Raw genomic sequence first — 72,089 nt, forward strand, 5'->3', positions numbered from 1 at the left:
ATGCGTCTGGACATATAAATCAAGCATATACTGCAATATTCTTATTTTTTAATAGATAAGCTGGTATCAATTACCTAGCAATGAATTGAGTGATATTTTCTACAAATAATTATTAAATTTCCCCTTCTCAAATGATACACGTCCTATACGCTTGAACCGCTTTAACTGTAGTTATAAACGTATGACCCCACACCCACAAACGTCAAATTATTGGAAGAAGAATTTTGCGGAAAATCGTTAATATTCAACCTTGCCTCCTTCAATAGCCTTGGTTAGGGCCATCGCACACTAAACGGATCAAAGTGGGAATGCATTGTTTACAATTCTCATACGGGATTTGTTTACATTTTGCAATTAAGTTGTTATTGAGCAGTGAGGATATATTTCGGTTGCCCGTTTCCTGCATTATTTTTGTACATTATTAGCACCGTTTGTTTTACAGGTAAGATAGTGTATGGCTATTTTTTTCTTTTTTTTTCATTCATATTGTACACTTTTTAGCCCATGCTACGTAATTTAGGATAATCGTGAAAGCACAATTCGCTTCTACAATCAACCAAGTTCTAATCGTCATCTTTGCTGAAAACCGAGCAAGGGAGTCGTCTGTTACACGGAAAAGGAATAAATAATATTTAATAATAAATAATATTTTAAAATTGGTTTCACTTCAACCGTTTATGTGTAACCTTCCTATTTGTTCAAAGAGCCGATAAATCGGGCTTCGGATCGAAAGAAAATAAGTGAAAATAAGTTCGGCGGCCCAGCCGCATAGCTCGCTCCCGGAGGGTACTGTTTACCGTCCGATTTACTGTCCTAGCTTCGGGGTCGGAGTTGTGTTCGCTTCCTGGATGATCAATCGACTTGGTAATGCCGAAAAACCGGAGCTAAAACGATAGTACATGGCGAATATTAGTTCGACAAAAGTGAAGCAATGCGTGCGCATACTATTTCTCTGACGAAATAGTTCGACAGCCCAGCCGCATAGCTCGCTCCCGGAGGGTACCGTTTACCGTCCGATTTACTGTCCTAGCTTCGGGGTCGGAGTTGTGTTCGCTTCCTGGATGATCAATCGACTTGGTAATGCCGAAAAACCGGAGCTAAAACGATAGTACATGGCGAATATTAGTTCAACAAAAGTTGCTGTACATTGATCGTTTGGGAAAAATTTCCTCTGAAACAGATAACCAGAAATATTCCTTCGAGATTCCCTTTGAAAATAATTCATCATGAAATTTAAAATATCTTATGCATTGTTTTACTGCATAAGTTTTGAACAATTCTTGCCGACCCATATTAGTTGATTGTGTGGTTTATGGCTCATTGGTAACTTTGTTCGTACAACAAACCGATTTTTCTTGTTACCAAGTATGTGGTCAAACTGTAAAGACTGTACAATATTAATAAAATATATAATTTATCGCTTCTAATCCGAAGACTGATGCGCCTTCCTTTCTTCTTGGTGTGACTGATGCGTCTTCCTTTCTCTCCCTTATTCCTCTCTGTGTGTCTCTCTGTTCTCGGTCCTTACGATACCGTGTTTCTTTTTATATCCCTATCCATCGCACGCGCCATGGCTCAAATGATCCCTTCCTTTCTAGGCTTCGTCATTGCAATGGCTACCTGTTCTGACCTCTTTAACTACTCCTTTTCTATGTCTTCCTTTCGTTTCCGTCTTTTTTCGTCTAACTTCCCTTCCTAAAGTTCCTTCCTGTGTTGCTTTGTTTGCTCCTTTTTGCGTGTTGGTCTGTGAAGTGTTCCTAATTATGATTAATCCAGTTTGTAAGATTCTTTTTTCCTTTATACTGTCGATTTCGTTCGAACGATGGGTTTATGTTTCACATTAATTAGTATATTAGGCGTTCATCCTGGGACACTTGCTGCTTCTCTGGCTGGTGATTTGTGTAATTATTTGCTAATTGTATCCTGATCCTGTAATGATCTTCCTTAAGTTATGTATAAAAGAATAGATGTAAAAGAAGTACAATACATTATTAGTATACGATGAATATTGATGAAAGTTAGCGGCTGTAAATATGTTTTTTTTTTTTTTTGTTAACGGGGAGGGAACCTTCAAAAGACGAACACGTAGGAGGAGGGTGGATACGGCTGCCAGCAATGTTAGCATATGTAAACCTCCGTCCTCCGGTGAACAGTGCGGGATTCACCTAGTCCGCTGGCTTCCAAAGGAAAGGAACCAACGTCTGGTGCGACCTCGCTAAACCACTCCTCGACCTGATCCACCCGAGTTCACGTGCCTGTCGGGACGTGTGCAGTGATTGCGTGTCTTCGTCGTGTGCCGGTGGTGCTGTTGTATCTACAAGAAAAAATAATGAGAAAAAAACTGATTAGTATTGCTATTGCTGCATCTCCGTCTTGAGGGCTGGGCCCGATAGTAACCGTGTTGTTGTCCGCCTTCGCTGTTGTCGCCGTCGCCGTACAGTTGGTAGGTTGTCCTCTACCATACGCTGTTTGCTGGGGACCTCGCGCAAAAAAAGAAAAAAACAAAGAATTAGTCAAAATTTCCCAACTGCTCCCCCACGGCGTCTAGCAAAGCAACAAACACATGTTCATTGCATCTACGGAAGTGATGCTCAGCAAAATATTTTTCCAAATTTTTTGTTATGTTTGTTCCTTTTTTTTTAGGAACGCCTTCAACCATCGCCATACGTTCTCAATCCGTTGAGTGTTGATGTCAGCATTCAACGGATTGAGAAAGTTTATGGAATGGTTGACCGTGGCGTGGGGGAAACCGATAGCTCCCAGCCCATTATAGCCGGGCCAGCAATCGGTTAAAACAGTGGTTCCGGCTTCCACGTGCCGAACCACTACTCCGTTCAATGTTGCCAACGAACGGTTGGCAACCCGCTGCAAAAAAATTTGCCCCGTCTCCCGGCATATGCCCCCCACTAGCCATTGCGTAGGCGAGGTATTTATTCGTCCGACGTTGTACTTACGACGAGAGATCGCCGTTTCATCGATCTCCACTGTCATGCCGGGGCCTCCAATTTTGGCGCTCGTGCATTCGAACGTTTCCCACAGAAACGTTCGAAGTGCGTCGTACCATAACACTACGGTATTATGGTTGAGGCCAATTTCCCGCGCACAACGAGTAGCATCGGCGTTACTCGCAAACTCATAAATACCTCGCACCAGTTGGGCTAGTGAGGCTTTATGCTTGTAAAATATGGACCCAGCTCGAACGCTGTTGGTTCCCCCACACGCACGGACTTTGCATACGTACCTAAAACCGTCGATGGATTTGTAGCGGTTCAGCCGCATGTCTCCTCCGCACCGCGGACACATCGGCTGAGGCTGCAAAAGCGCCCGCTGCTGCAACCACTGAATCCCGGACAGGTTGTCGCGGAATATATCTTCGATCGCTGCCGAATTGTACGCCATCTGAAAAATAATCTCGGAAGAACTTTGGTGAAATTATTAACACTTCCTATGACGTCAGATAATGCTCCAGGATGGAAAAGGTGCTTAAGGTCAAGATGTACATACAGTTCTAAAATGATGCCAGTTTTGCAAACTAATTAGGCTGCAATTAATATCATATGTGCTACAAATTGGGTGCGTTATTTCACGTTGTGGATAATAATTACGAGTTTGTGAATATAATACATTGCAGATAATGAAAAAAAATAAACTTGTTGATTTCATTAAATGCTTGGTAATTAGTACATCGCCGAAATCCTATTGGAATACGCTAGACCCCGTGGACAAAATTGTTGAATGGATGGAAATGAACATTTTACGATGGAAATGAACATCATCATCATTTCGCAGATTTGATGAAAAGCGATGAAAGGTCCATTCGTAAAATACGAATTTCTGGTACTATCATTAAACCGTGTGATAAATCTTCTTGTCCCTTATCGGCACAACATCAACACCACCAACCCATGATGTTCATTTCCATCGTAAAGTGTTCATTTCCATCCATCCAACAATTTTGTTCACGGGGTCTAGCGTATTCCAATAGGATTTCGGCGATGTACTAATTACCAAGCATTTAATGAAATCAACAAGTTTATTTTTTTTCATTATCTGCAATGTATTATATTCACAAACTCGTAATTATTATCCACAACGTGAAATAACGCACCCAATTTGTAGCACATATGATATTAATTGCAGCCTAATTAGTTTGCAAAACTGGCATCATTTTAGAACTGTATGTACATCTTGACCTTAAGCACCTTTTCCATCCTGGAGCATTATCTGACGTCATAGGAAGTGTTAATAATTTCACCAAAGTTCTTCCGAGATTATTTTTCAGATGGCGTACAATTCGGCAGCGATCGAAGATATATTCCGCGACAACCTGTCCGGGATTCAGTGGTTGCAGCAGCGGGCGCTTTTGCAGCCTCAGCCGATGTGTCCGCGGTGCGGAGGAGACATGCGGCTGAACCGCTACAAATCCATCGACGGTTTTAGGTACGTATGCAAAGTCCGTGCGTGTGGGGGAACCAACAGCGTTCGAGCTGGGTCCATATTTTACAAGCATAAAGCCTCACTAGCCCAACTGGTGCGAGGTATTTATGAGTTTGCGAGTAACGCCGATGCTACTCGTTGTGCGCGGGAAATTGGCCTCAACCATAATACCGTAGTGTTATGGTACGACGCACTTCGAACGTTTCTGTGGGAAACGTTCGAATGCACGAGGGCCAAAATTGGAGGCCCCGGCATGACAGTGGAGATCGATGAAACGGCGATCTCTCGTCGTAAGTACAACGTCGGACGAATAAATACCTCGCCTACGCAATGGCTAGTGGGGGGCATATGCCGGGAGACGGGGCAAATTTTTTTGCAGCGGGTTGCCAACCGTTCGTTGGCAACATTGAATGGAGTAGGGGTTCGGCACGTGGAAGCCGAAACCACTGTTATAACCGATTGCTGGCCCGGCTATAATGGGCTGGGAACTATCGGTTTTCCCCACGCCACGGTCAACCATTCCATAAACTTTCTCAATCCGTTGAATGCTGACATCAACACTCAACGGATTGAGAACGTATGGCGATGGTTGAAGGCGTTCCTAAAAAAAAAGGAACAAACATAACAAAAAATTTGGAAAAATATTTTGCTGAGCATCACTTCCGTAGATGCAATGAACATGTGTTTGTTGCTTTGCTAGACGCCGTGGGGGAGCAGTTGGGAAATTTTGACTAATTCTTTGTTTTTTTCTTTTTTTGCGCGAGGTCCCCAGCAAACAGCGTATGGTAGAGGACAACCTACCAACTGTACGGCGACGGCGACAACAGCGAAGGCGGACAACAACACGGTTACTATCGGGCCCAGCCCTCAAGACGGAGATGCAGCAATAGCAATACTAATCAGTTTTTTTCTCATTATTTTTTCTTGTAGATACAACAGCACCACCGGCACACGACGAAGACACGCAATCACTGCACACGTCCCGACAGGCACGTGAACTCGGGTGGATCAGGTCGAGGAGTGGTTTAGCGAGGTCGCACCAGACGTTGGTTCCTTTCCTTTGGAAGCCAGCGGACTAGGTGAATCCCGCACTGTTCACCGGAGGACGGAGGTTTACATATGCTAACATTGCTGGCAGCCGTATCCACCCTCCTCCTACGTGTTCGTCTTTTGAAGGTTCCCTCCCCGTTAACAAAAAAAAAAAACATATTTACAGCCGCTAACTTTCATCAATATTCATCGTATACTAATAATGTATTGTACTTCTTTTACATCTATTCTTTTATACATAACTTAAGGAAGATCATTACAGGATCAGGATACAATTAGCAAATAATTACACAAATCACCAGCCAGAGAAGCAGCAAGTGTCCCAGGATGAACGCCTAATATACTAATTAATGTGAAACATAAACCCATCGTTCGAACGAAATCGACAGTATAAAGGAAAAAAGAATCTTACAAACTGGATTAATCATAATTAGGAACACTTCACAGACCAACACGCAAAAAGGAGCAAACAAAGCAACACAGGAAGGAACTTTAGGAAGGGAAGTTAGACGAAAAAAGACGGAAACGAAAGGAAGACATAGAAAAGGAGTAGTTAAAGAGGTCAGAACAGGTAGCCATTGCAATGACGAAGCCTAGAAAGGAAGGGATCATTTGAGCCATGGCGCGTGCGATGGATAGGGATATAAAAAGAAACACGGTATCGTAAGGACCGAGAACAGAGAGACACACAGAGAGGAATAAGGGAGAGAAAGGAAGACGCATCAGTCACACCAAGAAGAAAGGAAGGCGCATCAGTCTTCGGATTAGAAGCGATAAATTATATATTTTATTAATATTGTACAGTCTTTACAGTTTGACCACATACTTGGTAACAAGAAAAATCGGTTTGTTGTACGAACAAAGTTACCAATGAGCCATAAACCACACAATCAACTAATATGGGTCGGCAAGAATTGTTCAAAACTTATGCAGTAAAACAATGCATAAGATATTTTAAATTTCATGATGAATTATTTTCAAAGGGAATCTCGAAGGAATATTTCTGGTTATCTGTTTCAGAGAAAATTTTTCCCAAACGATCAATGTACAGCAACTTTTGTTGAACTAATATTCGCCATGTACTATCGTTTTAGCTCCGGTTTTTCGGCATTACCAAGTCGATTGATCATCCAGGAAGCGAACACAACTCCGACCCCGAAGCCAGGACAGTAAATCGGACGGTAAACGGTACCCTCCGGGAGCGAGCTATGCGGCTGGGCCGCCGAACTATTTCGTCAGAGAAATAGTATGCGCACGCATTGCTTCACTTTTGTCGAACTAATATTCGCCATGTACTATCGTTTTAGCTCCGGTTTTTCGGCATTACCAAGTCGATTGATCATCCAGGAAGCGAACACAACTCCGACCCCGAAGCTAGGACAGTAAATCGGACGGTAAACGGTACCCTCCGGGAGCGAGCTATGCGGCTGGGCTGCCGAACTATTTCGTCAGAGAAATAGTATGCGCACGCATTGCTTCACTTTTGTCGAACTAATATTCGCCATGTACTATCGTTTTAGCTCCGGTTTTTCGGCATTACCAAGGCGATTGATCATCCAGGAAGCGAACACAACTCCGACCCCGAAGCTAGGACAGTAATTCGGACGGTAAACAGTACCCTCCGGGAGCGAGCTATGCGGCTGGGCCGCCGAACTTATTTTCACTTATTTTCTTTCGATCCGAAGCCCGATTTATCGGCTCTTTGAACAAATAGGAAGGTTACACATAAACGGTTGAAGTGAAACCAATTTTAAAATATTATTTATTATTAAATATTATTTATTCCTTTTCCGTGTAACAGACGACTCCCTTGCTCGGTTTTCAGCAAAGATGACGATTAGAACTTGGTTGATTGTAGAAGCGAATTGTGCTTTCACGATTATCCTAAATTACGTAGCATGGGCTAAAAAGTGTACAATATGAATGAAAAAAAAAGAAAAAAATAGCCATACACTATCTTACCTGTAAAACAAACGGTGCTAATAATGTACAAAAATAATGCAGGAAACGGGCAACCGAAATATATCCTCACTGCTCAATAACAACTTCATTGCAAAATGTAAACAAACCCCGTATGAGAATTGTAAACAATGCATTCCCACTTTGATCCGTTCAGTGTGCGACGGCCCTAACCGCCAAAGTGACAGTCCAAGTGTCAAACGGATGCCTGCAGACTCTATTTCGGGTTTTTACCAAAAAAGGATTATTTTAATAATCAGACTTGTATATTATTTCAAGTACATTGAAATTAAAATCAAATTACTAAACTTAAATCGATTTTTCTCAAATTTTAGTTTCACAAAAATGATCCCTTGTGTCATTCTTTATGTCAAAATGCTATGTCCTTTACGAATCTGTACAGAATGATACCGCCCGGTACCTGGATTATTTGACAGATACAGGCTTAAAGCTTAAGCTTTCTAACTTTTGGGATGATCTACCCCAATACTGATAAATAATATACAAGTCTGATTATTAAAATAATCTTTTTTTTAGTTGTTTTCGTTAAAAAAAAATTGTTTACCTTTTTCGCACACGGGAAACTTGGCCTAACCTGGCTCAGGCCAGCTAGCAAAATTCTTTGTTTTGACATTTGTCGAGTTTGGGTTTTGGGTACTTGGGTGCTTTCATTGAGAAACCAATCTAATCCTTCTTTCCTAGGCTTAACTTGGCTTGCCATTTGTATGGCGAGCTGTAAGCGGAGAAGCCTGGAAACGTCAAAACGCATACACAAAAACTGGCTTAGACCGTGATCTACCCCATTATTAGGTTAATTTTGTTTAATTTTTTAATTGGATATGTTTTTTTTTCGTTAGAACGGCCTGGCCGTATCGACTTAATATTTTACCACGTAGCCGGGTAGTCAGTCCTTGCTACGGAGGATTGGCCCGGATGGGATTTTGGTCCGGTCCGTTCGTGTGAAGACCGACGCCGCTACCATCATGCCACCGGGCCGCCCCTAATTGAATATGTTTACTGTACAAGCTTTTATGTAAAAATAAAAAATATGAAGCGTTTTTATGGGATTGGATTGCCACCCAGTAAACAAAGTTTATTAAGCATGCCGAATAATCGATTCACTAACCGCCCCCCGCCCCAGGAGGATCAAGCAGGGCCATCTGGTTCATTCGAACATAGGAAGCCGTCGCGTGATACCCGCCGCCGAGAAACTTTCAGAAAGAAGAAGTCTGAGGAGACTTCATCTATGGAAAAGAAGGCCATCTACGAACATCTCTACTTTGGATTCAACAATATGTCGGATGCACTTTCTTCATTACAAGTTTCGATCACACCAAGAACTGTCATTGTACCGATCACTACTCGCGGAATTGGATTTATCATCCGAGCTATCGTAGCTCGTCTTGCTCGATTGAATATCCGCCAGCTTGATCCAATCCCCCTGGCCACAGCGTTATATCGCGTCTCCCTGCTAGCTATAGAAGCTAGGATTGGTGTAGCAAAAGAACAGACCCCTTCCACTCACTACGGATCAGGTTACGCCCAGTTTGACGTCACTTCCGACCAAATTGAATATGTTTACTGTACAAGCTTTTATGTTAAAATAAAAAATATGATCACGCAACACGTATGAACTGAGTTTGAAATTATTTTATTTCTATATTAAAGATTATTGCACGTTAGTTTGTGTTTGACACCGAAGTGTCAAATGCAAAACGATAGAACCTGGCGAGAGAGAGACGTCAGTTTGACAGGAAGAAAAAAGAGTAAAGGTAGCCGGACACGCTACCCAACTAGCCTTGCGATGGATGTTTCTATGTGCTAGAGCGAGTGCGGCTGATGTTCTCACACTGTTACTCCTACAGGCGCAATACACGAGGCGAGCCGAAGTAAACACACTGTGAGAATGTGTTAGAGCGTTTGGCCGTACCTCCGAATATTTGATACCTGAACAGGTCAAAGAAGAAGAACACGAAGTGAAAAGTTTGAAAAAAACAAGTTTGTTTACCATTCTGGTTCGTTATTTTGAACAGTGAAGAACGCAATTTCTTGCTCAATTTTTAGTGAACCAATTGTTACAGTGTTTTAAAAGTGATATTAACTGCGATAACAAGTGACAAAATAAGTGACTTGAATAAGTGAAATTGTTAAACTGCTAAATTGCTTAAATATTAAAGCATGGATGCTCAGCAAGTGCGTCGTAGTAAACCGTTTTACCGGCGTAAAGCTAAAATAGCAGCAGTTATGCGTGCAAGTGAATGTACGTGTCCGTGCACTTGTGAGGATAATTTACCTTCAGCAAATGGTATGTGCGATTATTGTTCTCGTTAGTGAAATTGTATTAAACCATTAATTACATGTGTGTATTAATTTATGTTTTACAGAGCCACGAAACGATGCTGCTACTTCTCACGATGATGGACCTATCTATGCTGAGACGGATGCCATGGAGCCAACGGAGCACGTGGACGTTCCACTCGATGATGAGATATCAGATGACGACGAGGATATTAATACCGAAGAAACTTTAGAGTTTGACTTTGGTCAACAGTCCCTGGATGCCTGCCTTCAATATTGGGCATTAAAAACAAACTCGGCTCACACATCGATAAACATGATATTGAGAATCATCCGTGAAAAAACTTCATGCGTTGTGCCGAAGGATGCTCGTACCCTGCTTAGAACCAGGAGGGTACAAAAAGATATAGTACCTGTTCAAGGGGGTCGTTTTTGGTACCACGGAGTGGCTAACTGCCTCAATATTCGATTCAGGTAAGCGATTAGCGTAATGTTTTACTACTGACGATATTCTGACATATTTTATATACCCTTTTTTATTTTATTATACCCTGTTTTTGCAGTGGCAACCATCTGGGAAATGTTTCTGAGCTTCCCTTAAAATTCTTTGTTGACGGATTGCCTCTACACAGGAGCAGTGAAAGCACGTTTTGGCCGATTTTAATGTCCATCGAAGATATGCCCCACATACCACCTATGGCAGTGGCTATATTCTACGGGTCATCGAAGCCGGGTTCAGTAGAAGAGATTTTACGGCCTTTAGTAGAGGAACTAAATTTGCTGCTCGTTCAAGGTGTACGTCTTGGTGAGCAACAAACGCTAGTGAGGCTGAAAGTGTTGGCTTTTGTGGCGGATTCACCAGCTCGTAGCTTTATTAAAGGTAAGATTCCTTAGCATAGTGTGTTTGGAATAACATATATCACTAATTCGTTTTTATTTCTTCTTTTCCAGCCTGCGTTAGCTGCAATGCTACAGAAGGGTGTATGAAATGTAAAGTCATCGGACGTCGTCACCCGAGATCAAGGGCGGTTACATATACTGGAATCGATCATCCACCCCGCTCGGACGCTGAGTTTAGGCAAGGAATTTACGTTAGGCACAAAGTGGGTCATTCACCACTCTTGGAGCTAAGCTTTTTTGATATAGTGAAGGACGTGTTAGTCGGTGATAAACTTCACTTGATAGATCTAGGAGTTACACGCAAACTATTACACGGGTGGGTGTATGGTATGAGGGGAGCAACCAGATGGTCTGATCAAACCTTTGTGCACATTTCTAGTCTTTTAAAAAGCATTACTCTTCCTTCTGAAGTACATCGCAAGTTACGAGGTTTAGAAGATTTGAAACATTGGAAAGGATCGGAGTTTAGTAGTTTTTTGTTCTATGCTAGCATAGTAGTGCTGAGAGGTAACATATCAGCAGAAGCATATCAGCATTTTATGTTATATTTTGTTGCAATAACGCTGTTGTCTTCAAATGTGTATAAAGATTTTTGGGACGAGGCATCCGACATGCTAAACGATTTCGTTTCGCATTATGAAGAAATCTATGGGGAAGGTTATATTAGTAGTAACGTACATAACTTGTTGCATGTAACTGAAGAAGTAAAACGTTTAGGGCCTCTGAATACAATGTCTGCGTATCCTTTTGAAAATGCTCTTCAGCATATGAAAGGTATGCTTAGACACGGACATAGATGCTTAGAGCAAGCTGTGAACAGGTATTCTGAATTCGAACAGTTAACCATTTCGAAAATGAGACCGGATAATGAAACGACATTGAAGGGTTCAGGTGACAATATAGTTGTAACCATGAAGGATTTTATCCTAAGGCCCAATAATCGCGACGGTTGGTTTCTTTCGCCAGAAAAAGAGCTAATCAGGTTTTGTTCTGCAGAAAAATCGTCAGGGACTATAAAATTAATCGGTAGGAAGTTGATTGATCCGGAGGAATATTTCGATGAGCCGGTATCATCAGGGGTCATCAATATTTGTAAAGGCAAAATTTCAAATTTATCTCCTAATACTTTCGAATATAAAACTTCTGATGTCAAAGGTAAGATGGTTGCCGTCAAGTTAGATAACGAGGGACTTACGATGTTTGCTCCCCTTGTGCATACGCTAATAGATTAATCTATTAATTAACCTAATTAGGTTTAGACTAAAAGAAATGGATTTCGAATGTTACTTTACCTATTAAAGCAGTGTAAATAAGGATTAGTTCTTGCTATTTTTTGTAATAAATATATTCTTTCAACGATTTAAACAAAACGTTTATTTTTTTTATTTTAGGTAATGCATTTCAGTCTGCTTATCTGATGACACGCAGTATTTATTCCTTTGTTATTGTGTTATCATTGTGATCTGATATTATTTTTAGGTGCTTTCAGGTGCTCCAGATACCCCAGAAAAGGAGGATTGCGGATTTGCTTGATTTTCTAAAGCATTTTTTCTTGCACTAAGCCTATTGGAACGAGTAAATGGACGTGGGCTTGATGTTCGAATACGTTTGTAGTTCTGTAACCTTTGCTTCGCATGATAGAATTTATCTTTAAAGTACTCGCGAATACTCCATTCCGGGAACTCCACTCCGTCCGTTGTTCCTAGTAGGCCAAAAAGTTTAAGGATATTGGTATGAACTTTGAAAGGGATTTTTGGGTTAGGAATGCCTATTCCACTCCAACTGCAGGATGCGAAAAACTCCAAATCGAACAGCAAATCTATGGATCGGTGCATCAAATTGATAGGACGATATTCCCCTGTCGTTCGTTTTAAATACGCTATCACTTGTGCCATGTAATCTGGTTCGGCAAGTCGGGTATCAAATTCTACCATCGACTCCTTAGATTTAATCGGTTGCATGCTAAAAGAAGTAGATGGTGTTAAAGCACCAACAGCTTCCATAGCACACTCGAAAGTAGTTAGCAAATATTCTTGGCCTTGTCGAAGAGCTTTTAGCTCCTTTTCAATAATGTGCATGTAGTGTGAACTTTCTGTTCCAGAAGACTGATTCGAGGGCACGATATACGATAATGTATGTTCATTCTGCAAAGGATGCAAATTAGTGAGAAGGTCAGATTCTTTTGTTGGGGTGATTTCTAGAGGTGATGATGGGTTTGAAAGGATATGCTGGTCATAAACGGTAGCCGTAACAGTTTGAGATGTAGATGCTAATGGTATGGTTTCAGCTTCAAAGCCTGAAGGAACAGTTTCTGTTCTTGTATAACTGACCGGTGTCTTACAACTTACAGGTATGGTTGTTGTTTTGGAAGATGGAGCAGTAGGTAAAGCCTTCGAACAGCAAGGAATGGCTGGGGTTTCATACCTTTCAGGTACAGTTGGTGTAGTGAACGATGGAGCAATATGTAGCTTTGAACTGCACGGAATGGTTGGAGCAATATACCTTTCAGGTACAGTTGGTGTTGCGGACGATGGAGCAGTAGGTAGAGCCTTCGAACTAGAAGCATTCACTGGTGTTTCAAACTCTGCACGTATGGCTGGTATTTTACGTCTGTAAGCTGAAGTTTTCGAACGTGCAGGCACGGCTGATGAAGTAATAGCTAGCGAGAACTGCACAGGTAATGTCGTTGAACTATACGCATGATCCTGAATCGACAATCGGGAATCTTTCAGAGTCTTTAACTTCATTTTCGAAGTTGCATGGCTTGCATAACGTTTTCTTGTTTTCGAAGAAGATACCTCATACATAAGTGGTGTATAAGTGTGATCAAATTGATAGTGTGCGTGATGTGCAGAGTCCTATAAAAAATATAAATAAACGTTGTAAAACTTCATTTAATTCAAGGTTATAGTTATACGTTCATGACATCAAATAGATAGTTATAGAAATCAGGTAAAATCGGTAATTGAACTAACAAATCACACAATCAAATATAGCTAGCATAATTGAAGCTGAACATAACTGAGTGTTATGTTCATTTGGCACTGTTTTTTATTGTACTGGCTGGAAAATTCATATCATTCCGTGAACTATGAGTGTAGCGTACAACATCAAACACAATACAATGATAGTTTTCGGATTCTTAACATACAATAGCACTCAACTTCGTTATGTTTGCTCATGTACATACTTACATCGTTGTTACGGTTATTGCTTGCAGCAGCATTCTCTTTATCGTGTTTCTGAAATATAAACATACCCACCGTTAGTTTTACTGATGTAGCCCTAACCAAAATTAACTTTTTACTTACAGGATTCATCGTGTAAACAACAAGCTGCACGCCGTTATGATAAAAAAGCATTTAACACCTAGTGACTTTTCCATAATTTTTTCCAGGAACATTTGAAATATGAATTGTTATCATACACAACGTGCGTAACATACATAAAAAGGACAAAATGTATTTCCTTGTATTAAATTAATACTGGAAAGTATCAAAAAACCATTATTCTTCCCATAATCACCACAAGATAACAAAACTCGATTTCCAAACACACGGAAATCACGTTGATACTTTCGCATAGTCGAATGATAAATTAAACACTGCTTATACGCAAATGTAAAATAAAACGCGATTATTAACGTCTCGCACCATGAGCGCTCTGATAGCAGAGTGCGTAACACAATCTTGACTGTATTTCTTTCAGAACACATTCTTGGATCAACGCTAGAGCCGGATACTACGAGCATCGCACTTTCTGAACAGAAAAATATTTCTATATAATAAATTACACACATACACAATACATAATATCTTCTCCCCTCACAGCAATAGAACGTACATATATGATCACATGTGTACAGTGTATGAACAATAACCGAGAGAAAAAGTAGACGAGGACGGGGGAAATGTAGTGGTAAATAATAACGGTTTTTTTTTTTTACAATTTCCAATCGATCCAAAATGGTTTCCAACGTTCCAAACCCCCCTACTTGACAACTGTCAAACCCATTGCCAAACGTCAAAAACCCCCTCAAAGTGGGACAGTCCGTTGACTTGCTCGTAGACATACTCGTAAGGTTTTTGCTTTTTTCTAATTTTGGCGGCCTTAAGGTAGCCGGACACGCTAGCTACAAGTAGCCAGCTACTTTTGACGTCTACAGCTTTCCATTGTTCTCTCGTCGCCGGCTTGTATCCCAGATAGGCGGGATACGAGCCAGCGACGCTGCTGACAGCTCAGCGACCGCAAAGGTTATACTAGTCGGGTTAACGAGTTGATGCATGTTCGGTGAGAAGATAATTCGCGGATTTGAATTTCCGTCGTTGAAACCGGCGTTTTGAAACCGAACATTGTGATTGTGATTGCGTCGTGAATTACCTAGCACTCATTTCATTGCTGGGTAATTGATACCAGCTTATCTATTAAAAACTAAGAATATTGCAATATATGCTTGATTTATATGTCCAGACGCATTGCGGTCAGCAAGATTTTTGGTGTGGTTCGCCGAATGTATGACTTGAAACCAAATTTTGGCGGTGCTAAATATGAACGAAAGGATGTTACTGTACCAAGTGCATATGGTTCTTTTCGTGAAAAACATCAATTAATCGAAAGGCATTCATTTCGTTACAACTGAATCTGCGCACGAGTTCATCCTTGGGAGTGCCACTATCTTAAGATGCCGCTCTCTTAAGATCGAGTGGAAAGGGACATTTCACGGACGATTGTGGCTAATCGATATCGATAGATAATGATTGTACAAAATGATATGAAATGTAATCATCATCAAAAACTGTTTCACTTATGCCTTTTCACTACTCAATAGATTCTGGATGTAAATGATACAGTTTTGCTTGGTAGCAACTTTGCATTCACCAATATCGTTAACAAGATAAACCGTCCCCAACGGACATTCTCATTCATATACTTCATTAGCTATTATCATGCCTTCCAATTAAAGCGCGATATTTTGTGTAAATGTACAATAAGAAAAACATAGTGTAATAAACAGAGGGGAATAAGGGGACGGAAGAGTGTAACACGGAAGAGCGGAAGAAATACGGAAGCTGATTCGACGACGGTTCACTTATGAATCCCCCTAGACAATTCGAGTAGTTTTTCACAAGTTCCTCTACCCGCCAACCTCACTTGACCCACACATGCCCAAGGAGAGCAATTGGACCTTCTCCATACAAAATCAGAAAGTGCTCGCTCTAACAGCTATTTCGCTCCTGCTTGCACTCTCGCCGAATCGAGCCCCCCCTCGAAAGCTCTCTCAATCGGAGCGAAATTTCTCTTGCTGTTCGTTTCTTCGAAGTCGTTCGTTCTCGGTTGCGCCCGTTGCAGGCATACACAAACGTCAACAAACGTACACACACAGTCCACTGTTGCAAAAATGCTTCGTTTTTAACCTCACTTTTTGAACGTAAATTCACTTTGCGCAGAGGGATTCATGGCAAAAAAACTGATTTGAAACAATGCAGAGCTGTTTGGTTCGCTCAATGCACGCATGTATTTCGTTCATAGTGAGATTCTCGACATATTTGAGTATCCATAACACTATCCCAGAGGATGTTTGGTACTTTACCGGTCATTCCACTGGTATAATTATAGTTACTGAAATCTATTGTAGATTCACGTGTGATGTTTTGTGGTTTGTTTGTTGTTTGTCTGGTCATATGTTGTGACGAACTAGTTTTGTTTGTCATGAGTGTAAATATGTCATCCGTGCAATTGTGATGGTCAATGCTACAACAGGATCGAACAACAGGATAAGCAACACACGAGTTCCTTGCCACATGTGTTTGATTCCAGTGTTGTTTCTTCTGTTTAAGCTCAGATTAAGATTGTGTTCAGATTAAGATTTTGTTCACGTTATCAGCTAATTTGTTAGGCAAATGCTATCGAAGTTATGTTAGAACTGTTAGCAACAGTTAAAGATGACAATCGAAATCAAAGTGATCCCTCCGTTCTTTCTGGAGGTTGAAGGACTCATTTTGTTTGTAAACTTTATTATGCGTCAGGTTCTGCTCAGGCCAATCGGATGTGCGCAAATAGGTAGCTCTCTCAAGCAGTGACTGAAGGTTTGGGTCTGTTAAAGGATAACATTTTACAGAGAAAAAAGATTCCTCCAAACAGCGCTCAAAAGCGATGAGCATAACTTTTTACTCCCTAACCTCTGACGGATGATTTATCCAACACGATCTATCCAACACGTAGAGACAGTTGATCGCCAAGACAAAAGACTATCCATAGACTGCTACTGACTTTTTAATCGGACTTTGCATTGCTAGCAAGACGGCGCAAATTGGTTCATAGACTTGTAGCGCTACATGAAAAGCTACAGACTTTTGTAAACATTATGCTTTCCAGCAGTACGGTGAGGTCGTCCTTTTTAAATCAGTCAATTTTTCATCGGTAGGACCGATCGGTTACCGATGGATTGAAAGGATCACTATTTAGCTGAATCTTATTCTATGTAGAACAGATCCATCAAGCTATTTATGCAAAATATAAAAACATGTTTAAAACTACTACATCCTTCTGTGCCAATGAAAGGTACACCAACATGCTCCTGTCTATGCCCCTCACCCACAATCACCTCCTGTTATGATTTCACGATAGGATAGAAAACGAACATGGTATGTCAGCATACACCTAAAGGCTTCATGACAACAACAAAAAACATTGGTTCTAGTAAGACCGAAAATACACGCTTTTTCCTCAGCTATGCAATCTGATAGGCATCCGAACAAACTAGCAGTAATAGTTTACTCTCGATGTACGATTTGTTAACATCTGCGAAAACTAACTCCATGATCCATCTTGACCTTCTTTGTGCGGTACTGTACCTTATGCGCATAAGTACCGTTACTGCGTGCGCACGCATATACATCTTCACACGTTTGTTTCAGGCTCAACCAATAACGACTAACATGGTACGCAAATTGGTACCAGCCAGATCGGTCATAGAATATCATTCGGAGTAAAATGGAAAGAAACCATGTTAAACCTGTAGTCTCTTTTTCCTCTTTTTTCTCTTTTTCCTGAATGATGTTTCGACATCCATCATCAAATATTATCATTATTTTACTTCCTTATACCATGATGCAACTGCACTACCTATTTGCATGATGAGATTCAAAACCTGTTTTTTTACTTTTTTACTGTACTGTGTTTTTACTGTTTACTAGTACTGTTTATTGTATCAACATTTTATGAGCGGGAATACGAATGTTCGATTGTCATTGCTTCAACCATATGACAATAACAAATCCAAGGGATTGTTCTCAAACACTTACCCAAACCTTACTGAACATATCGTTCTAAAATCATTGCATCATTGGAATATTTACAACTTCAATGCGCATCATACTTATTTTTTGCTTAGCGCGTTAAAGCCTATTGTGCATCATGACACATTTGGTCAAATGACCGAAATGTGTTTTCACCAAAGTTGCATACACACACAACACTCGACGCACTGACTACATAAAACAAAACTCGACGCGGTTGTGTACCCTCTGACTAGGATTCCGCGGCAACATCGATTCGACGGCGACTTGAGGTAAATTGTAAACATAAGTTCTCTACTCGTTCTCCCAACAGCTGATCACGACGGAAAAAAACATCTGCCACACTCCTCTACACTCCGCACGCACTTCCACCTGCGCCGAAACGTGCAAGAAAAAACAGTACTAGCGAGCGCTAGCACAGATAGACGAAAGGCACTAGATAGAACAGAGCGAAGATAGAGAGCAATAAGCTGGAGAGAAATTAATTTTTAAATTTTCCAACTGGAAAATAGTTGCAACTTTTTATTGCACTACCACAATCGCAACGAAAAGCTTCCAAAAAATTTTGCCACTCCTCCTGACAAATTTCGCGACAGGTCCAATCTGCTTCCTTTGGAGTATAAACGGGACCTATTTAGGACGTCCTAAAAAGGTCCCGTTTTATTCCGAAATGGCTGCAAAAAGACTGCTTGGGACATTTGTGGTTGCACACAAGATTTGATATTGCCTTCTCATTTTAGAGTATGTCTGTCCTACTCTCAAGAAGACCAACGACCAATTTCGATCCACCCGAACGTGCCCAAGCAGTCTTTTTGCAGCCATTTCGGAATAAAACGGGACCTTTTTAGGACGTCCTAAATAGGTCCCGTTTATACTCCAAAGGAAGCAGATTGGACCTGTCGCGAAATTTGTCAGGAGGAGTGGCAAAATTTTTTGGAAGCTTTTCGTTGCGATTGTGGTAGTGCAATAAAAAGTTGCAACTATTTTCCAGTTGGAAAATTTAAAAATTAATTTCTCTCCAGCTTATTGCTCTCTATCTTCGCTCTGTTCTATCTAGTGCCTTTCGTCTATCTGTGCTAGCGCTCGCTAGTACTGTTTTTTCTTGCACGTTTCGGCGCAGGTGGAAGTGCGTGCGGAGTGTAGAGGAGTGTGGCAGATGTTTTTTTCCGTCGTGATCAGCTGTTGGGAGAACGAGTAGAGAACTTATGTTTACAATTTACCTCAAGTCGCCGTCGAATCGATGTTGCCGCGGAATCCTAGTCAGAGGGTACACAACCGCGTCGAGTTTTGTTTTATGTAGTCAGTGCGTCGAGTGTTGTGTGTGTATGCAACTTTGGTGAAAACACATTTCGGTCATTTGACCAAATGTGTCATGATGCACAATAGGCTTTAACGCGCTAAGCAAAAAATAAGTATGATGCGCATTGAAGTTGTAAATATTCCAATGATGCAATGATTTTAGAACGATATGTTCAGTAAGGTTTGGGTAAGTGTTTGAGAACAATCCCTTGGATTTGTTATTGTCATATGGTTGAAGCAATGACAATCGAACATTCGTATTCCCGCTCATAAAATGTTGATACAATAAACAGTACTAGTAAACAGTAAAAACACAGTACAGTAAAAAAGTAAAAAAACAGGTTTTGAATCTCATCATGCAAATAGGTAGTGCAGTTGCATCATGGTATAAGGAAGTAAAATAATGATAATATTTGATGATGGATGTCGAAACATCATTCAGGAAAAAGAGAAAAAAGAGGAAAAAGAGACTACAGGTTTAACATGGTTTCTTTCCATTTTACTCCGAATGATATTCTATGACCGATCTGGCTGGTACCAATTTGCGTACCATGTTAGTCGTTATTGGTTGAGCCTGAAACAAACGTGTGAAGATGTATATGCGTGCGCACGCAGTAACGGTACTTATGCGCATAAGGTACAGTACCGCACAAAGAAGGTCAAGATGGATCATGGAGTTAGTTTTCGCAGATGTTAACAAATCGTACATCGAGAGTAAACTATTACTGCTAGTTTGTTCGGATGCCTATCAGATTGCATAGCTGAGGAAAAAGCGTGTATTTTCGGTCTTACTAGAACCAATGTTTTTTGTTGTTGTCATGAAGCCTTTAGGTGTATGCTGACATACCATGTTCGTTTTCTATCCTATCGTGAAATCATAACAGGAGGTGATTGTGGGTGAGGGGCATAGACAGGAGCATGTTGGTGTACCTTTCATTGGCACAGAAGGATGTAGTAGTTTTAAACATGTTTTTATATTTTGCATAAATAGCTTGATGGATCTGTTCTACATAGAATAAGATTCAGCTAAATAGTGATCCTTTCAATCCATCGGTAACCGATCGGTCCTACCGATGAAAAATTGACTGATTTAAAAAGGACGACCTCACCGTACTGCTGGAAAGCATAATGTTTACAAAAGTCTGTAGCTTTTCATGTAGCGCTACAAGTCTATGAACCAATTTGCGCCGTCTTGCTAGCAATGCAAAGTCCGATTAAAAAGTCAGTAGCAGTCTATGGATAGTCTTTTGTCTTGGCGATCAACTGTCTCTACGTGTTGGATAGATCGTGTTGGATAAATCATCCGTCAGAGGTTAGGGAGTAAAAAGTTATGCTCATCGCTTTTGAGCGCTGTTTGGAGGAATCTTTTTTCTCTGTAAAATGTTATCCTTTAACAGACCCAAACCTTCAGTCACTGCTTGAGAGAGCTACCTATTTGCGCACATCCGATTGGCCTGAGCAGAACCTGACGCATAATAAAGTTTACAAACAAAATGAGTCCTTCAACCTCCAGAAAGAACGGAGGGATCACTTTGATTTCGATTGTCATCTTTAACTGTTGCTAACAGTTCTAACATAACTTCGATAGCATTTGCCTAACAAATTAGCTGATAACGTGAACAAAATCTTAATCTGAACACAATCTTAATCTGAGCTTAAACAGAAGAAACAACACTGGAATCAAACACATGTGGCAAGGAACTCGTGTGTTGCTTATCCTGTTGTTCGATCCTGTTGTAGCATTGACCATCACAATTGCACGGATGACATATTTACACTCATGACAAACAAAACTAGTTCGTCACAACATATGACCAGACAAACAACAAACAAACCACAAAACATCACACGTGAATCTACAATAGATTTCAGTAACTATAATTATACCAGTGGAATGACCGGTAAAGTACCAAACATCCTCTGGGATAGTGTTATGGATACTCAAATATGTCGAGAATCTCACTATGAACGAAATACATGCGTGCATTGAGCGAACCAAACAGCTCTGCATTGTTTCAAATCAGTTTTTTTGCCATGAATCCCTCTGCGCAAAGTGAATTTACGTTCAAAAAGTGAGGTTAAAAACGAAGCATTTTTGCAACAGTGGACTGTGTGTGTACGTTTGTTGACGTTTGTGTATGCCTGCAACGGGCGCAACCGAGAACGAACGACTTCGAAGAAACGAACAGCAAGAGAAATTTCGCTCCGATTGAGAGAGCTTTCGAGGGGGGGCTCGATTCGGCGAGAGTGCAAGCAGGAGCGAAATAGCTGTTAGAGCGAGCACTTTCTGATTTTGTATGGAGAAGGTCCAATTGCTCTCCTTGGGGTGTCTGTACACAGTGAATTTACTTGTGTGTTTGTATTGGTGTGCATGAAACGCGTGTAGGCAAAGAAATGACAAGTCCAAGGAAGCCGGGTAAACATACACAAAACAGAAGCCAAACTGAACTAACGCATTTCGCATCGTTTTAGAAGGAGTATTTACGGACCAATTTAAAACATGTCGTCGAAATCATCCCTGTATCGGAAGCGCCGTCGCTATCTTGAAGAGGTAGAGAGAGAACTTCTGGAAGAATTCGATGCATTGGAGGCTTCCGGTTCTGTTTCGGTGCCGGCATCAGCGGGCATGAGCTTTGGTAAGTGCAATCGTTTTCCTACACTTATCACACTACGTGATCAGTGGATATTAACACGAGGGAATGGGTTAGTTAAATTTTTGAGAGTAGAATTAACCCCGCAAAATTCGTTCATTGTTCATGGGATTCAGTATGATAATAAAGTAGATTATTTCCATGTTAATACAGTAGATGATGTTGCTCCTATACAATTAAAATCTAGTGAAATTAACATTTACAAATTGAATTCTTTTACACCGTCCAAAGTAGTCAGACTAACCATTCAAGCAATAAAATGTAAATTAGTAGCCGTTAACCTACCTTCTCGTCCTCTTGTTTATTTTAATGTAGATGAATTTTTAGGTGAAACACCCGCATCCGTCTTATTTATTCCTCTATTACATACTTTTACTAATAACTAAACAAATACTAATCGTAGTTACATCGTTTGTAGTTTTGTTTCATTTTTTATGGTATTTTGGTGGCGGTACCATAGTGGTGGTGGGAAAAGAAACAAAATAGTTTACACTTAGGAGACAGTAAAGAAAGCAGTACACTTCATCTTCAGGACGATCTAAGAACAGCGGACACGACGCATGGAATAAAACTCGTCTCCACGTGCCGGCTGGGATCGAATCAGGTCGGGGAGGGGTTTAGTGGGTAGGCGTCGATCGTAACTCTTGTGCCAAGTGATTGCGATCGATGAATCCCACACTACCCACGGATGGTGAGTTGGTTATCGGGTGTCTTTAGAAGATTCCCCTCCCCGTTAACAAAAAAAAAAAAAAAATCCCTCATTTATCACATCATAAGTTAATTCAATCACTAATTGTAACTGATCTTTCTACAGCTATGGTTCAGCAATACTATGTCGACCGATGATCGTAAGCGGTGATATTAGCGCTCATGGCAAATTCGAATCCCATAAAATGGACACTTCTTTAACAAGCATTGCTACTCAACTGCATGGTAGTTTAATCTGAACTCGTAAGTCTTGACGCATTCAACAAAGTAATGTAAGTAAAAATAATTTATTTTATATTTTGGTAATTACTCAATGATTTCTATCCGTCGTTTCAGCATACACAATACTTTAAATGACTGGTGAACAGACAACCGTGGCCGAGAAATTTCGTCAATCGCAACCTGCTCGATCCGCCGGAGATCGATACATACACGTACTAGATTTGATGAGACTGAAGGAGGTGGGTAAGATGCTACGTGCACACATCGCGTTTTCACGTAATACGAAGCATTTTTTTTTCGTTTTTTTGGACGTGTTTAATAATTATGGGTTTATTATGATGCGGAACTGAATTATAAGCAACTAATTACTTTGTTTTGTTCATTTAGATTCGTTCATTTAGTCTTCCATTCGGATCATTATTATGGCATGTATTTGGTAATTAAGCACACAACATTCATTTGCATGTAACCAAAAAGTATAATTTCATGTAAATATAAGTATCGTAGTATCTTTAGCTTAAGGCAATCACAATACATTTCATGTAACTTATCACAATAAATTTCATGTAGAGTTCTTATGTATACTTATTTCCTAGCTTATCATCTAAAACTATAATTATATTTCTTATTCTAAAGGCTTATTGGTAGTTTTACGCTTATGGCAACTAGATTTGTTAACGAATTTCCTTTTTTTTAAATTATCTATATGTTGTAATTTTAATTGCATCCACTGTTTAATTTCTAAGTCGCTACAATTTCCACCTAATATCTTTAAAACTAACAAAATATTTTTAAATTTACCTAAATCTACTTTAACTCCTCCCTTTCCTCTTCCAGTCCACGACATTTGTAACAGAACGTTATGTCCTACCACCAAGTGCAGAGCATCACAAGCACGCTGCTTGCTTGTTCCCTGTGCAATATTTCGGCTCAGCCACTGCACCATTTCATCCCGTTTTTGGGGGTTCTGGATGCTTTCTTCCAGCTCACACAACTCACACTGCTTTTTTATTAAATTTGCTCCGAATCTGCACTGGAACGTACGAAACAAATAACAAATTTCCCGAAATTTAAACTTTGACAATACACCGTGAAGATTGACCGAGAGATCTTACTAACACATGCATACACCTGTGCTGCAAACGCTCACTCATACATACGCTCGCCAACAGGCCCGTAGTTGAATCCCCTAATTTTGCCCTCAGCCCATACAAAAGTCCCCTAATTTTTGTCACGTCGAAAATTGACAAGTCTATCAGAGCCTGTGAGCAAAACCACAACAATGTTGAAACATGGCTTACATTTTACTGTTTTTTAGTGAAACAGGTGTTCCGGAACAATAAAATTGGAATTCGGGACCATTCCGGTGTCTGTGCCTTTGCCGATAGCTATAAAAACGCAGGAGAACTCAACGCAATGGAGGGTTCCGGTTCTGATTCGGTGCCGGCGACGACGGGCATGATCTTTGGTAAGAAAAATAGATTTTCTACGCTCATTATAGTTTAATACCAAGTAAGAAGTGATCTATCAGTGTTCTACTAATTCGGTTGTGCATTGAATTACTGTTTAACGAGCCGCAATCAACCGGATCTGAATAAAACCCTTAGTTTAGCGATGTGTGTGGAAAAAAGAAGTTAAATGAACGATTACATGATCGAGTGAAATAATTCTGCTTCGGGGACCGGGTATTGTCTATTGAGGGTTTCACGATGGCTTGGTTTGGAAGCTGAAACTATGGGCAATCCACTTCGCCCTGTATTGCCATGTTAGATCCACCATAAACCGCCCGAGGTTCAGGTTAGCTCGTATACCCACGATTGGATATGCGGTGACAAAAACTTCCACTACACACAACGAGGCCGTGGCGGAATAGGATGTGGGTAGCAGAGCCTGTGGGACCGTCGAGATATTCGAATGCAGACCACTGTAAGTGTTTAACGTTTACTTCAATTCGAACTAATTTCCTTTTATCAATTATCAATAAAATTGATCCATGTTGTCCTATTTACAGAATGGGGGGTCGTTCGGTCTAATACAACGGATAATTTCATCGTTGCAGATTGTAAAAGGTAAATATGATTACAACGTAAATTATTGCAACCCAGTACTTGTATTATATTAATGCAATTAGTTTCATAATTGAAACATTCCTTACCATGCTTTACGTTACGATTGCATGCATATATCGTTGCAATGATTGCACATAATAAATTACATTCGTAATGCTAATATGGGACGATATTTTATTTTCTATTTTAGTGAAACCATCATGGCAGATGAAAAACATCGAAACCCAAATCAAGGAAGCGCAACGAGATGTTGGCCATTGCAATGTTTATTGTTGGACACGGATAGGAACAAATCTACGCACTAAAAATCTTTTGTTACGGCCTCGGAATAATTCAACACGTTATTCATCATTTTATTCTGAAGCAACATCGATACACAGAAACAGATTTTCATGCGGGATAGGTAGTTCGAAATTGTATCTTTTGCAATTATTATTTTTAATTTTAACATTTATTTGTCTTACACTAAAAAAATTGTAAAATTGTACATTGAAAAATAAATTATAAAATAGCTTCAATAAAAAAAACTAAAAATTTTTATCAACTGACAATTCAAAATTAATCAGCTGGGAGAAAGAAAACGAAAATCACTACTACATGCACAAACCGCGCGATCTCACTCACACATGCATACTCCCGGGCTGCAAACGCTCACTCACACACCCTCAGAAGCTCGTAGCAGAACGTCCTCATTTTCTCCTCAGCCCATACAAAAACGTCCTCATATTTGTATGGACCTGGGCCCGGTGACACAAAATTAGGACGTTGCATGCAGGTTCGAGCACTTGTTTGCCTAGTGGGATGTGTATTTCTCATGACAGTTGCGCAGCAAGCTGTCATGCCCAATTAACGGATTTACATTTTGACTTTTCGGGATTTAAACAATGGTACATGGTCATGATCCTACAGGACATTACAGCTCGGCTGTCCTGACCTAGAATTGGCCTCAATTCTGTCTAGCACAAAGATCCTCCTACGTTTTAGGACTGGTGGCCCATTTCCTCAACTTGTCTGCCTCTAAAATGCCATCATACGCCATCTGCGTCTTCTGACATCCCTCAACATCCCTAACTACGTACCGGTAATGGGGAAGAACTTTATGAATTAGGTAAGGGCCGCGAAACCTGCTGTTAAGCTTTTTGCTAACATTAGCCGTGTCGGTGTATCGAATGGCAACTAACTCTCCTTCCTCGAAATAGGGGGATGGTCTAGTTTTTCCTGCCAGGTATCGTTCGTTTCGGTCTTGGGACGCTCTAATGTTCACTTGTGTCTTGGAACGAAGACGACTGATATCCCTGCCTGCATCCTCCATCTTAGACTCGAGGAACTCACGCAACTCATCCACAACCTCGCCCCGCTGCTCGGTTCCGAATAGGAGGATAGATGGGAGAAAACCCGTAGAGCTGTGTACAGTATTGTTAAAAGCGTACTCGGCAGAGCGTAAGTGCAAATTCCAATCAGAATGATCGGTAAGATCAGATAATTTACTCAGTATGGGGCGGATAACGCGATTAACGCGTTCAACTTGACCATTGGCTTGGGGAGAAGCCGTTGCATTAAGTATGTGAGAGATATTGTGAGATTCGAGGAACTCCTTGAAAAGGTTTGATGTGAAACAGGTCGCACGGTCGCTTATAATGCGCCTTGTCCGGCTATAGTAGGACATGTATTGCTTAAGGACGTCACATACCTCGTGAGTATTAGTGGTCGCAGCGGCGTACAGCTTTGTGAATTTTGTGAAAGCGTCTATAATGACCAGAATGTATTTCTTACGATAACCGGTATTAAGAAGTGGACCCAGATGGTCAATATGTAGAGTGTCAAATGGCAAGAGTACCTTCGCGATGCTGAATAAATGGCGAGCATTGACTTGAGGTGGTGCTGAATAAATTATGCATTTGATGCAATTTCTAATGAAAGTTTCGATCCGAGTCTTCATCCGGGGAAACCAGTAATGTCGACGAATGGAGTCGAAGGTCGTAACGGTGGCCAGATGGCCGATCTTTTCGTGGTTATGTCTAATAACATTATCCACCATCTCATTAGGTACGCACAATTGAAGAGGATTAACAGTGGATTGATGATATACCAAGCCATCTTGTAAAACGAATCCTTCAACCGAACCGGTTTCAAGTTTACGCTTCATATGTTATAAGTTGTTTATTAAGTAGTAGTTCTCTGGGGTTGCGTTAAGGATAGGACAATGGATCATTAAATTTGAAGTGTTGAGCTAGGTGCGTCCGAATGTTTTGCACTGCTCGTGTCGGCCTAATCGGAATACCCGATATAGGTATCATTGCAGCTGGTGGAGGTATATCGTTCAATTCTTCGGAAATAAGCGATGATTCTTGATTTGTAGTTGGAAGTAATTCGTTCGAATAGTTGTACAGTGTGTGGCGTCGTCGAAAATTGTGCAATGTTACAGCTGCAAGAACGACTTTTTCTGCAATAGGTGGTTCCAGATCTATGGGTTTAGCTAAGACTCTGAACACTTTTGCTAAAATCCCAAAAGCGTTCTCTACAGTGCGGCGCGCTCTTGAATGCCGGTAGTTGAAACCACGTTCCATAGAATCTGCAGCGTGCATTCCTGCAAATGGACGAATGCAGTACTCCTTCATAGCAAACGCCTGATCACCTAGAAGGTAATAAGGAATTTTCACCTGATAGGGAACTTGCAAAATTTCCGGAGGGGGAATATTTAGCTCCCCCCGTTCCAGTTTGTTGTAAATGGGACTGTTCGAAAATACGCCGCCATCTGAAATTCTTCCTTGACAACCAACATCTACGAAAAGGAAGTTGTAATTTGCGTCCACTATTCCTAGGAGGACAATGCTGAATGTTTTTTTGTAGTTAAAATACATGCTCCCTGAATTTGCTGGTGCTTTGATGCATACATGTTTGCCATCGATGGCACCAATTGCATGTGGGAAGTTCCATTGTTCCTCGAAAGCCTTGGATATCTTTAGCCATTCTGCTTGGCTTGATGGCAGCTAAAAAGAAACCAAAATAAATAAATGATTTTATTTAATGCATTATTTTCTCTATCATTTCACGCCAATCTGGAAGAACCACGCCCTTCTACTTCCACTTCTTCCACCTCCGCTATGCTTCCTGGACGAACGCCCAACCCAAGGAAGCGGAAGCGATGCGACAGCGACAGCCGTTTTAAACGGATTGATGAGTGTTTGCAAACATTCAAACGTTTGGCGGACACCGTCGCTACTCCCCGACCCCTAACACAGGTCGGAACTTTTGCGAAGTTCATGGAGGCGCAGATTGCTCCTTTCGAGCAAAACGACCCGCAGTTTTGTGGATACCTCATACGCAGTTTGACAGCCAAATTGCATGAGGAAATCGCAAAATACTGTGAGGATCGATCGGGACCCGGGGACCACGATTATTTATATTTTTTTTTTGTTTTTTTGTTTTTTGTTCATTTTTTGTTTTGTTTATTTTTTTCGGTTTATCCATCATGGGATTTATCATCCATCCATCATCCACTCTCATTGTTCACAACATGAACAAAACACCATAGCGAAGACCCATTTTCGCACCCCATCGGCTCTTCTCAGAGCCACCAAATAATCAAAAAAGAATATTCGCTTAACATTCCACAAACATAACATTACTTTAAAAATCCTTAGGTAAAATTTCGATTTTTCTAATTTTCTTTTTAGATGAAAGTGAAAACATCAATGCCTTTGTTACGGTTGAGCACCTGTTGCGGTCGTAGAGTAGTAGTGGGCGTAGTGAATATTTTCGATCTCATAGTGAATTGCAGAATCGGAATGAGGAACGTGTTCTATCTTCAACAACGACGATAACTGTCGGACGTGTGTTCTATGCGGTAGAATTTTAATCAGTACTTTGTAATTATTGATAAAAAATATTGCACAACAAAATGGAACATATTCAGTTGTAGTTTGTTGGTTTTTTATAGGCTACGTGCTTTGAACTCGCTACAAGCTCGATCCAAATATATATAATATCAATATATCCAAGCTTGAAATCAGTAGTAGCATGTTCAACCAAACTTGGGTATAAGGGCTAGTCCCCATTCCTTGGGCACACGGTGGCGTAAGGCAAAACAGAATAGGGGTGAGTACGTGAACTAAATTAGGTTGCATGAGGCCCTGCAAAAGTACTAGAGGCCTTGGGCCTTTGGCAGTACCCTTAAGTGTAGGGATGTGTTTTGGCTTGTCATTGCTCTTAAGACTGATTCCTTGATTTTGATTATCCACTTAGCTTATTAAACAGACTTGCATATTGTGGGACCAACCGAAAAGTATTCGATTCACGATCTTGCCATAAGACAGACCATGTTATAAAGAACGTTTATAATACCTTGAAATATTCCTTTAGGTCGTGTATAATGTGTTCACAAACTTCCTGGACGATCAGAGATACAGAGCGGCCTGAAACCTGAAGTAAATCTTGAGTCAATGACGAATACGCAAATCTTGCTAAAGAAAACTCACCCTAAACACAAAGGATAGGGATTCGTACGAATCCCCTGTAGCCAAAAATCGAAGGGCGATGGCGAGCCTTTGCTTAGCAGGTATTGCTTTGCGCATTGCTGTATCCTCCCTAGTAATTTTCGGACCGATCAAGGCCAAAACATGATTAAACTCCTCACGGTTGAGCCTAAGGAAGTCGTTGTACCGGTTGTTGGGGCCTTCCCCATCGATTGCCTGGAACAACCGGCCCCACACATCTTCCCTCTCTAAAAACAAATCAGTTGTCCAGCACGAGCCAGTGTCTTCCTCCCGGGATTGTTCCTCATCCTCTTCTAATAATAGTAGCATTAACGTGGCTGCTCCCTGTTCAATGGTTGGAACTAGTTCTTCTATTTCCATTTCCATGTCCTTCAACGAAAACATGCAACCATGAAAAATGTATGCAAATTTTTTCGCAGTATGTGCAAATAAATACCTATCGACACGTTTAACAATGTTAAGCCTTCACTTTGGTCTTTTTTGACTTAGAACTCAGTCTGCACACAAACGCTTTCGAAGAAATTTTGCAACTATACACATAGTACCAGAAGTACGCTGTTGAACTGCTTGGAACAAAACTGTGTACCGTAAAGAAATTCAAGATAAATTTGATAACCCAAATAATTCTGCTAGGAAACAAAACATATTATACACTTAAATGTTTTTACTTGAAGAACGACTATTAATTGTTAGTTTTGAAGACATCCGCGTATTATACATCTATGTATATCAACAATCGCGTACTACGGGAACATACTGTATACACAACACACAACTGTATTTGTCTAAACAAGAATGTTTGCATCAAAATTCAATAGAACCAAGCGTAAAAAAGATTTTTTTATTTACGACTTTTATAAATATAATTTAAATAGTTTGTTAAAACGAAGAAACAAAAATTAATTAAAATAAATATCGATAATCATTGATTATTATTTAATTCATCGTCGGATCCATCAACCTTCACGACATAAACACACCGACATGTCGCTTGACCGACGATTGACAGCCACAGCGGCAGCGACCGCAGAAGGCCCGAAAACGTTAGCTACTTGTAGCTGCCCCTACGTCAATGAACCCCGTTGAAGAACAAAGGAAAATCGCTGGCTGTCAAATGTAGCTGGCTACTTGTAGCTAGCGTGTCCGGCTACCTTAATTGAACTTTGGTTGACGCGAGATGTGTGTGACTGAACTTTGGTTGAGGCCAGATCGTTTTTGTAAGATCGGCGAATTTAATTAAAATAAAAATTTGTTAACCACAACGTAGGGTCGAAAGACATTTCTTTTTTCACGGTACAAAACAGTTTGTTTGCTGTTAAGTTTTAAATGCTTGATTGTATCACAGCTAATTGCGGTCTCGAGCCTGGTATCCTTATGCACCACAAATTTAAAAAAAATTTAAAACAAAAACCACAATGAGTCACAATAAACCACAAATAGTAACAATAAATCACAATAAGTCGCAATTAATCACAATTAGTCACAATAAATAACAAAAAAGTCACAAAAATTCACAATAGGTCACAATAAATCACAACCGCACAATAAATATCGTGAACATTAAATCTAAATGTCGGTCCTTCTTTTGTGACATACAGTTTTTTTCTTCCCGTCTAAATTAATCCTTTCCGATGCATGTAATAGTTTTTGTTTAAACAATGATTCCACAAATCTTGGATCGACCTCCACTCCCATATGGTTTGTGGCTACAGCTAAGAACAATCGGAAAACATTTTTATATGTCTGAAACGCAATCTTTCTTCCAGCGGATCCTTCCCAGCTACACGTTGAGAAAAACTTTTTATCAAGAAGCAAATCTATCGCTTCGTGTAGCCTGTTGCGGGCATCTTGACTACAAATATCAGTATCCAATCTCTCCACGTAAGAATAAAAATTGAAATGATTTTTTCCTATTAGTTTTTCAAAAGCATTTAACTGCTCCACATTCGATATTAAATTTAGCGTGAAGCTTTGAGCATTTCGACGCATTTTTGGCAGTCGAGGACGCTTTCCAAAATAGCACACAAAGAGCCTTGTAAAGATCTTCCAACAGGTGCCATGATACTCGTCAACGCCTTCTGTTTATCGATATTAGCCACTTTGCTTGGTATCCGTGCAGCGCTGGCAAAACCAGAAGCCGACACTACCACCGGTGCCGTAGGGCTCGTCGACGACTGGTGGTCACCGGCAAGGGCTTCTTTTCTCGATGGAACAGTGCTGGTAGCAGAAACCGACGCCACTGATGGCATCAACCTCGTGGGCGGCTGTGGCACACCCATAGAAGAACCGAGAATCGACGTTGCCGCTGATGGCACAACACCTTTGGATAGATGCTGGCTAATAAAAATGATTCCTCTTACTGGCGGCCGTAGCACAGCCGTTACTGGACCACCAATTGTCGGCCTCACCAACGCTACAACACTTGTCACCGGATGCTGGCCACTTAACTAGACGAATGCACTCGGTGGTCGTTTCACATCCGAACATAATCATCATCATCATCGATGGCACTTGTGGATAATTCATCATCGATGACGTCATCATCGATGTGCCAAAATTGTTGGCCACTCATACGATTTGTCGTTCCCAACGGCAATGACACAGCTGTACTCGATGTGGTTGATATCGACGACACAACGATAGTCGCCGACTGTTGATCACTGACACGAAGTACTGCTCCTGGCGGACGTGCTGCAGCCATACCAGAACCGGCTCTCGACGAATGCACCGATGGCACAACTGGCTGGCAACTAACACGAAAGGTCGTTCCTAGTGGACACTGACTGCTGACACTGCTGTATTTGACCAAGCAATGGTCGTAGGCCCTGATGGCACGCTTGTCCACGTATGGTGGCTAGCTACACGGACAACTGTTGCTAGTGGCAACGATGCAGCCGTAGCAGAACCGGCGCACCTGCTGTACTATCTACAGGCTTCACCGCCAAGGACAACGGCACGTGAAATGTTTCGGCGCCTATATGAAACTCTGCACTCTTCCTGCAGTCTTCCTGCTCGTTTTGATTAGAATGCAAACGCGCTGACTTAGCCCGTGACTACTTGATGTTTTGGCTGCAAACACAAACAGGTACCATTTACATATGCCACTTTGTATTACACACACTTTACTTACTTTTTTATTTATTTACTAAATTTCAGATCACAAGAACAAGAACACTGAAAAAGCGGTAGTTTTACGGTACGGTTAGACGCTACGAAGAATGTTCGGTTTTTTGAGCTGTTTACATTTTGTGTGCAGGATTACGCCCTACACTGATTTCATTCAAAATACGTGATGAATTCTCTAAGGGGCCAAAAATAACAGCTTTGATTTTTAACACACTGGAGAGCGCTGCCAGGTGTCTATTGTTCGCTACCCGTTACCAGGACTCGCAATAGAGCTGACAGCTGAGTGGTTAAAGAATCAACTCCAAAATATTGCTGTTGACTGACTGGTTTATTGAACACTATGGATAGCCACCAACCATGGTGTTGCTGCATTAGCGATGTTTAGCTATTACAGGTTTGAATCCGCCATTTTGTCCAGTTACCAAAACTAATCATGTCCTATTTTCATAGTGCATATATTCATGCCTAGATGGCGCTAACTGTCTCGGTTTTATTGCCTACCCTCTAGGCGTTCTGTCTATCCTTAACACTTTGGATACGAATATAGAATCTTCACTGTACAAATTGTAATTGGTAGTAACGTAACGTCAGACCTTGATCCTTAGGGTCTTCGTTCGTCTCTTAGTCTTATATAGCCATTCGTCTGGTCTAGACATCTACCGTAGTATTTTAGATATTTGGTCATTGCAGTTGATAAGTCCTGAACCTTGATCGATTTTCTTGATTGAAATATATTATAAAAAAAAGGCCCATCATGGTTGCTTTCAACTCCCACATGGACTGCGATGTCCTTATGCAACGTATCATTTTAACATGAAAACTTCAAATTACACTCAAGCTGTTCTTAACAACCTTTCGTCAGATTATACCCCCTGCCGGAAACAATCCAGGAACAAATGTCCAGAATATGGCTAAATACAGTTAAAAAAATCCAGAACTAGCAAGCCTATATCTCTTGCAGTTTTGCTGAGCTTGTGTAATGGATTACTGAAGTATAATTCTTCAATAATAATAATAATTCTGCAATCGCTATCCAAAAATATCCGGTGAAGTACAATGAATAAGATGATGGTGGAAGCCAATCGGGCTTGGCTAGCGTGATTTGAACTGGCGATTGTTAAAGGGTATCCCGCAATGTTTTGACAATTTCAGAGCTTTTAGTTTTTTACAAAGCACAAAGTGAAAGAGGAATCGGAAATAATTCTCTCGAGAGCAGATCAGCGGACTTGCTCTCACCCGCTTACGGAGCCTTGCTGTTGTAGAGTAAAAAGGATGGATTGCAAAAAGATGGAGTTAATCAATACGCCGTGATGGATAGATTTAAAAAAAAAAACATTATAGTTTTATTTTGTCTATTCTCACGTTGTTTTGATGGATTCAGATCGTTAGAATCGAACTCCTGTTAGTACAAGAACTAGGGATGAAATGAATCGTCTTATGCTATGTTCCCTATTCTTATATACTGATTGGAAGTGGGAATCGCGCTTGGGAAGAATGTGTGGTCTTCGAACGAAGTGTTGGCTTCTGTATAGTCGGGTTGCAAGAATGAATTTCCGTAGGGGATCTGCGTTGAACGATGACGGGTGTCGTGTTGTATGGGGCTGGCTTCTGACGAGCGGATGAGAGTGAAGTGCTGAAGAATCTACTCGTTTCCGTAGGGTCAAGCGCGATCGTGTGCGGTAGAAATATGCTTGATGTATCGACTCGTTTCCGTAGGGTGAGGCGCGATCGTGTACGGTAGGAATATGCTGAAATATCGTTGTGTTAACTTTGTGATGTGTAGTAAAGATGTTTTGCGATGCACTTGTTTTACATTGGTTCAATTTGTGCACTTTATTTTCGTTGTCACAAATAGTTTCTGTGCACTTAGACGGCTGAGTATACTGTTATTTGCGTATCACTGTATACTTTGTGTTGTTGCTATCTTTTTATTATTGTTTCACTTTTAGCTTGTGATGCACTTGTTATGGGATAATGCGTGTGCACTTTAGTTCCGAGGTGAATTTCACGACACTATGGCGTATGCTCGTATTTCGTTTTAACGGTACTTCACTACTCGTGTACGTGTCGCGTTGCGTATTTCTGACCACTTTCGATTGTGTTAAAGCGCTTAACGGTCCAGTTCGTCGTTAATACTGTGATCGGTGTTAAGTTCTATATAGTGTAGTGTAAACAACAATCTTACCAAGTTTTTCTCACTTGTCGATCCTGCCTCGATGATGTATCCTAGAAACTGTAGTACTTTGACTATAGATTTTTTGTTTTTAACGTTTAGTACGTCTTGCTCTGCTTTCATTAACAGTACATCAGTTATAACACTGGACTTTTTTTTTGTTTTAATTGGTTTTGTTTATTACATTTCAATTATTTTATCGAGACTTATTTTTACATATTTGTGAATAATTGGTATTAAGCAGTAGTGCACGGCCTCGTTATATCCCTCGATATTTTTTACAATGCATTCGAGGTTCCTAAATATTTACAGAAACACCTGCTCATGGGCTCTGCGTCCCAAAAAGCCCACTGTAGAACTTCGTCGTCTACGTGTCTTCCTTTGGTTGTTCAAGCTGATAGTTCAGCGGTTCGAACTGTTCGCTGTCTCCGATGTCACGGTCGCCATGTAGCGGACTATCTTCCGATTTCATTTCAAACACGAATGGATGTGGATGTATATTGGTAACCTCCTTTTCGCTTAAACTTTATTATTCGTTTAACTTTTAACTGTACACTTGTATAAGCTTAGTGGCGCGATTCAGTTCTAATGGACTGCGACTGATTTTTGGCTCCGCGCGAGCCTCCTTTTATATGAAATAATTACATTGTCCCTATGGGCGTATTAGACCTTCTACCCCAGTAAGAAAACCTGAACGATTTTATCTTTAAGCGTCGCTTAAATCGATGTTTCTTAGCGGTATAATTTCAGTCATTAAGCAGCGCTGCCCAACAGCATACAACATTTTTAATCGGCGATGCTTAGCGGCAACCGTCAGCCTTAAGGATCGCTTCTTCGGCGCTGCTTAATTGAAAAGTAGAACTGAAAGCATCCAAAAATATAATTGAGAGAAGACAGAAAAATAATATCTCTCACACTAGCAATTCTAAAAATAGAATTGAGAAAAAAAAATATTTTCTCTCTCTTATTATATTTCCTCCCTTTCTCTATCTCATTACCAGTATTTATCGATACCGTCTTTCTCGATTCTTAGCATTTCTGTCTTGTTGGTTATTTTTTCTCTTCTCATCCTTCGCTCTTGTTCCTAATCTTTTAACATTCGCAATTTTAGTTGTATCTTTTCTGTAATCGAACTCAGGTAGCAATTATCTCTACTGAAATTGGCTAACTTCCTAACCGTTTGAGCTGTTTGTCTGTGTTGGTATCCTCTTGTTGAAATCCCAAGTAAAGCAATGATTGTATTTTCAATCTGTCAACCGTTCAGCAATGTATTTTATGACCATTTATATCCGTGTGCGCGATGGACAAATGTGTTACTAGTTTGGGTGTTTTTTGACACGGCGGTGAACGTGTTGCAACAAGATAGACAATGCAGTTATTAGTGCTACTTGTGTTTGCTTATAAGCATGCCTTTTTTCCTACGGTCAGTCTGTGTTCGCATTACCTGAAGAGCAAACGCGGTTTTAACAATGCCTTTTGCGGTGGTTCAAACTATCTCTGCCAATGGCAAAAAGGAAATTTCGGTGGTTCCAGAAGGATGGTTGTTAGATGCCACAAAATCTAACACAACTCTGTTGTGGCCTAATGTGAAGAACGGTCCATCAATCAACAAAATATCCCAAGGAGAGCAATTGGACCTTCTCCATACAAAATCAGAAAGTGCTCGCTCTAACAGCTACTTCGCTCCTACTTGCACTCCCGTCGAATCGAGCCCCCCCTCGAAAGCTCTCTCAATCGGAGCGAAATTTCTCTTGCTGTTCGTTTCTTCGAAGTCGTTCCTTCTCGGTCGCGTCCGTTGCAAGCATACTCAAACGTCAACAAACGTACACACACAGTCCACTGTTGCAAAAATGCTTCGTTTTTAACCTCACTTTTTGAATGTGAATTCACTTTGCGCAGAGGGATTCATGGCAAAAAACTGATTTGAAACATTGCAGAGCTGTTTGGTTCGCTCAATGCACGCATGTATTTCGTTCATAGTAAGATTCTCTACACATTTTAATATCCATAACACTATCCCAGAGGATGTTTCGTACTTTACCGGTCATTCCACTAGTACAATTATAGTTACTGAAATCTATTGTAGATTCACGTATGATGTTTTGTGGTTTGTTTGTTGTTTGTCTGGTCATATGTTGTGACGAACTAGTTTTGTTTGTCATGATGATTGTAAATATGCCATCCGTGCAATTGTAACGGTAAATGCTACAACAGGATCGAACAACAGGATAAGCAACGCACGAGTTCCTTGCCACATGTGTTTGATTCCAGTCATGTTTCTTCTGTTGTAGCTCAGATTCAGATTTTATTCACATTATCATCTAATTTGTTAGGCAAATGCTATCGAAGTTATGTTAGAACAGATACCAAAAGTTAAAGATGGCAATCGAAATCAAAGTGATCCCTCCGTTCTTTCTGTTGGTTGAAGGAAGTGATGGGAAATGATCCCAAAGTTGGGATTGGATCGTGTAAATTTACTCGATACCGGAATAGGATGGGATCGAATGATCCCTGATCTCTTTTGGAATGTTTGGCGGGGTGGAGGGGGGGAAGGGGAGGAGAGCTATTTCCGTGCAACGATGTTCCCGGATCGCTGTGGATCACAATCCCCATACAAGGCATCACCTTTTCCATGCAACGATGATCCCGGATGGCTAGCGATCAAAAGCGCTATTCAACAGTGATCCCATATAATAGGATTGGATCAGATTTTTCAAGCCTGGATCGGCCCTCTAACTTCTCATCACTAGTTAAAGGACTCATCTTGTTTGTAAACTTTATTATGCGTCAGGTTCTGCTCAGGCCAATCGGATGTGCGCAAATAGGTAGCTCTCTCAAGCAGTGACTGAAGGTTTGGGTCTGTTAAAGGATAACATTTTACAGAGAAAAAAGATTCCTCCAAACAGCGCTCACAAGCGATGAACATAACTGTATACTCCTTAACCTCAGACGGATGATCTATCCAACACGTAGAGACAGTTGATCGCCAAGGCAAAAGACTATCCATAGACTGATACTGACTTTTTAATCGGAATTGCATTGCGAGCAAGACGGCGCAAATTGGTTCATAGACTTGTAGCGCTACATGAAAAGCAACAGGCTTTTGTATACATTACGCTTTCCAGCAGTACGGTGAGGTCGGCCTTTTTAAATCAGTCAATTTTTCATCGGTAGGACGTTACCGATGGATTGATAGGATCACTATTTAGCTTAATCTTATTCTATGCAGAACAGATCCATCGAGTTATGTACACAAATATAACATGTTTAAAACAACATGTGCCAATGAAAGGTACACCAACATGCTCCTGTCTATGCCCCTCACCCACAATCACCTCCTGTTATGATTTCACGAAAGGAAAGAAAACGAACATGGTATGTCACCATACACCTAAAGGCTTCATGACAACAACAAAAAACGTTGGTTCTAGTAAGACCGAACATACACGTTTTTGCCTCAGCTATGCTATCTGATCGGAATCCGAACAAACTAGCAGTAATAGTTTACTCTCGATATACGATTTGTTAACATCTGCGAAAACTAACTCCATGAACCATCTTGACCTTCTTTGTGCGGTACTGTACCTTATGCGCATAAGTTCCGTTATCTTCGTGCGCACGCATATACATCTTCACACGTTTGTTTCAGACTCAACCAATAACGACTAACACGGTACGCAAATTGGTACCAGCCAGATCGGTCATCGAATTTCATTCGGAGTAAAATGGAAAGAAACCATGTTAAACCTGAAGTAGTCTCTTTTTCCTGAATGATGTTTCGACATCAATCATCAAACATCATCAATAGTTTACTTCCTTGCATCGTAACCTATCTGCATGATGACATTCAAATCCTGTTTCTAGTACTGTTTCTTGTATCAACATTTTATGAGAGGGAATACGAATGTTCGATTGTCATTGCTTCAACCGTAGAACAATAACAAATCAAAGGGATTGTTCTCAAACACTGACCCAAACTTTACTGAACATATCCTTCTAAAATCATTGCATCATTGAAATATTTGCATCTTCAATGCGCATCATACTTATTTTTTGCTTAGCGCGTTAAAGCCTATTGCGCATCATGACACATTTGGTCAAATGACCGGAATGTATTTTCACCAAAGTTGCATACACACACAACACTCGACGTACTGACTACATAAAACAAAACTCGACGCGGTTGTGTACCCTCTGACTAGGATTCCGTGGCAACATCGATTCGACGGCGACTTGAGGTAAATTGTAAACATAAGTTCTCTACTCGTTCTCCCAACAGCTGATCACGACGGAAAAAACATCTGCCACACTCCTCTACACTCCACACGCACTTCCACCTGCGCCGAAACGTGCAAGAAAAAACAGTACTAACGAGCGCTAGCACAGATAGGCGAAAGGCACTAGATAGAACAGAGCGAAGATAGAGAGCATAAACTGGAGAGAAATTAATTTTTGAATTTTTCAACTGGAAAAAAGTTTCAGCTTTTTATTGCACTACCACAATCGCACCGAAAAGCTTCCAAAATTTTTGCCACACCCCCTGACAAATTTCGCGACAGGTCCAATCTGCTTCCTTTGGAGTATAAACGGGACCTATTTAGGACGTCCTAAAAAGGTCCCGTCCCAAGCAGTCTTTTTGCAGCCATTTCGGAATAAAACCCAAGCAGTCTTTTTGCAGCCATTTCGGAATAAAACAGGACCGTTTTAGGACGTCCTAAATAGGTCCCGTTTATACTCCAAAGGAAGCAAATTGGACCTGTCGCAAAATCAGGGGGAGTGGCACAAAATTTTGGAAGCTTTTCGGTGCGATTGTGGTAGTGCAATAAAAAGCTGCAACTTTTTTCCAGTTGGAAAATTCAAAAATTAATTTCTCTCCGGTTTATGCTCGCTATCTTCGCTCTGTTCTATCTAGTGCCTTTCGCCTATCTGTGCTAGCGCTCGTTTGTACTGCTTTTTCTTGCACGTTTCGGCGCAGGTGGAAGTGCGTGTGGAGTGTAGAGGAGTGTGGCAGATGTTTTATTCCTTCGTGATCAGCTGTTGGGAGAACGAGTAGAGAACTTATGTTTACAATTTACCTCAAGTCGCCGTCGAATCGATGTTGCCGCGGAATCCTAGTCAGAGGGTACACAACCGCGTCGAGTTTTGTTTTATGCAGTCAGTGCGTCGAGTGTTGTGTGTGTATGCAACTTTGGTGGAAATACATTTCGGTCATTTGACCAAATGTGTCATGATGCGCAGTAGGCTCTAATGCGCTAAGCAAAAAATAAGTGCGTTGCGCATTGAAGATGCAAATATTTCAATGATGCAATGATTTTAGAAGGATGTGTACAGTATGGATTGGGTCAGTGTTTGAGAACAATCCCTTGGATTTGTTATTGTCATATGGTTGAAACAATGACAATCGAACATTCGTATTCCCTCTTATAAAATGTTGATACAATAGACAGTACTAGAAACAGGTTTTGAATGTCATCAAGCAGATATGTGCTGCAGTTGCTTTACGATGCAAATAAGTAAACTATTGATAATATTTGATGATTGATGTCGAAACATCCTTCAGGAAAAAGAGACTACTGCAGGTTTAGCATGGTTTTTTTCCATTTTACTCCGAATGAAATTCGATGACCGATCTGGCTGGTACCAATTTGCGTACCGTGTTAGTCGCTACTGGTTGAGCCTGAAACAAACGTGTGAAGATGTATATGCGTGCGCACGAAGATAACGGTACTTATGCGCATAAGGTACAGTACCGCACAAAGAAGGTCAAGACGGCTTATGGAGTTAGTTTTCGTAGATGTTAACAAATCGTATATCGATAGTAAACTATTACTGCTAGTTTGTTCGGATTCCTATCAGATAGCATAGCTGAGGAAAAAGCGTGTATGTTCGGTCTTACTAGAACCAATGTTTTTTGTTGTTGTCATGAAGCCTTTGGGTGTATGGTGACATACCATGTTCGATTTCTTTCCTTTCCGAAAATCATAACAGGAGGTGATTGTGGGTGAGGGGCATAGACAGGAGCATGTTGGTGTACCTTTCATTGGCACATGTTGTTTTAAACATGTTTTTATATTTGTGTACATAACTCGATGGATCTGTTCTGCATAGAATAAGATTCAGCTAAATAGTGATCCTATCAATCCATCGGTAACGTCCTACCGATGAAAAATTGACTGATTTAAAAAAGATGACCTCACCGTACTGCAGGAAAGCGTAATGTTCACAAAAGCCTGTAGCTTTTCATGTAGCGCTACAAGTCTATGAACCATTTTTACGCCGTCTTGCTAGCAATGCAAAGTCCGATTAAAAAGTCAGTATCAGTCTACGGATAGTCTTTTGCCTTGGCGATCAACTGTCTCTACGTGTTGGATAAATCATCCGTCTGAGGTTAGGGAGTATACAGTTATGTTCATCGCTTGTGAGCGCTGTTTGGAGGAATCTTTTTTCTCTGTAAAATGTTATCCTTTAACAGACCCAAACCTTCAGTCACTGCTTGAGAGAGCTACCTATTTGCGCACATCCGATTGGCCTGAGCAGAACCTGACGCATAATAAAGTTTACAAACAAGATGAGTCCTTTAACTAGTGATGAGAAGTTAGAGGGCCGATCCAGGCTTGAAAAATCTGATCCAATCCTATGATATGGGATCACTGTTGAATAGCGCTTTTGATCGCTAGCCATCCGGGATCATCGTTGCATGGAAAAGGTGATGCCTTGTATGGGGATTGTGATCCACAGCGATCCGGGAACATCGTTGCACGGAAATAGCTCTCCCCCCCTTCCCCCCCTCCACTCCGCCAACCATTCCACAAGAGATCAGGGATCATAAGATCCCATCCTATTCCGGTATCGAGTAAATTTACACGATCCGATCCCAACTTTGGGATCATTTCCCATCACTTCCTTCAACCAACAGAAAGAACGGAGGGATCACTTTGATTTCGATTGCCATCTTTAACTGTTGCTAATAGTTCTAACATAACTTCGATAGCATTTGCCTAACAAATTAGCTGATAACGTGAACAAAATCTTAATCTGAGCTACAACAGAAGAAACATGACTGGAATCAAACACATGTGGCAAGGAACTCGTGCGTTGCTTATCCTGTTGTTCGATCCTGTTGTAGCATTTACCGTTACAATTGCACGGATGACATATTTATACTCATGACAAACAAAACTAGTTCGTCACAACATATGACCAGACAAACAACAAACAAACCACAAAACATCATACGTGAATCTACAATAGATTTCAGTAACTATAATTGTACTAGTGGAATGACTGGTAAAGTACGAAACATCCTCTGGGATAGTGTTATGGATATTAAAATGTGTAGAGAATCTTACTATGAACGAAATACATGCGTGCATTGAGCGAACCAAACAGCTCTGCAATGTTTCAAATCAGTTTTTTGCCATGAATCCCTCTGCGCAAAGTGAATTCACATTCAAAAAGTGAGGTTAAAAACGAAGCATTTTTGCAACAGTGGACTGTGTGTGTACGTTTGTTGACGTTTGTGTATGCCTGCAACGGACGCGACCGAGAAGGAACGACTTCGAAGAAACGAACAGCAAGAGAAATTTCGCTCCGATTGAGAGAGCTTTCGAGGGGGGGCTCGATTCGGCGAGAGTGCAAGCAGGAGCGAAGTAGCTGTTAGAGCGAGCACTTTCTGATTTTGTATGGAGAAGGTCCAATTGCTCTCCTTGGGAAACAGGACCGTTTTAGGACGTCCTAAATAGGTCCCGTTTATACTCCAAAGGAAGCAAATTGGACCTGTCGCAAAATTTGTCACGGGGAGTGGCAAAATTTTTTGGAAGCTTTTCGGTGCGATTGTGGTAGTGCAATAAAAAGCTGCAACTATTTTCCAGTTGGAAAATTTAAAAATTAATTTCTCTCCGGTTTATGCTCTCTATCTTCGCTCTGTTCTATCTAGTGCCTTTCGCCTATCTGTGCTAGCGCTCGTTAGTACTGTTTTTTCTTGCACGTTTCGGCGCAGGTGGAAGTGCGTGTGGAGTGTAGAGGAGTGTGGCAGATGTTTTATTCCTTCGTGATCAGCTGTTGGGAGAACGAGTAGAGAACTTATGTTTACAATTTACCTCAAGTCGCCGTCGAATCGATGTTGCCACGGAATCCTAGTCAGAGGGTACACAACCGCGTCGAGTTTTGTTTTATGTAGTCAGTGCGTTGAGTGTTGTGTGTGTATGCAACTTTGGTGAAAATACATTTCGGTCATTTGACCAAATGTGTCATGATGCGCAATTGGCTTTAACGCGCTAAGCAAAAAACAAGTATGATGCGCATTGAAGATGTAAATATTTCAATGATGCAATGATTTTAGAAGAATGTGTACAGTATGGATTGGGTCAGTGTTTGAGAACAATCCCTTTGATTTGTACGGTTGAAGCAATGACAATCGAACATTCGTATTCCATCTTATAAAATGTTGATACAATAGACAGTACTAGAAACAGGTTTTGAATGTCATCATGCAGATAGGTTACGATGCAAGGAAGTAAATTATTGATGATGTTTGATGATTGATGTCGAAACATCATTCAGGAAAAAGAGACTACTGCAGGTTTAACATGGTTTCTTTCCATTTTACTCCGAATGAAATTCGATGACCGATCTGGCTGGTACCAATTTGCGTACCGTGTTAGTCGCTACTGGTTGAGCCTGAAACAAACGTGTGAAGATGTATATGCGTGCGCACGAAGATAACGGTACTTATGCGCATAAGGTACAGTACCGCACAAAGAAGGTCTAGACGGATTATGGAGTTAGTTTTCGCAGATGTTAACAAATCGTACATCGAGAGTAAACTATTACTGCTAGTTTGTTCGGATTCCTATCAGATAGCATAGCTGAGGAAAAAGCGTGTATGTTCGGTCTTACTAGATCCAATGTTTTTTGTTGTTGTCATGAAGCCTTTGGGTGTATGGTGACATACCATGTTCGATTTATTTCCTTTCATGAAATCATGACAGGAGGTGAGGTGATTGTGGGTGAGGGGCATGGACAGGAGCATGTTGGTGTACCTTTCATTGGCACAGAAGGATTAAGTAGTTTTAAACATGTTGTTATATTTGTGTACATAACTCGATGGATCTGTTCTGCATAGAATAAGATTAAGCTATATAGTGATCCTATCAATCCATCAGTAACGTCCTACCGATGAAAAATTGACTGATTTAAAAAGGACGACCTCACCGTACTGCTGGAAAGCGTAATGTATACAAAAGCCTGTAGCTTTTCATGTAGCGCTACAAGTCTATGAACCAATTTGCGCCGTCTTGCTAGCAATGCAAAGTCCGATTAAAAAGTCAGTATCAGTCTATGGATAGTCTTTTGTCTTGGCGATCAACTGTCTCTACGTGTTGGATAGATCGTGTTGGATAAATCATCCGTCTGAGGTTAGGGAGTAAAAAGTTATGCTCATCGCTTTTGAGCGCTGTTTGGAGGAATCTTTTTTCTCTGTAAAATGTTATCCTTTAACAGACCCAAACCTTCAGTCACTGCTTGAGAGCTACCTATTTGCGCAAATTCGATTAGCCTGAGCAGAACAAGATGAGTCCTTCAACTAGTGATGAGAAGTTAGAGGGCCGATCCAGGCTTGAAAAATCTGATCCAATCCTATAATAGGCGATCAAATGATCCGGGATCACTGTTGAATAGCGCTTTTGATCGCTAGCGATCCGGGATCATCGTTGCATGGAAAAGGTGATGCCTTGTATGGGGATTGTGATCCCTAGCGATCCGGGAGCATCGTTGCATGGAAAAAGCTCTCTGCCCTACTACCCCTCCCCCCCTCGCCAACCATTCCACCAGAGATCAGGGTATCGTGTAAATTTACACGATTCAATTCCAACTTTGGGATCATTTCCCATCACTACCTTCAACCTCCAGAAAGAACGGAGGGATCACTTTGATTTCGATTGTCATTTTTAACTGTTGCTAACAGTTCTAACATGACTTCGATAGCAGTTACCTAACAAATTAGCTGATAACGTGAACAAAATCTTAATCTGAACACAATCTTAATCTGAGCTACAACAGAAGAAACAAGACTGGAATCACACACATTTGGCAAGGAACTCGTGCGTTGCTTATCCTGTTGTTCGATCCTGTTGTAGCATTTACCGTTACAATTGCACGGATGGCATATTTACAATCATCAAGACAAACAAAATTAGTTCGTCACAACATATGACCAGACAAACAACAAACAAACCACAAAACATCAGACGTGAATCTACAATAGATTTTAGCAACTATAATTGTACTAGTGGAATGACCAGTAAAGAACCAAACATCCTCTGGGATAGTGTTATGGATATTAAAATGTGTAGAGAATCTTACTATGAACGAAATACATGCGTGCATTGAGCGAACCAAACAGCTCTGCAATGTTTCAAATCAGTTTTTTGCCATGAATCCCTCTGCGCAACGTGAATTCACGTTCAAAAAGTGAGGTTAAAAACGAAGCATTTTTGCAACAGTGGACTGTGTGTGTACGTTTGTGTATGCCTGCAACGGGCGCAACCGAGAACGAACGACTTCGAAGAAACGAACAGCAAGAGAAATTTCGCTCCGATTGAGAGAGCTTTCGAGGGGGGGCTCGATTCGGCGAGAGTGCAAGCAGGAGCGAAGTAGCTGTTAGAGCGAGCACTTTCTGATTTTCTATGGAGAAGGTCCAATTGCTCTCCTTGGGGAAATGGCTGCAAAAAGACTGCTTGGGAGCGTAGCGTCTACTTCTTGGAACAAAATGCTTTGTGTCGTAAAGCGCCGGCACATAAGTTCTTCGTTTTTGGCAGACGAGATCGCAGAAGGAATGAGCGGTGAATCTTCATCCCAGGTTGAAAATGTCAAAACGAACAAATTCAAAAAACCATCGGCAAAACAGAAAATGGAAACGTACCAAAATCTGCTTATTGATGAAGGTATGTAAATGTACATCACCATGTAAACAACTCTACAAGTGATTTACCAATTGCCTTTCTGTTATAGAAAATTGTGAGCATTTATCCGCAAGCTGTTCTTCGTCTAGGAATGAGGAAGCGTACGAAACAGAGCTGTCGCCCAGAATTCTAATTGAAAACGAAACCACGTTTATTGAAGACGGTATGTCGTTCACATGTTTATACATTTGTTTACAACTATACTAATACTAAATTTGTTTGTTACAGATATGAACAACACCAGCAACGTTGTACCGCTAACCATGTTAGAATGCGTGAATTGCAAAAGAATAGAAAAGGAGGTGCAGAATATAAAGGCTCAAAATGAACAAAACGCAAAAAAACTCGACACTATACTTGCAAGTATACAAATTTTACTTGATAATATCGGACCAAAACGAAAAGAACAACAACGACTAAATGCAGAAGAACAAATGAATTTCACTCCACTCGAAGATCGCGTTCAACTAGAATTATTTGATGAAAATTTAAACAACCCAGAATATCAGGACAAAGTATTGTCCTATCTTAAATCGAACATCACGGAAGCGCGAAGTGAGAATAGGATGACCGAAGCAATAGACCTCTTGTTTTCTAAACAATTGTTCGCCGAAATAAGTTGGAAAAACTGGACCGAAGATAGCGATGATGCGACATACAAGAATAACAAAACTGTTCGAAATAGTAGGAACGACTGATTTAGTGAGTGTTAATAGAGCATCAGTAGCAGAATTTTTCATGAAGAAATTGAAAAATGCTCCCAAAAGACTGCTTGCGAAGGGACTGCGAAAAAGTACATCACATTTCATCAAAGCTCCAAAGCTGGAATGAATATTTTCAAACAAAAACTCAATTCAGCTATATGTAATTTTAGTGAATTGATAAAGTTGCATGAATATTAACTAGTTACATGAAATAAAGTTAGTTACCCAAAGTTACACGAAATATTACAATTTGTATTTGTTGTTTTATTTATCTATATGTCATAAAATGATTGAGTACAATGAATTTGGTTTCAGGCGTGCTTATACCAATATGTTTTTATTTTTTGAAAAATGAGTGTAACAACGGAACAAATACTATTTCACCTGCCTTTGATGTTGGTACAGCAACAAGTTTACATTTAACATTTTCACTTTTAAATTTGTAATGTTTTACGGATAGATTTGACGTTTGCGTCTTATAAATGTGTAAGACGGAAGATTTGAAAGGATAAGAAAACCAGTCGGGTTTGAATTCCATTTTTCTTCCATAAATTAACGGTAAAGATGGTGTTTCTTCAGCAGTAAAATACTGCACTATGGTATTATCGGTACATAAAAACCAACCATCGCGATTGCCTTCTCTTAACATGCATGTCCTACTCAAGTGTAGTAACGTCTCATCTTGTTTTTTCTTTATCGATGGTTTGAATAGCTCTTGTTTCGACGACATCATCAGATAATTTTGTAGTTCTGTAATACGATTCATGGCTTGTTCAAGTTGATTTTTTCCACCTCGAATAATTTTTTTTTAAATTGAAGATGGTTCTCGAAAGGATATGTGGAAATCGAGCTAAGGACACCAAATCTCATCACGTCATCCAAAACATGTAGCAAATTATGCACATTACTGGTAATATACCTTTCGTGGTAGATGTTTTTAAATTCATCAACAAAATTATCAAGCATCTTACCTGCTACGTGCCAATTTTGCTTATATACTTCAGAAGACAACATAGTTATAGCACAAAAATATAATAAAAAGTGCTTATAAACTTGTTTAGCCAAGACGTCTTTCAAAACCACTATACTAGCATAGAACAAAAATGAATTCAATTCACTACCTTTCCAATGCCGTAGATATTCCATTTTACGAAGTCCTCTGTGAATTTCAGAAGGAAGCTTAATTGTACTGAGACCGTCTGAAACTTGTTTGCACTGTCGCATAGACCATTTTGTTTTCAAACCTAACGATCCATCTCTCCATCCTAAAAGCAATTTTCGTGTACATCCTAAATCTAGCAAATGTAATGGGTCAGATGTAACTACGTCATAGATTGTATCGAAATTTGGAATGTCGATTAATGGCGTTATAACTTTATGGTATTTTCCGTAAACACCCTTACGAAATTCTTTATCAGTTCTCTTGGAAGCAGAAACTCCTTTAAAAATTACTGTGCGAGACTCATAGTTATATTCTCCTTCGCAATTGCATTTCATGCAACCATTCTTAGCATTGTGTGGTTAACTACTCCTAAAATTAAAACAAAAGAAAAGTTTGTGATAACATCTGCTTTCAAAACCACTTACTTATTAGTTTATAGTAATCATTGTATATTACCTTTAATGAATGATCTAGCCGGAGAGTCTGCTATGATGGCTCTTAAATTTACGGGAATTTTCCTGAAGTTTATTAAAATCCCATTATGTATAAGATCTGTCATTTCATCAACAAAAGTACGTAGATATGCTTCTAAATCTCCTGGCTTGGATGGGCCGCAAAATATAGACACTATCATCGGCGGAACCGTAGGCATTTCGTGAATATTAATCATAATAGGCCAAAACTGAGTTTTACTACTTTTGTGTAATGGTAATCCATCAATAGATATGTTGAGCGAAAATCTTTGGACTGGTGGAGTATTCCTAAAATGGTAAAAAAATATTATTTAAAAAATTCTTATTTTGTTATGGATTTCTCTTTGCATAGTTACCTGAAAAAAATAGTCATATTTTTTGCAATTCCATGGTACCAATATTTTCCTCCGTTAATTGCACTGATAGGTTGGTGCGGTTTTAGTATTTTCAGTAATGTTTTAGCACTTTTTGGCAAATCGCAGTACGATTTTTCTATAAAAATTTTCAATATAATTCGTATGGAATTATGCGATTGATTTGTCACAACTACTCACTACTCACTACTACTTACTACTCACTACTTACTACTTACTACTTACTACTCACTACTCACTACTACTACTATCCACTCACTACTTCATCACTACTACTGGATACAAATTCGTCTGCAAAGGTTGTTTCTGTTACTCTAGTCGTTGTGTCTGAAATACAATTCATATCTTAAGGAGAACTATAGTTTCAGACTGGAAAAAGTTTAGCTTACGGGTTGATGGTGTAGGTTCCTGATTATCATTTGACGATGTGAACATTGAAGCTATTTTAGCTCGCTTTCGGTACAAAAGTCCAGATTTTCTAATCCTCTTGGAATACATTTTAAAGTTCCGTATGTAATTTTCGGTGTTAACACTCTTTGTATGACCAAACAAATGATAATTATTGAGACACTAACACGGCAATGCAAAATGCAAAATCGGAACTATTGTGTTTCATTCCCTACCTCTTTCTCCTCTCGCTATTTCTCTCTCATTTCTTTTTCCAACTCTATATCGTCAATCGCCTGACGGAGAATGCTCTGCAGTAGCGCGCAAGCAACTGGATGCCGTTAGGTAGAACTCCAAGTATAGCACAAGCTTAAAGGCGCTAACTGGATGCTCTGCAGTAGCGCGCTAACAACTGGATGCCGTAAGGTAGAACTCCAAGTATAGCACAAGCTTAAAGGCGCTAACGGGATGCTCTGCAGGAGCGCGCTACTAACTGGATGCTATTAGGTAGAACTCAAAGTATAACACAAGTTTAAAGGTGCTAACGGAATGCTCTGCAGAAGCGCGCTAGCAACTGGATGCCGTTTGGTAGAACTCAAAGTATAACACAAGCTCTCAGTTGCTAAAGGTAGAATCGGAGGAGAAGTTTAAGAGTGGATAAGCTTGTATTCTGCTCGGAGGAGGTATTTTAGAGACAATAAGCCACTGTTTCGCCACTAAAGCTGATTTTTTCTTACTGGGACTTCTGTTATGCAAGAACATAATTAACTATCCCTTTCTAACGCGTGTATTATGCGTACGTAATTTTTCACAGGTGCGTTTTTACATATTTTAGTGTTGGTAACAATTCCTATTGTCCTGCTGCGCAATTGGATGAACTGTCTCTAATTTACATTATTTACATAATCGAGTGTACTATAAAAAAATTACCTCGCTGTGTCTCACATTCCTGCGCATCTTTCTGTGGTATTTTATGTTGTGATAACTTGGGATCCAAGTTTTAATTAACAGAAAAATAACTTCATATGTATGTATTTGGGACGTCACTTCTTATGCTATCTCATTAGCTATCTTGTTCTAATCCTTACTGCAGTAATTCACTTTGCTCTTAAGTGGTACGTGTCTAGGATGATTTAAAAATAATGTGGCTTTAATGCCTAAGACGTTTCACTAATCTTTGTGTCTTAGCTACTTTCAATTGTTATGTGCTATTTATCAAAGGTGTCAAACCTACATGTTGCACCTGTATCTATCGCCAGACCCTGAGTGCCAGAGTGTATCGCGACGCATGTTGCAATCACAATGGAAAAAAGTTTGACGCTCTGGAACAGACTAGAAATGTTGCATGCGCCACAGCAATGATTTTAGCACCTATTTTTAGGTACAACTGCACTCAATCTACAACTCGATGGATAACTGAACCATTTTAGCAATACCGCTCTACATACCGGAGTATATGCAAAAAAACAAGCACTTGCTTGGGGCTCCGAGTACCAAAGGTTACCGAATGAACGTGGATAAATCAACGGCAGACGAAGTAGGGTTGCTTAGGATTCCGAGTAAAGTTAAGGCGACTCCAAAACTCGCAGCATCCGCCAACAATTTAGTTAAGGTGCATTTGAAGGTTATGCGTATGTCATCGCCGACGCTCTGCATCAAATTGCCGTAGATGCAACCACCAAATGATTTCCCGATACACTTGAGCCGCTTACCCTGATGCCTAATACCGTGTATAGGAATATTGGAATATGAAAAGCATCTATTATAGTGAATTAGAATTAAGGCAGTTTGCAAATTTTGATTGAAACAGCAGACATGACGAATCAAACATCGTTTGGATTTCGTCGAACGTTTGTATGGGGCAGCACTTACCACAAACGTTTTGCAATTCGTATATTACATTAGCTAGGCGACGCGAAGTACTTGTCAACAGCACTAAATAACGCAGGATCTGCACAACTGTACTGAATTGCCTTGACTCTACAAGAGAATAGCTATAAAAATTAAATCAAACGCTGCTTAGATGTCCCAACAGGAATGAAACGACGCCAAAACTTATTGCGATTGATAATATTGTTAATTATTATTAATATAAAAATTATCTTGAAAATTTTTGAAATCTTAAACTAGATCATGCATAAATTATAGCTTATAAAAGTTGAGTAACATGCGTGGTAATTTTCTGCTCAAGGGATATGAATATCTAATGTAAGATGTGATGCATGCATGTTCGTAACGGACAGGTCAATCAGTGTCAATCCGCAAATGTCGGTCAACTAGTCCGCCAGTCAAAACGTTAAACCTCTTTTCTACAAGAATGTTTAATGCTTACGCTTTTGGTAATAAATTCTATGATAATATAAATTCTTCTACTTTAATCCGTATGCGCGTAAACAACGCGCCTGGTCGAATTGGCATTCACTAAATTATGCACGTGATTCCATATCCAGTTTTTGCGATACCGTAAAGATACCTTTTTGTACTTCACTATCAATCTCATCGTTTTTGCTTATTCGTTTGCGCGATTCAGTAAGTTGGGCATGCCACTTATTATGTATCGTCAGACCCTGTGTAGCGGACTATCTTCCGATGTCATCTCAAACACAAATGGATGTGGATGTATATTGGTAACCTCCTTTTCGCTTAAATTTTATTACTTGTTTAACTTTTAACTGTACACTTGTATAAGCTTAGTGGCGCGATTCAGTTCTAATGGACTGCGACTGGGAACCGAAAGGTGACAGCCAGGAGAAGGCGCCTACGACTAGGAGCCTACTTTTGGATCCCGACCGGCCGATTAAGCGGACGAATTTTTAGCCAGGCAAAATTCTATGATAGTGGTGTAATATAAAACTATTAGCTAAAAAAGCTGAGTTCTTTTTTCTGGTCGGGTCCGCGAGTCAACAATTAGACGCAATTAGATATTTATTAAAAAATTTAATAAATAGATTAATTTAATATATATTAATATATTTAAATATATAAATATATTTAATATATAATTACGTTGCACGTGTGATCGTATCAACATTTCTTGATTCACATCCGTTCGTCTGCATGTCATCCGATCAGTGGAGCTAGACGACATCATCACCGATCGTTGGAACTTCTTCCCTACGGAAACGGTTGCACTTGACTCTCATCCGTTCGTCAGAAGGCTAGCCCCATACAACACGACACCAGTCATCGATCAACGCAGGTCCCCTACGGAAGAAGACGCATTCTTGCAGCCCGACACTCCGGAAGCCAACACATCCTCTTCATGCGCGTTTCTAGATAGCAATCAGTTCCCGAAAGGTATAAAAGAACAGGGAACATAGAATTAGGTGATTCATTTCACACTTAGTTTTGTACTGGTAGGAAGTGGTCCCGCGAGTTGCCACTAATAATAAATAATTTTTTTTTTTTATTATAAACCTGTGGTGAACCGCATAATTATATAGATTAATTGTATTAGATAGAGAATTAGATGTTTGCAAGCTAAATCGCACTACGAGATAGACGGTTTTTGTCTTTTGTTCCACATGATCATATTTTTAGTTAACCCCAAATAATAAAAAAAAGCAAAATACTCCGTGTACGAAACAGATTGAGCGCACTATTAGATGGACGCAAAATCTAGGCACAAAACCGCACTACTAGATAGACGGTCTGTGTGATTTTATTTTCTATTGTTGCGTGTGCGTTTGTATGAGTGACCTGCATAAGATATTATCCACCAGGCGTCAGTATAGTGCATACAGTGACAGTGTCGACTCTATTGATTTCGATAGTTTCGCGCATATTCCTATAGCAAATCTTGATATTAAGCTAGGAAAGATATCTCTCGACGAATCGCAAAAACAAGCGGTGAATAATGTTTTAACTCAATTAATGTCGCAAATAAGCATTTTAAATGAGAAGATTCAACAGATATCCACCAAATATAACTGTATGAAAACGCACTGCACAGATTGATGAACCCTGAAAACACGTGTTCTCAAAACACTAGCCGGTATCGCGAAGCATTTAACAAATTTTAACAGTCGTTAAAAGTTCATGTTGGTTCATGAGAACTCATTGGTTGTTCATTTCTGTTAAAATAAACGACTGTTAAAAAGTTAACGACTAGTCGTCAAGGCACATAGGAAACACGGGTAAAATTTTCGAGCAGTTGAATAAAAGACTGTTAATTTGTATCGCGTACGCTTTTGAAGATCGTTTATTTAACGACGTCTCAAAGCCTGTTGTTAAAATTAACAAATGAATATGTTTATTAATTTTCTTTCCAATACAGCAAATAAATGAGTCGCAACAGCTGAGCAAACGAAATTTTCGTCGCACTTAGTTTGAAACATGTGCATTATTAGAATTTTATGGAATAACTACACATTTATTCTAAAATGTTTCACATAAACATGCAACGTTCTTCGATACAAGTTGAATACGCATTCATACTAAAAATCAGTCGACATTTCTAGTTAAAAATGTCTTCGTAGCATTTCTATAACATGATATGTTTTCGTGTTTCGATCACGTTATATATTCAGACAAATGACTAAGAGTAGGTTCTGCAGTGCCTATTTCACCGCTGGCAACATAAAGGCAGCATGTAGCCTATAGTCGATTCAGGTATTGCGTACCTATAAGCACCACAGGTCTAGGAAGAGGAAAAACACATGTTGACACCAACACACTTCGTGATACAAGCCGCGCTATACCGTTTGTTTCCATTAAGGATACAAACACCCGCCTATGCCAAGCACACTTCACAGCAAAGGAGACCAGTTCCTTCAACATGTACCATATGATTTTGTTTTTCTAACTCCAAAACAATGCGCCTGTTGAGACAAACTCAAGAAACTGGTAGGAAAAAAGGAAATACCATACGTTTATGGCATACACAACCCAGAAACAATAATTGTTGTACTTTATAAAAATACACTATGAAAATGAGCCGTCCTTGACCCTATAATGAGACCGCTAGATCGTATGATTGACGAAGGTCAGTGTGAGACGGAAACATCCTTTTGTATCCTGTGGATGTTGTCAACTCCCGCATACATTGAAAGCACTCTCAACTCTCTACTGGCATTCTCTTTCAAATTGATTCAATTTTCACTCTCGCAATCACTTTTCTAAAAAATTCTACAGTCCCCTCGCTTAAAAGTTAGTAAAAGTTAGTTAAGTTAGTTACGGGGTTAGTTTATGTGCGCACCGGACATCCAGGTTTTGTTTTTTTAACGTCTTGTTTATTTTTATTTATAAAGAACGCCCAGCTGTATTGCTTAGGTTTACTCCGAAAATTAAAATGAAACAACCATGAATGGTCATAAAGACGCACAACCTACTTTCAGCACACCAGTTCAGTTCAGACCAGTTCAGCAACAGCAGTTCTAATAAAATTACCCCATAGGACAGAGGACAAAATCGAAATGGAATAGGAAATTCCCCGAATCGATCAATCGAGTGCAATGCACGGTAGCAGCGGTATAATAGCGCTGAATGTGATAGGTATAATACAAATTCATGGAAGAAAGTTTTGCAAACCATGCAGACGTTTTGCGACGATATCCCTACCCCTCGATTATCATTTCGTGATCATCAGTACATGTGGTCAGACGTGCTCCTAGATAGACACGATTTGTTCCATAACAAATTGAATACTTAAAACGAATGTGAAAACATAAGTGAAAACAAAGATGAATTTAAGTGAGTGTTTGAAATTATTTTACATATGTTATTCATAAATCAGTTACTACTATAAACACAGTATACACAGACCAGACCACCAAAAATACACAGACCAGTTTTTGGAACGAAGCGTCCTTGCAATTAAATGCATTAAGACCACCCTATAAATCGGGAAAGGAATGGCATAGAGTAAGTATTGATATAGTGGCAATTTGTTAAAAAGATTTTCGAATGTCCTCTGTTTGTTCTCCCTTTATCCCTGATACAGGTTTGGATTGAAAAAAAACAACACAAAAAGAAAAATGACAGAAAATAGAACACAGCAGAACATGACAGGTGGAGGAACGGCAAAATTTCAAAATATCGATGATTTCGACGAAAGCGTGTTGACGATATCAAATTTGGATGAAAGTCTAGCGAGTGTGTCTGATGCAATTTGCATTGGAGTTCCCTCTTCCATACCAACAGAGCAGCAACCAGGACCTTCCAAGCAATGGCGCTCTTCTGAACATTACGAACAACCACATAAGCTAGCAACATATGAAAATCCAGATATACCCATCGAAACATCGGAAAATCAAGATCACAACAACACACTAGACCAAGAACAACAAGAAATGAAAAAAACAACCGTCGAAACAGGACCACAAAAAAAGCATACAAACCAAGACTTCACTCAAACAGTCATAGAACAAAACGAGAGAATCATTCAGAATCTAGAAAGCATCAATGAGTTGGCCAGAATATTCGAATGGCACTTTACAATTCCAGCAAGAGCTTTTAGTTATTTTGAAAAAAAAAATTTAACTTTAACTAAAACATGGAACTATGTTTTCATTCGGTTTGAATTTAATCACGCTAACTATTTCTAATATTCTTACTTACCTATGTGTCCATAGTAATGTTTGCATGAAATTTATATTCTTAAATTTATAAATTTCCATACCTTCGATGTTCATTTTTTATATTAATAATTATTATTTCGTCTGTTAATTTTGTTGCAAGGGGTAGCATGCAGAACTCAACTTTAATATAATTGATATAATTGACGTCAACCATAATCATTTTCAGTTTCACTTGCATTTAAATATAAATATACAATAAAATATACCAAATTCGAAGTTCGATGGTTCGATATAGTTAATTTGCGCATTAATATTTGAATCGCAGTACATATATGAGCATGTAATGAAAAAAGCTTTTATAAAACTTGAATGAGAACTGTCATTCTTGTACATCTTTGTTTGAACTTTTTTATTTTATAAATCCTATCACACAAGAGTCGATACAAAACAAAGTGCAAAGAAATATACGAAGGATAATCGAGGAAACGACTAATGCTGAACCAAATTTTCTTTTTATTTTATTAAATTCATTCGTAGCTTCCGTACCCAGTTCGCAGAAGCTACAACCTTTAGCTGTTCTGCACTCCGCCCAAGAACGGTGAATGGCTTTCTTCTGGCACGTTATCCAATATGCACAGATTGTGCAACGCACAGCATATGTTTATGATACGCACACATTTAGATGGAGCATACCTTAATAGACGTTCACCAAGAAGACATCTGAACTTTCCTTTCAGGACACCAAAAGTATTATCAATTACAGCTCGAGCTTTCGAATGCCGCTGATTGAAAATTGCCTCAGGTGTATTAGGGGTAGCATTTCTATAAGGCTTTATTAGCTACGGCTTAGCAGGATACGAAGAATCACCTTTAGTAACAAGAAAAAAGATTAAATGTATTAGTTATAGTTTAATTCATTTACATTAAAACATACCCAATAGTTTGAACATCTTATCTCCATCTCTCCACTTTTGTTCAAAAAAAGAATATGCTGGGCTCATGCTAAAAATGCATGAATCATGGTTGTATCCACTGTACCTTGCATCTACGAATTTAATAAATGTTCTGCTGTAACATATCTGCAAAACGATATTTTTTTTTAATTTTTTTAGATATGTTAAACGTTAACCTACCATTAACACGTTCAAACTGTAATATCCTTTCCTGTTGTAGTAGGCCTGAGGATTGTCGTGAGGCGCAAGTATTCTCACGTGCGAGCCGTCGACGCACATTACAACACCAGCTATACCCGATTTTTGGTAAAAGTGTTCTCTGGCATGGTTTTTCTCCTCTTCGGTCATTTCTAGTGATATATACCGAGATAATTCCTTCTCCATTACTTTTGAAGTCTCATCTAAGACTTCCGAAAATGTCGATTGTGCCATCGGCACGGTAAAATCATTAAAAATCATTACCAACACCTTGTTGGTAAGATCCTTGGGCTAAAAATTTTAAAGTTGCTGCAAGCTTCTCCTTTGCCGTAAGTCCTCTGTTGTGACGAGGCGTAATTTCCGAGGCAATCAATTTTAAAATATAATTGAACAGCCTTTTGTTCAAACGGAAATTACGAATGAATCTTAAAGGAAGATTTGCAAAAATGTTTACCAGAACACCATATCGCACAACATAAGACTTACGCTGTATCCGAAATACACAGTGGGTCCAATTCTTTTCGCAATTTTCTACGATGTGCTGCCAAAACTACTTCTATATTTTCGGCAGCAATGATAAGTGGTAATATATTCATTTTGTGTTTTCAATGTATCACTGTATTTTTAACGCTTTGTTGATAACAAAAACGAAACAAATACACATATTTGACAGTTCTAAATCTGCACTACGTAAACGATCGCTTCATATCTAACGACTGTCAATTCATCTCGTACGCGATACCAAAGTCGAGCAATTTTTACGACGGTTAAATTTTAACGACTGTTAATTTTTAACGATATCTTTCGCGATGCCGGCTACTTTTACAATGCTTGTACCGTCTACTACTGTTACTGGTGATGTTTTTCGGATCCCTGATCCAATCAAATCGATCCCTCCGTATGATGGAAATCGTAAACAGTTACAGTCCTGGATAACAGAGGTAGAAAACACGCCTATGCATTCCTTTGCAAATGAAAAAATTTCTTCACTATTAACCGAAGTGAAATATCAGAAATCGGCTATACCAAACAGAACAATGAACAATCATGCACCTAATGCAAATGGTAAAAAGATTTTTACAAATACGCAGGTGACAACAAGAACCAAAATTCCGTAGACTTCCTTCCATGTTTAAATTGTGTGAATACGAAAACCAAAAGAAATTTAAAACTGTTAATGGACACTGGATCCAACCAAAATATTTTGAGAAATGGTATTATTCCATAACATTTAACCGTGCCGATAAATAACACATGTGTAAAAAACATTACGGGAGAACATTCCATTGATAGAAAGGGAACAATTAATCTTCTTGGTTTTGGATTACCAAAACAAAAGTTTTATTTACTGGACTTCCACAACTTCTTTGATGGAATTTTAGGTTCAAAATATTTAGCAAAAACAACTCTGTAATCAACTAAGCAAAAGAAGTGATTATTATTGACGAAGTTACTATTCTTTTTTTCAAGTATTTTTCATCAAAAAAGCTATTCAATCATTTGATTACAATTAATACTTAAAAAAATGGAGATTGGTTAGTACCATCCTTTCAAATTCTTTCAAAGGTTGTTTAATTAAGCCAGGTTTATATAAAGCTGAAAAAGGCAAATCAACTGTTAACGTTGTAAGTTATCATCAAAATCAACCAACACATTTAAGAACTTATGATTTAAATGTGAACAACTTTGAAACCATTACTTCTATTCTCATACGGAATTGTGAAGAGGTAGATAAAAGAATCATAGAATCATTGATACGAACAGAACATCTTTCGCCGTTAGAAAAAGAGCATTTACTTAAAACAATTCTTCAAAACTCTTCAGTACTGTTAAAAGAAGGAGAGAAACTCTCATCTACAATTGTTATAAAAAACAAAATAATCACGAAAGATAACGATTCAACTTATACAAAATCTTACCGTTTTCCTCACCATTTCAAATCAGAAGTGAACAAACAAATTTAAGAAATGCTCGATAATGAAATAATTGTTCACTCTAGCAGTCCTTATTCATCACCCATTCGGGTGGTGCCAAAAAAGAACGATGCCTCAGGGAAAAAAATAAAGGTCGTTATAGATTACCGTAAACTAAACCAGAAAACAATAAGCGATCGGTACCCTATACCACAAATTGACGAGATTCTCGATAACTTGGGAAAGTCATCTTATTTCACAGCATTAGATTTTAAGTCCGGGTTCCATCATATTCAAATGGATCCTGCTTATCAGGAAAAAACTGCATTTTCTACCGGACATGGGCACTTTGAGTTTACTAGGATGCCATTTGGCTTGAAAAATTAACCCGCAACTTTCCAAAGTATGATGAACCACATACTAACTGGACTTATTGACTCTATTTGGTTTGTCTATTTAAACGACATTATTGTTTGTTATTGTTATTGGCAGTAATTTAACTTAACATTTACAAAATTTAGATACCGTTCTCAAAAGACTAGCAAATTTCAATTTAAAGATACGATTAGATAAGTGTTAGTTTCTCAAGAAATAATCATATTATCTAGGTCACACTATAACATCAGAAGGTGTCAAACCCAACCCCGAAATCATAGACAAAATTTCAAACGGGAAGTTACCCAAAACCCAAACAGAGCTTAAACAGTTTTTAGGGTTAACAGGTTATTATCGAAAATTTATTCGCGACTATGCAAAAATTTCTAAACCTTTGTCCAACTGCCTTAAAAAAGATGCAATCGTAAACTATGAACACGAAAACTTTCTGAAAGCTTTTAATGAACTCAAAAATATCATTACCTGAGATCCTGAGATTACCTGAGTATTAGCTTATCCTAATTTTGATTTACCTTTCATATTAACAACGAATGCTAGTAACTTTGCACTCGGTGCAGTTTTGTCGCAAGTGCAAGATAACAAAGAAAGGCCAATAGCATTCGCTTTTCGCAACGTTAAACAAAACGGAATGTAATTATTCAACCACCGAGAAGGAGGCCCTTGCTATAATTTGGGCAATTAGAAAATACAATATATTTACATATCTAGAAAATACATATCTTTATGGAAGCAAATTTACTCTCGTAACTGATCACAAACCGCTATTTTTTTATAAAAACATCGTTCAAAAATTCAAAAATACTCAACTGGCGTTTAGAGTTAGAGGATTATAACTACGAAGTAAAGTACAAACAAGGCAAAACTAATGTTGTGGCCGATGCCCTTAGTAGAAAACCCCAAGAAACCAATATGAATGAAACATTAACTCAAAATAATTGTAACGTTAAAAAGCACTCCTTAGAAATTATCAATTCTGTAACAACTGATTCATATGAGACCATTCATTCAGCTCAAGATTCAAGTGGTCATTTCATGCATATGACGAAGAGGCCTATCAATTATTACCGAAATCAGTTGATTTTCAAAAAATCAAATACGGACCCATTGATTGTAAAAGAAACTCCATTTCCGAACTTTCGTAGGACAATTGTAACTACACACAGTTTCGAAATGGAAGATATTAGGCGTCATTTGCAAAGTATCCATAATGGTAAACAAACGGCAATCCATGCCCCAGAAAGCATGATTCAGCTAGTACAAGATACGTTCAAAAATAATTTCTCCATCAAAGGTCATTTTATCATAACACAAGATTAGTTGAATTAGTTGAATTAGTTGAATTAGTTGATTGAATTGTTGTATTAGTTGAAGATGTACCTGATACACTAAAGCAAGATATTCTTATTAGTACGGAACATAACAGAGCGCATCGCGGCATTTCAAAAGTTGAATGTAAGCTTAGACGAGATTATTTCTTTCCAAATATGCAAAGGCAGATACAACTATTTACCAATAATTGCGAAATATGCAACATTCATAAGTTAGATCGCAAACCGTACAACATAAAGATATCTCCACGACCAATAACCAAGAAGCCTTTAGAAAGGATACACATGGATATTTGTATCATTAACAATACCAGCTTTTTGTCATTAATAGACTCCTTTTCTAAACATCTTCAAATGTTACCTATCAAGAATAAGAATATCATTCAAGTACAAACAAAGCTTACTCAGTATTTTGCGCAATACGGCTAACCAAAAGAGATTATAACGGATCACGAAACAACCTTTAGATCGACTCAATTGAAAAACTACTTAGGTTCTTAAGGAGTGGCATTGAAATATGCGTCATGCTCGGAATCAAATGCACAGATCGAAAGAACACATAGCACAATCACTGAAATTTACAATACAAACAAAAGCAAGTATGAAGGCTATGATGTAAAATCCATGATAACAATATCAGTAGCGTTATACAATGATATAATTTATTCTGCCACTAAGTTCACTCCAAATGAACTTACATTCAACCAAACAAATCACGATAACCCAGCAATGGTTTTAGAAACATCAAATCGTTTTTTTTTCATGCAAAACACAATTTAGAGAATGCGATTAAAAGACATTTGAACAAAAATATCAAGAAAACATCTCCACCCTCTATTACGGAGTCCGCAGACGTATTCGTAGTTTCAAACATCAGGACAAAAAATTAACCAAGAGCGATAAAGATAAAGATAAAGCGACTCAAAACCTTAAGAATTGGATGAACTTTCTGAAATTACTTTATATTTATAGCCTATTGTGTTATGAAATGTTATGTATCCCGTTTGTTATCTACAGAAACAAGAATAAACCATATGTAGCATAAATACTAAACAGCTTACATTTGGATACAGAAAAGATTTTGACCACCTCACATCAAACGATATACCATAGTACATTTTAAACCAACATAACAACAACCCGGTCTGGGACAGTGACCCACTTATAACAAACCCCTGAAAGAAATAACAGATTCAGCAATTGCGCGGAGCTAGTGACCAGCGCAAATGAAAACATAAGCAATATGATGCGCTGAAGAACGCTCAGGTGATGTGTTAAGCAAAGTAAGCATTCTTACAAACCCGCGTGAACTCAACGCCAACTTTGAGCAATTATTGCACAATAAATAAACAGCAATTATATTTAGGTCATTTCCGTTCACATAGTTTAACAAATAGAGTAAAACCAAAATGTAAAACTGAGTATAAATAAAAATGCCTCAGCTCAGAACAGACAGAATCGTTTGGACCGTCTGAGCTAGATATTACTCAACCAAACCTTACGTCTTCTCATTTCAAGAGCTTTGAGTGTCCCCCTACCCAAGGTAAGGCCTCAATGTCTCCAACAGTAGAGTTCTGACGAACCACCCTAACGATCGAAGTTCTTTCGCCCGATCGTACGATGTCAGCGTAACTGACCAAGACACCGGTAAGTGTGACGCGAGTGTTCCCCGTTACCCGTTGGTAAGAACTGTGCAGGTAAGCACGTTTACAGCGACGCGAGTGTACCTCAATACCCGCTGGTATGAAATGAGCTGGGTAGAACGTTTACATGGCGACCGTGACCATAAGCTGCAATCGTCGGATATAGACAAGTGATCGATCTAAGGTGAACAATGTAGAAGTGAAGAAATGAAACATTAGATAGCAGACGATAGGCTGGAACGATCGATTTAAAAAGGCGATCGTACGCAAAAGTAATTAATACGAGGGTAACGATATAGTGCGGAAATGAAATGCGAATACAGTGACCGCGATATGCGCAATACAGTGACCGCGATGCGTGCGAATGTAAATCAAATTCAGTTCTTACAAAAAATGACATAATGCTAGATAAATTTTAGAGCCGTGGTGGTAACATGAAAACAGTATAATCTGCAATATTACAATGCAAAAGTGCATGACGTCAATTTGCAATCTCCGGATGTGCAAAGACTACACAAAAGTGAAACCGCGTAAGTGGAACGAAGTACGTGCAAAACTAGTGAAGTACAAAGTGAACCTAGAGAACCAAACATTCTGCAAAGAATTATAGACTCATTATTGAAAAGGAGCGAGTGCGATAAGTGAGATATTCTCAGCGTGAATGCACAGATAGATGACAAAAAGGAGATCAAATACTTTACCAAAAGATTTACGTGATGAATATTTTATTCGGCATGTACAAGTGCAACGTTTACATACAGCGGAATAAAAAAAAAAAAAGGCATACAACATTTAAAATTTTATCGCAAAAATGAAGTGTATAATTACAATAGAGCCCAGAAAATGTGTAAACGACTTACAAAATCACTGAAGCTTAGTGAATGATAACTATAAGTGGCATGTGCACCAAATACGATTTCAGTGATCGTATTCGCAATAGTCAACTGTTATTCGTCATCATGGAAAACCTTCGAGAGCTCATAACAAATTAAGTGAAAAAAAAAAAAAAAACTTTATTCGATTGAATAAACAAAAGTAAACGAATGAAGATAAATGGTGTTGACGTTCGAGTGACATGAAATATTGGAAGGCGAGACCACGGATCATAAATGTTGACCGGCGGGATCCCAAGAGATAGGAGTCTCCAACTTGGAATATTTACGAACAGGAGTCCCAACCAAGAAGTTAACGAACAGAAGTCCCAACGAGGAAGACAACAGATGCAAGAAATTCTTCAAGTACGCTGCAAGATAAGTAGTAAACCATTATAATGACTACAATATAAAATATTTGTTTTAATACAATTACGAAAGAAAACAAAATTTTTTTTTTTTAATGAAGAGACTAATGAAATATACAATATAATAATATATAAACAATGCAATGAGTATTTGAAAAAATAGAAAAACTCGATAGGATCTATGAACAGGTAAAACCATTGAATAAATGCTATCGACTTTGTGCTCTTGCAACACTAGAAGAAAGCACTAGAGAAACATATAATGAAATACAAGAATTTCTTAGAAAACACGAATCCTTGTTTAAAGAAGAAGTATTAACCACCCTATTGAAGAAAAGTAGACTGCTATTTTCTGAGATAAATAAGTGCATTAAATTCCACTCGGAAAGAAATCCCGATTATTTGAATACGACATTGGATAAGAATAGAGAATCGAATCGCACAATACCAGAGCAACAAGCAGACAAAATGGCTACTTTGGATATGAAAACGGCTACGGCACTAGTACAAGTATACAATGGAGAAGCTGACAAATTAAACAATTTTATTGATTCAGCACATCTAGTGAAAGATTCTATACCAGCCGAACAAGAACAATTGCTAGTAAGATTTTTACGAACAAGATTAACAGGTAAAGCAAGAATTGGTTTACCACAAAATATAGTAACATTTAATGAACTAATAGAAGATGTCAAAACTAGATGCGAGGAAAAAACCGACCCTTACAAAATCTTAGCAGAATTGAAAGCGGTTAAGAAAAGGGAACCAAAAGCAATGTGTGACGAGATAGAGCTCCTGACAATGAAATTAAAAGAAGTATACTTACAACAGGAAATACCAATTAAAATAGCAAACGAGATGGTTTTAAAGGTAGGAGTAGATACTCTAATAGAAAAAACTACAAACCTGGAAACAAGAACATTATTAAAAGCAAGACCATTTACCTCTGTATCAGAAGCAGTACAAAAACTGCTAGAAAATGAAAGCGTCAACAACCAACATGCTCAAGTGTTATACAATAGGCAAAATAGATATACAACCCGTTTCGATTCACAGAACAATTACCAACCACGATTTAATAGCAATAACAACTACAACAACAGATACCAACAAAACAATTACAAAAGACAGAACCCTCCTAATAGAATGCAAAACAGCAACAATTACGGACGCAATTTTTCGCAAAATCAACAACAGAGCAGATACAGAAATGGATCATATAATCAAAATCCTCGAAACATTGGATATAACAATTCAAGAGACAGGCTAGCAATAACCCATTACAATGGTAATAACACCAATGCTAGACGAATTTACATGACTCAAGAAGAACGAGAAGCCGACAATTTTTGGAAACAAAATTCTAGAGTGAATATGACACAAGGCAGGGAAAATTACCTCAATAACAAAAGAAACAATTTTTTAGAAGACCGAATGCAGTCCTCGACGGATTGCCAGTCCTTGCAGTAAATTTATCTGCATGTAACTATGTCAAAATCAAAATTGATATGGCCAATGATGAGTATTCAACTCTCATTGTGGACACAGGAGCCGACGTATCACTATTTAAAGTTGATAGAGTCAAGCCCAAACAACAGGCATATACGAGCGAAAGAATAAATCTGACCGGAATCTCAAACAATACAATCAGTACATTAGGCACAACCACAACTAAAATACATTTTGACAATAATTCATTAGATCATAAATTCCATTTGGTAACAAAAGACATTGAATTAAACGCAGACGGAATTTTAGGAAGAGATTTCTTCACAAAACACAGATGTAACATAGATTATGAACACTGGTTATTAAATTTCATACACGAAGGAGAAACAATCTCACACCCAATCGAAGACAATAGAGAAAGAAATTTTATGCTACCAATGCGAAGTGAGGTAGTACGTAGGATCTATTTACCAACATTGGAAGAAGATTCAATAATTTTATCTCAACAAATCAAAGCAGGTGTATTTTGCGGAAATACAATCATTTCCAAAACTAATCCATTTGTAAAATTTATAAATACAACTAACGAAAATATAGTCATCAATGAAAACAACTTCGTCCCTAAAATAGAACCATTGAGAAATTTTAACATTCTAAATACAACACGTAGTGAGCTACCAAAAGACATTAGCCGTTTAAACAGTATTTTGGGAAACATCAAGATTGAAAACATCCCTACATATGCACAGAAAGAATTCCGAAAAATCATAGATACTTATTCAGATATTTTTTGCACCGAAAATGATCCAATCACTACAAACAATTTTTACAGTCAGGAAATAACGCTAAAAGATAATATTCCATCCTACATACCTAATTATAAACAGATTCATTCTCAAACCGAAGAAATAAACAATCAAGTCCAAAAATTGTTACAAAATGACATAATAGAACATTCTGTATCATCATACAACTCACCGATCCTTTTGGTACCAAAGAAATCGGATGACGTTAATAAAAAATGGAGATTAGTCGTAGATTTTCGACAACTGAATAAGAAAATCTTACCAGACAAATTCCCATTACCACGGATTGACACTATACTGGATCAATTAGGAAGAGCCAAGTACTTTAGTACTTTAGACTTAATGTCAGGTTTTCATCAGATCCCACTCGAAAAGGACTCACGCAAGTTTACAGCATTCTCAACCCCTTCTGGACACTTTCAGTTTACCAGAATGCCTTTTGGATTGAATATAAGTCCAAATAGTTTTCAGAGAATGATGGCGATAGCCATGGCCGGGCTAACACCAGAACTTGCTTTTGTATATATAGACGATATAATCGTTACTGGATGTAGTGCACAACATCATATCAGTAATCTAGTTAAGGTTTTTGACAGACTTAGAAAATATAATCTTAAGCTTAATCCTAATAAGTGTAGATTCTTTAAAACAGAAGTAACATACCTAGGACATAAAATAACAGACAAAGGAATTTACCCCGATGATTCCAAATTTGACATAATTAAAAATTATCCAGTACCAGCAAATGCTGACGAAGTGCGACGCTTTGTTGCATTTTGTAACTATTATAGAAAATTTGTAGAAAATTTTGCTAAAATATCAAAACCACTCAATAATTTAATTAAAAAAGATACTAAATTTATCTGGACAGATGAATGCCAACAAGCATTTCTAACATTAAAACAAAGTCTCATGTCACCAAATATCCTAAAATACCCAGATTTCAAGAAGCAATTCATAATAACAACAGACGCTTCAGATAACGCATGTGGAGCAGTCTTATCCCAATTAACCGATGGAAATGACTACCCCATTGCATACGCAAGCAAAAGTTTTACTCAAGGTGAAAGAAATAAACCAATAATCGAGAAAGAACTAACTGCTATACACTGGGCAATCAACTATTTTAAGCCTTACGTATATGGTCGAAAATTTAAAATTCGAACAGACCATAGACCGTTAGTTTACCTATTTGGTATGAAAAATCCTACATCTAAGTTAACAAGAATGAGATTAGATTTAGAAGAGTTTGATTTTGAAATTGAGTTTTTAGCAGGAAAAGCTAATGTTGCAGCAGATGCACTTTCAAGAATTGTACTAAATTCAGAGGAATTAAAAGCATCCATCCCTAAAAACAAAGAAACCCCTCAAAACATAAAATTCAAAAGCACAATACTAATGGTAACAACCAGAGCTATGGCAAACCAAAAAGATACGAAAACAAAAAATGATTACAAGACGAAAGATAACCAATCGCGGATTGATCAACCGGCGATGTGGCAAACTGATAAACCCTCAGAGGTATCCAAACTATTGAAACTAAAGTCGACAAAGACAATGAAAGGAATAGAGCTCGAAATGTATAATCACAAAGAGAATAAAGCGCTAGGGTCGATAATAATCCCCATAGATGAAAATTCACATGGAAATGGAAGTCAAACACTAGAGTTTGCTCTTCTAAAAATGTGTAAAATTGCAAAACGGTATAAGAGAGACAAAATAGCTATGTCCAATGAAGACATTTTATTCAAATATTATTCCCATGAAACCGTGAAGGAAATTGCCAACAAATCCATTTCAGGTTGTAACATCATCCTGTACACTCCAACTAGATGGATAACAGGAAGGGAAGAAAGGCTGAGAATAATCAATGATTATCATATGACCCCTTCGGGAGGACACATAGGCCAATACAGACTATATTTGAAATTAAAAGAAAAATACAGATGGAAAAACATGAAAGAAGATATAAAAATGTTCATACGAAATTGTCAAGCATGCATAGTTAATAAGACAAATAGACATACAAAAGAGGAAACAGTTGTGACGACAACTCCCTCGAAACCATTTAGTGTAATTTCTATAGACACAGTAGGACCATTACCTAAAACGAACAATAATAATCGTTACGCTGTAACAATTCAATGCGAACTCACTAAATATGTAGTAATTATACCAATCATCAACAAAGAAGCAAACACAATAGCAAGGGCTTTAGTTGAAAATTTCATTCTTACTTTCGGAAACATTCTAGAAATGAAATCAGACCAAGGATTAGAATACAACAATGAAATACTTAGCAAAATCTCTGAAATTTTGGAATTAAAACAAACTTTCGCTACAGCATACCACCCACAAACAATAGGATCTTTAGAAAGAAATCATAGATGTCTCAACGAATATTTGAGATCATTTTCCAACGAACACCACGACGACTGGGACAATTGGACAAAATTTTATGAATTCGTTTACAATACCACAACCCATACAGACACAAACTATACACCATTCGAATTAGTTTTTGGCAGAACAGCACATTTACCTCAAGAAATATACAACCAAAAAGTTGATCCAATTTACAATATCGAACAATACTATAATGAAATGAAATTCAAACTACAAAAATCACACGAAATAGCCAGAGGAAATCTTATATCAGCAAAAGAAAAAAGAAAAGCTACCTTAAACGAAAAAACAAATCCAATACAGATTAAAATAGGCGACACAGTATACCTATCCAACGAAAACAGAAAAAAATTAGACCCACTATACATAGGACCATTCATAGTAACAGAAATCGACAATACTAATTGCACCATTAGAAATTGTACCACACAAAAGAAAACAATAGTACATAAAAACAGGTTAATTAAATATGCAGGAGAATAACTTCAATCTTTATCAATCATTACGTTATTCTGCTAAAGGGGGGAGGTGTAGCATAAATACTAAACAGCTTACATTTGGATACAGAAAAGATTTTGACCACCTCACATCAAACGATATACCATAGTACATTTTAAACCAACATAACAACAACCCGGTCTGGGACAGTGACCCACTTATAACAAACCCCTGAAAGAAATAACAGATTCAGCAATTGCGCGGAGCTAGTGACCAGCGCAAATGAAAACATAAGCAATATGATGCGCTGAAGAACGCTCAGGTGATGTGTTAAGCAAAGTAAGCATTCTTACAAACCCGCGTGAACTCAACGCCAACTTTGAGCAATTATTGCACAATAAATAAACAGCAATTATATTTAGGTCATTTCCGTTCACATAGTTTAACAAATAGAGTAAAACCAAAATGTAAAACTGAGTATAAATAAAAATGCCTCAGCTCAGAACAGACAGAATCGTTTGGACCGTCTGAGCTAGATATTACTCAACCAAACCTTACGTCTTCTCATTTCAAGAGCTTTGAGTGTCCCCCTACCCAAGGTAAGGCCTCAATGTCTCCAACAGTAGAGTTCTGACGAACCACCCTAACGATCGAAGTTCTTTCGCCCGATCGTACGATGTCAGCGTAACTGACCAAGACACCGGTAAGTGTGACGCGAGTGTTCCCCGTTACCCGTTGGTAAGAACTGTGCAGGTAAGCACGTTTACAGCGACGCGAGTGTACCTCAATACCCGCTGGTATGAAATGAGCTGGGTAGAACGTTTACACATATTTTCAAACTTTATTTTTGTAAAATCTTGAAAATACACCACCGAATTTATCTTCCTTCGTCCTTAAGCGGAAAATAATGATTAGGGATTAGGTAGGGCTAGAATTAAGATTACCTATTATAACGTTTAAGAAAAAATGATATGTAAAAATGTATGTAATGATGAGCCTCATGAACAACTGCACCCGTCAGACGAGGGCGTCTCGACTCTTACCCCCGGAGGAGTTATACGCCAAGGAAAGGGCATATCGATAGTGGACCATAGAAGAGGAGTACGTGTTCTAAACGAACGGTACGACACATATAAGTGCATGTGTGCACATGTGTGTCGGAGGAATAACGTTGTGCGATCGGTAACCGCTATAATGCAGAATAACGTTTGTGCGAACAGCTGAAGAATAAACACCTCATCGAGCCTCGACTCATCATTAGTTATTAAGACATTTTTATATTACAGCCGAACTACTTAACAAAAGTAGCAGAATCTGCGTAATCAGTACGCGAGAGAAATGAGGAAGTCCAATCTACCTATTGGATCGGCAGCCAGAGGATTTTAGGTAAAATGGCGATACTTCCAAAACCTACAATTCCTGGGTCCTTCCTATTCGTCGCGGCCCTGCGTGAGCAATGTCGCCCCAGGGATTTAAGCGATTGAAGCGATGGAAAGAAATTATATAAGCTTCTATTTGTTTCTAGTTTATTTTGAATCATAACGTATGTCGTATGTTTACAGAAGGTTCGCATGATGTTCCAGTTGCAGATTTGACTGAGAGTTCGTCTCAGGATTACGTGGGCGAACAACATAATAGTCGGGGCCAAAAAAAGAAAAACAAGCATCTGGAAGCCCTACTTGCTTTAGAGAAAGAAAAACTGACAAAACTGACCGAAATTAAAAACAATGCCACTGACCCTTTTGCGGTCAGTATCTCTGCTGATTTAAAAAAAATATCTTTAATAAGGCAACTTCAGGCAAAACAGGAGATTCTTGAGGTGATCAAGGAACACGCGATAGATGAGGAAGCAGAAATAGCTAATAGTGCTAAGCGATTTAGATTAAGTTAGTTATGTTTAGTAGATAAGTATAGTTTAATTAGTAAAGTATGGTAGTATAGATAAGTATATAATAGTATACTGTAGTTAATTTAGTGTAGTGTAGTGGTAGTTACATGAATTTGTATTTTGTTTTTTGTACATGTACACATTTGATTACTGTTGCAAATGCATACAAATACATGTAGCATACAAATTTCTCCAGTGGCTCCTTGGGATACACTGCGGGACCCCCTATAGCATTCCACGTAGGTTACAGCGGCGCTTATCGTGCCCATTTCTGGCACAATTCCCAAGGAGAGCAATTGGACCTTCTCCATACAAAATCAGAAAGTGCTCGCTCTAACAGCTACTTCGCTCCTGCTTGCACTCTCGTCGAATCGAGCCCCCCCTCGAAAGCTCTCTCAATCGGAGCGAAATTTCTCTTGCTGTTCGTTTCTTCGAAGTCGTTCGTTCTCGGTTGCGCCCGTTGCAGGCATACACAAACGTCAACAAACGTACACACACAGTCCACTGTTGCAAAAATGCTTCGTTTTTAACCTCACTTTTTGAATGTGAATTCACTTTGCGCAGAGGGATTCATGGCAAAAAACTGATTTGAAACATTGCAGAGCTGTTTGGTTCGCTCAATGCACGCATGTATTTCGTTCATAGTAAGATTCTCTACACATTTTAATATCCATAACACTATCCCAGAGGATGTTTCGTACTTTACCGGTCATTCCACTAGTACAATTATAGTTACTGAAATCTATTGTAGATTCACGTATGATTTTTTGTGGTTTGTTTGTTGTTTGTCTGGTCATATGTTGTGACGAACTAGTTTTGTTTGTCATGAGTATAAATATGTCATCCGTGCAATTGTAACGGTAAATGCTACAACAGGATCGAACAACAGGATAAGCAACGCACGAGTTCCTTGCCACATGTGTTTGATTCCAGTCATGTTTCTTCTGTTGTAGCTCAGATTAAGATTTTGTTCACGTTATCAGCTAATTTGTTAGGCAAATGCTATCGAAGTTATGTTAGAACAGATAGCAAAAGTTAAAGATGGCAATCGAAATCAAAGTGATCCCTCCGTTCTTTCTGTTGGTTGAAGGAAGTGATGGGAAATGATCCCAAAGTTGGGATCGGATCGTGTAAATTTACTCGATACCGGAATAGGATGGGATCGAATGATCCCTGATCTCTTGTGGAATGGTTGGCGGGGTGGAGGGGGGGAAGGGGAGGAGAGCTATTTCCGTGCAACGATGTTCCCGGATCGCTGTGGATCACAATCCCCATACAAGGCATCACCTTTTCCATGCAACGATGATCCCGGATGGCTAGCGATCAAAAGCGCTATTCAACAGTGATCCCATATAATAGGATTGGATCAGATTTTTCAAGCCTGGATCGGCCCTCTAACTTCTCATCACTAGTTAAAGGACTCATCTTGTTTGTAAACTTTATTATGCGTCAGGTTCTGCTCAGGCCAATCGGATGTCCGCAAATAGGTAGCTCTCTCAAGCAGTGACTTAAGGTTTGGGTCTGTTAAAGGAAAACATTTTACAGAGAAAAAAGATTCCTCCAAACAGCGCTCACAAGCGATGAACATAACTGTTTACTCCCTAACCTCAGACAGATGATTTATCCAACACGTAGAGACAGTTGGTCGCCATGGCAAAAGACTATCCATAGACTGATACTGACTTTTTAATCGGAATTGCATTGCGAGCAAGACGGCGTAAAAATGGTTCATAGACTTGTAGCGCTACATGAAAAGCTACAGGCTTTTGTAAACATTACGCTTTCCAGCAGTACGGTGAGGTCGGCCTTTTTAAATCAGTCAATTTTTCATCGGTAGGACGTTACCGATGGATTGATAGGATCACTATTTAGCTGAATCTTATTCTATGCAGAACAGATCCATCGAGTTATGTACACAAATATAACAACATGTTTAAAACAACATGTGCCAATGAAAGGTACACCAACATGCTCCTGTCTATGCCCCTCACCCACAATCACCTCCTGTTATGATTTCACGAAAGGAAAGAAAACGAACATGGTATGTCACCATACACCCAAAGGCTTCATGAGAACAAACAAAAAACATTGCTTCTAGTAAGACCGAACATTCACGCTTTTTCCTCAGCTATGCTATCTGATAGGAATCCGAACAAACTAGCAGTA

General features: G+C 39.1%; 3 protein-coding genes and 1 pseudogene across 3 annotated transcripts; 1 reads left to right on the forward strand and 3 right to left on the reverse strand.

Moving 5' to 3' along the window:
• Positions 1-10,727: 10,727 nt before the first annotated feature.
• On the forward strand, positions 10,728-11,876 carry LOC128707262 (uncharacterized). Its single transcript, XM_053802214.1, has one exon. The coding sequence runs from the start codon at positions 10,728-10,730 to the stop codon at positions 11,874-11,876; it is 1,149 nt and encodes a 382-aa protein (XP_053658189.1).
• A 243-nt stretch (positions 11,877-12,119) lies between these two features.
• Positions 12,120-13,964, reverse strand: LOC128718317 (uncharacterized). The gene is made up of 3 exons (XM_053811948.1): positions 13,956-13,964; positions 13,839-13,886; positions 12,120-12,872 (listed from the first exon to the last, which is right to left on the reverse strand). The coding sequence occupies exons 1-3, from the start codon at positions 13,962-13,964 to the stop codon at positions 12,120-12,122; spliced, it is 810 nt and encodes a 269-aa protein (XP_053667923.1).
• A 13,116-nt stretch (positions 13,965-27,080) lies between these two features.
• Positions 27,081-27,752, reverse strand: LOC128718319 (uncharacterized). The gene has a single exon (XM_053811949.1). It carries the CDS (start codon positions 27,750-27,752, stop codon positions 27,081-27,083), a length of 672 nt encoding a protein of 223 aa, XP_053667924.1.
• Positions 27,753-55,834: 28,082 nt separating this feature from the next.
• LOC128718320 (putative nuclease HARBI1) lies at positions 55,835-57,012 on the reverse strand (annotated as a pseudogene).
• Positions 57,013-72,089: the final 15,077 nt, after the last annotated feature.

Source organism: Anopheles marshallii, chromosome 2 (assembly GCF_943734725.1).
Source record: "Anopheles marshallii chromosome 2, idAnoMarsDA_429_01, whole genome shotgun sequence".
Lineage (NCBI taxonomy): Eukaryota > Metazoa > Arthropoda > Insecta > Diptera > Culicidae > Anopheles > Anopheles marshallii.

Coding starts and splice junctions, on each gene's coding strand:
- LOC128707262 (XM_053802214.1), top strand. CDS start 10,728: ATGAAATGTAAAGTCATCGGACGTCGTCACCCGAGATCAAGGGCGGTT.
- LOC128718317 (XM_053811948.1), bottom strand. Junction 12,873..13,838: donor GCAATAACCGTAACAACGAT/GTAAGTATGTAC, acceptor GTTTATGACCAG/CATATCCTTTCAAACCCATC.
- LOC128718319 (XM_053811949.1), bottom strand. CDS start 27,752: ATGTATTTTAACTACAAAAAAACATTCAGCATTGTCCTCCTAGGAATA.